Source organism: Urocampus carinirostris, chromosome 2 (genome assembly GCF_059441175.1).
Source record: "Urocampus carinirostris isolate Australia breed hairy pipefish chromosome 2, RoL_Ucar_1.0, whole genome shotgun sequence".
Taxonomy (NCBI): domain Eukaryota; kingdom Metazoa; phylum Chordata; class Actinopteri; order Syngnathiformes; family Syngnathidae; genus Urocampus; species Urocampus carinirostris.
In genome coordinates this window covers 66,362,531-66,434,619 of record NC_142350.1, presented here as the reverse complement: position 1 = coordinate 66,434,619, position 72,089 = coordinate 66,362,531, and the positions used below count along the sequence as shown (strand labels likewise).

The window sequence follows — 72,089 nt, the reverse complement described above, 5'->3', positions numbered from 1 at the left end:
TATGGGTTATCTGTTGTGAATTTCCCTGCGGGGATGAATAAAGTATCTATCTATCTATCTATCTATCTATCTATCTATCTATCTATCTATCTATCTATCTATCTATCTATCTATCTATCTATCTATCTATCTATCTATCTATCTATCTATCTATCTATCTATCTATCTATCTATCTATCTATCTATCTAGACATCTATCTAGACATCTATCTAGACATCTATCTAGACATCTATCTAGACATCTATCTATCTATCTATCTATCTATCTATCTATCTATCTAAGGCTCAGAAACAGCTGAGTCTCGCTATCCCTCTAGGTCCTCGGACGCTTTCCACCCCACAGCTCCTGATTGGACGGGCGACCAGGGGAGAAACCACTGAAACAGGAACAAATAAGGTTAGAGCATGTGTCCGCGGTCAAAAAGCGTGTTTGCGATCAGGAGATTGTGTAAAAAGTAGACTTAACTTGTTTTAAGGAATCGTATGCCTGATATATTAGCTATTATCATAACATCAGTTCTTCAATCAAGCCTGTGTAAATGAGATCAAGCAAGAGCATAAAAAGCTCGCTAAAGCGGAAGGCTCAGTGATTAGCTAATACCATAACATGAATTCATCAACCTCAGAGTTAGCGGGAAGGGCACTGGTTTGAAATGCATTTCCAAACTAGTAACTTGTGGTATTACTATGTTGTAACAATGTTACTATTGTGTTATTACCAGATCTTAAAAAACATAGCACAGATAGTGGAATAATTTTTTGAAAACAAAATATTTAAACCCGCTCCTGTCTGCCGCCTTTGGTCAGTCCGTCTGCAAACCTTAGTTTACACTAGGCAAGCCTTTTTTTAAAAAACAAAATGACCAGGAAAAAACAAATAGTGAAATAGATAAATAGAATTAAGAAAAATAACACGGGAAGGAGATATAATAACACAGATGGGTAGATCTGCTTTACAAATATTATTATAATAAGTATGCGTGGTAATTACCCAAGATAAAGGGACAGTGTTTGAAGATAATTGTCAAGAAAATATCTTGGTTTATGCCTTCTCCAACAGGCAATAATACCAATAAGAACAATAAGTGACGAAAAAGTATAAAAATATGAGTGAAAAGTGGAATAAAATGAAAAAAAGGTTTTAGAAACTTCAAAATATGTACAAAACGTAAAAATAAAGGGGCAGTGTTTGAAGTTAATCGAGGAGAAATATCTTAAATCTATTCTATAATAATGCTTCACTTAGCATTAGGGCAAAGTCGGGCGACCTACTGAAAATGGGTCCAGGGTCCACTTTTGGGTCTCCACCCACCAGTTGAGAAACTCTGGGCTAAAGCACAGAAATTGTCATTTTTAATGATTTTTTTTCTCCTTTTTTAATCGAAACTAGATCGTTTTTCAATGCCAATGAGGCAACTTAGACAAGGAGCGTGAAGAGTGAGAGATAAAAAAAAAAAGGATGTGAAGGAAATTAACGTCAAAAGCAGAAAAGACATCAACGGGGGCAAAAAAAGACAAAAAAAGCGGACGTGCCGGATTTTGCCCGGATTTATGGAGCCCGGGTTGTTGGTCTTCGGATCTTGCGCTTTGAAGGCGCAGGCGCTAAATCTGAGCTAACGGTTTTTGTTGTCAGGGCAATGGCCGCCGGGCACTCAATGGCAGCCGGGCACTCAATGGCAGCCGGGCACTCAATGGCAGCCGGGCGTTTTGTGTGCGTGTGTGTCGCTTTTGTCCTCATTCAAGTGAAAGAAACAAAAAATACCGGAAAAAAACACGCGTTTCCTGTTGCTGTGATGCCAACAAACCGCTTAGTTACTTTTGTTGCAATTGGAATTTTGGCGCTCAGGTGAAAAGTGAGTCGGGGGGTTTGAGAGGGAGGAAGGGGGTATGATTTGACCGCCGCACACTGAGCGAAACCGATTTTAGCAACATTACCGTGAAATTTACTTGACTAGAAATATACAGTAATAACATTAACATGGAACTATGTTTGGCAAAATTCATTGGAATTGGGCTGCTTGTCACGGACCAGGAACGGAAACGGGACCCAATTGCGTTTGTTTACTCAGCTTTATTTAGCAGGAGGGAAGGACTTGCACCCACGATCTGAAGATCGTCGGTCACCGGTAGCAGATAGCTGGGAAGTGGCACTTCCGTGTCGAGCGAAGGCAGTGTCGAGAGCGAGAAAAAAACAGGTCGATGGCCGGGACGGAGGAGCAAAAACAGGTCCAGAAAAGAGGTCGGCAACGGGATTCAGACGGAAAACAGGGCAGGATAGAGTCAGGAGTCCCAAAAGCTTGCCTAGCGTGTAGCGAAGGTTCGCAGACGATCCGACGAATGTTGACAGGAAGGCGGGGGTTTAAAAGGAGTACAACAGCCAATCAGAGTCCGCGAATGTTGGCGCCAACGGAGCAGTCTCTGGTGCCTTGCATCAGTAATCATGACACTGCTCACATTGGCCCAGGTAGTAGCAGTAGTAAAGGCTCATAATACTTTTTGGTGAAATTTGGTAAGATCAGTTATTTTTAAAGGCATCAGCTATATGCCTGTGTAGTTGAGTAGACACTAAAAATAAGGAGAGAAGACATCAATTAATTTTGAACTTGCAAGGAGAACAGGGCAAGACCCATACCTTTTCTAAAATCCCTTCTGTGAGTCTTTTCTTTTGGTAAAATGACCTGGGTTACAAAAGCAGATCCACCGTAAAGGGTGTGGATATCAAAGATCAGAAACATAATTGTCCAATAGTGGCATTGATGTAAAGCAGGGTTGTCAAACTCATTTTAACTCGGGGGCCACACGAAAGAACAAACATTCTGTCAGTGTCAGGACCAGAACGGAGACAGGACCCACTTACGTTCCGTTTCTCCAAGTTTTATTAGAAGAAAGGAAAGGGTTGCACCCACGATCCGGAGATCGCTAAACGCGGGAGTGGGACTTCCGTGGCGAGCGATGGCGGTGTCGGGAACGGAAAAAACGGGTCAGTAGCCGGGACAGGAGACCAAAAAAACGAGGTCAGTATCAAAAAACGGGTCGAAGCCGGGGAACAGACGGGGGCAAATACAAGTGGGAGTCAGGGTCGAAAAGAGCTTGCCTAGAGTAAACCGAGGTTTGCGGACGGACTGACAACAGGTGACAGATACACGTGGGTTTAAATAGTGACAGGGAGCCAATCAAATTCTGAGGCCGTTGGTGCTAAAGGAGCAGGCACAGGTGCATCACATCGGTAATCATGAGTCAGGTCACTGGAGTTTCCTTTAATCCACAAGGAGTGATGAAAAGCAAATGCAATTTGGTCCATTACCACAAACTGTTTTTTTTTTTTAAAGGTAATACCAAATATCGGCGCAACTGAAAACGTTTGACCTCTTGCAGGTGGTCCGAAATGTTCCCTGTATGGACTTTAATGAAATATATTTATCTTAATACTATTGATTGATTTAAGGTTCTGTTGATATTCGTCCATCCATTTTCCGCACCGCTTATCCTCACTAGAGGGGTGCTGGAGCCCATCCCAGCTGTCTTCAGGCAGTGGGCAGGGGACACCCTGAACTGGTCGCCAGCCAATTGCAGGCAGTTCTGTTGGTAAGGATTGTTTTATATCTAGTTTTATTTGTATTGTTGTTTAATGCAACATCTATTTTGGCCTGGTCATCCTGGAATTGGAAGATGTCATGTGCGGTCCCTTCTCAAGATTTCTTCACTTTCCTCATGTTGAGGTTTTTGGGTTTTTCCTTGCCCTCATGTAGGTTTTAGATCAGGGATGGTGTCATAATAGTCTGTGGCCTGTGCAGCCCTTTGAAACTTCTTGTGATAAATAGCTATACAAATTAGCATGACTTGACTTGAGGTTTTGAGTTTTTCCTTGCCCTAATGTTGGTTTTAGATCAGGGGACGGTGTCATAATAATCTGTGGCTTGCAACAATCTATGGTCTGTTCAGCTCTTTGAGACTCCTTGTGATTAAGGGCATTATATCTTAACATGACTTGACTTGAGGTTTTGAGTTTTTCCTTGCCTTCATGTAGGTTTTAGATCAGGGGACGGTGTCATAATAGTTTTTGGTTTGCAATAATCTATGGTCTGTGCAGCCCTTTGAGACTCCTTGAGATTAAGGGCATCACAACTTAACAGGACTTGACTTGAGGTTTTGAGTTTTTCCTTGCCCTAATGTTGGTTTTAGATCAGGGGACAGTGTCATAATAGTCTGTGGCTTGCAATAATCTATGGTCTGTGCAGCTCTTTGAGACACCTTGTGATAAATAGCTATACAAATAAACATGACTTGACTTGACTTGAGGTTTTGAGTTTTTCCTTGCCCTAATGTTGGTTTTAGATCAGGGGACGGTGTCACAATAATCTGTGGCTTGCAACAATCTATGGTCTGTTCAGCTCTTTGAGACTCCTTGTGATTAAGGGCATTATATCTTAACATGACTTGACTTGAGGTTTTGAGTTTTTCCTTGCCTTCATGTAGGTTTTAGATCAGGGGACGGTGTCATAATAGTTTTTGGTTTGCAATAATCTATGGTCTGTGCAGCCCTTTGAGACTCCTTGTGATTAAGGGCATCACAACTTAACAGGACTTGACTTGAGGTTTTGAGTTTTTCCTTGCCCTAATGTTGGTTTTAGATCAGGGGACAGTGTCATAATAGTCTGTGGCTTGCAATAATCTATGGTCTGTGCAGCTCTTTGAGACACCTTGTGATAAATAGCTATACAAATAAACATGAATTGACTTGACTTGAGGTTTTGAGTTTTTCCTTGCCCTAATGTTGGTTTTAGATCAGGGGACGGTGTCACAATAATCTGTGGCTTGCAACAATCTATGGTCTGTTCAGCTCTTTGAGACTCCTTGTGATTAAGGGCATTATATCTTAACATGACTTGACTTGAGGTTTTGAGTTTTTCCTTGCCTTCATGTAGGTTTTAGATCAGGGGATGGTGTCATAATAGTCTGTAGTTTGCAATAATCTGTCATCTGTGCAGCCCTTTGAGACTCCTTGTTATAAATAGCTATACAAATAAACGTGACTTGACTTAAGGTTTTTGAGTTTTTCCCTGCCCTAATGTTGGTTTTAGATCAGGGGACGGTGCCATAAGAGTGTGTGGCTTGCAATAATATGTGGTCTGTGCAGCCCTTTGAGACTCCTTGTGATAAATAGCTACACAAATAAACATGACTTGTCTTGACTAGAGGTTTTTGAGTTTTCCCTTGCCTTCCTATAGGTTTTAGATCAGGGGATGGTGTCATACTAGTCTGTACAGCCCTTTGTGACACCTTGTGATTAAGGGCTTCACAAATAAACATGACTTGACTCGACTGTCATGTATTATATTCGGACTAAATCGAAGGAACTCGAAATTCCCCGTAATTGTCGACAGCGCCTCAAGACAGCCCCCTACAGGTGAGCCTCCCCCCGACCTCCAACCCCGCCGAGCGGCACGCCGCCTCCTTTCTCCGCCGACCTCCCGCCACTAATGGCCGACCGCCACGGGCCCGGAAACGCTCCCCGGCGCCACCGTGGGAGAAAGAAAGTAGCGGCGTATTTGTCATCTGCTCGGCACGCCTGATTGACTTTCGCTCGGTGGCTTCCTAATTAATATTCGGGGGCCCGCCTCCTCCCGCCGCGCCATAAGACAAAAGAGGGTTTTTTTCCGTCTTTTTTTTGTGTGTCAGAGCGCCCCCTCTTTTTTAATTACGTTGAAAAGAGCCAACACAAACCTACAGTGTGCTAGCATAGCATGTGTGTGTAGCGCTCTCGCTCAAAAAAAAAACACATAAAAGAAGGCGCGCTCATTTGTAGCCTGCATGCAAATTGCCGAGGTTTCTCTGGCAGGGGCCCACAATGGACGGTTTGTACTGGGATGCCAAAAGGAAAGGTTAGGAGGGGTTGTGGGGAGAAGACCCGCACCCAATTCCCATCGCCACGTCACGTTACCCTCTTTCATCCTGTTGGGATACCAAATTTTTCGAATGAGTTATCAGACTCCATTAACCAAACACGACCTACGTTCACCCAACAATGTATGCGCACTCGTTTCTTGAGGGAAAAGATGAACAGGAAAGCTGAGATTTCCACACGGGGGCAGATTTTATTTCATTTACAATTTAACTCCATCGAAAACAGCTGAATTAGTGTCGTTGGAGTCTCTGGGAAGCCTTTTTCTCAAGTCCTTTAGCTTTCTCCTATTGGCCATCTTCTCCCCGCATAATGGTGTGCCGGCTCCTCCCATGGGCGGGCCAAGGAAGCCCAACGTAGCCCAAAGTACTCCTTTAAAAAAGGCCGAATTAGTGTCATTGGAGTCTCTGGGAAGCCTTTTTCTCAAGTCCTTTAGCTTTCTCCTATTGGCCATCTTCTCACCGCATAATGGTGTGCCGGCTCCTCCCATGGGCGGGCCAAGGAAGCCCAACGTAGCCCAAAGTACTCCTTTGAAAAGGGCCGAATTAGTGTTGTTGGAGTCTCTGGGAAGCCTTTTTCTCAAGTGATTTAGCTTTCTCCTAGTGGCCATCTTCTCCCTGCCTAATGGTGTGCTGGCTCCTCCCATGGGCATGCCAAGGAAGCCCAACGTAGCCCAAAGTACTCCATCGAAAAGGGCCGAATTAGTGTCGTTGGAGACTCTGGGAAGCCTTTTTCTCAAGTCATTTAGCATTCTCCTATTGGCCATCTTCTCCCCGCATAATGGTGTGCCGGCTCCTCCCATGGGCAGGCCAAGGAAGCCCAACGTAGCCCAAAGTACTCCATCCAAAAGGGCCGAATTAGTGTCGTTGGAGTCTCTGGGAAAGCTTTTCCTCAAGTCCCTTAGCTTTCTCCTATTGGCCATCTTCTCCCCGCATAATGGTGTGCCGGCTCCTCCCATGGGCGGGCCAAGGAAGCCCAACGTAGCCCAAAGTACTCCTTTAAAAAGGGCCGAATTAGTGTCATTGGAGTCTCTGGGAAGCCCTCTTCTGAAGTCCTTTAGCTTTCTCCTCTTGGCCCACATCTCCCCTCAAGCTGGCGTCTCGGCTCCTCCCATTGGCGTGCCAAGGAATCGTTTTGCGCCCACCATTCTCACAACACAGCGCCTTGTTCTCAAAACCACGCCTGGCGTCCTTCGTCTGGATGTGCTGATTATCTTATCAGCAGTATGTCCAGTTCCCGTAAACAATCTCTTCCATCATTTATCTGCCCTGAACTTTCACTGCTCATTGAATAAAGGCACAGTCAGTAAATAACTACAGCATTAAACTCAATAAATGTAACTTGTATTCAATCATACATAATCCTTTATAGTCAAATGTATAAAATCCTTCACTCTGCATCCGTCGCTCGCTTATTAATTTAGACCAGATTAGTCGGCCGTTAATTCCGTCCCCCTCTCGTTTTGCCATCTTTTCTTCGTTTCCGTCAGTCACCAATGAGGTAATGTCCCCTCCATCACCGTCATTTTCATGCTTACTAAGAGCTTAAGACTCTTTAAATTTATAAATGAGGTCGTCATTGCTTTGAATCACGTCGAGGTTGTTTACGAGGTGAGAAATCGGTCAAAAAGAAATAAAAACAACGACCTGCTCTCTCATGACTTTCAGATTTCATTTCCCCCCATATTCCTGCTCAGAGCCTTTGCTCTGAAAATACTGCTCTATTCGTGATCCCAAGAGCCAAGAAGAAATCCACAGGTTCGAGAACATTCTCCATTCAGGCCAGTGGAGGGGGTGGGTTAAGTTAAACAAGACTCTATAATGCCTGAAAAAATATCATCATGTTCGTTCGCTTTTGAGATCCTTCAAGATAAAAACCCAGAGAACAAACGGTAAACACCCCAAAACGATAGCAAACCACTGTGAGCAATTTGATCGGGAGAGCTGTAGAGGTGGGTGGCTCTCTGAACATAGCACTCCCTTCGCTCCCTCACTCTGTGCGGTTTGCACCCTAGGTGAATATGACGATAATCTTGTCTCTTAGTGAGTATTTTGTGACATTTTTAAAGAAGAGCTTTGCTTGCACCTTGTTTTGAAACAATATGGAACACAAACTTTGGCATTATGTGGTCAAATCATCATATGACACACAGTGAAATGAAATGTGCTGAAGAATTAGCTTTTGTCTGGAGAGCTGGTTTAGTAATTTTATTTAATTTTGTATTAAAATATCACCATTTCTTGTGGTGTGTCTTGGGCAAGTACAGCCTGGTGGCGCCCATCCCTCTCCAGGCCAACAAATGTTTCCAACTGGTCTGGAACCAGAGACCTTTCGTATACTACTATGAATAATATTGGTTGGTTGGTTGGTTGGTTGGTTGGTTGGTTGGATCCCCTTTACAACTAGCGTGCTAGGGGCACCATTTCCTGTGGTGTGTCTTGGGCAATACCACCTGGTGGCTCCCATCCCTCTTCAGGCCAACACACATTTCCACCTGGTCTGGAACCAGGGCCCTTTTATATACTACTATAAATAATACTGGTCGGTTGGTTTGTTGGATCCCCTTTATCACTAGCGTGGTAGGGGCACCATTTCCTGTTGTGTGTCTTGGGCAATGCCACCTGGTGGCGCCCGTCCCTCTCCAGGCCAACAAGTGTTTCCACCTCGTCTGGAACCAGGGACCTTTCGTATACTACTATAAATAATACTGGTCGGTTGTTTGGTTGGATCCCCTTTATCACTTGGTGGCAAGGGGCCGATTTTCTTTGGTGTGTCTTGGGCAATACCACCTGGTGGCTCCCATCCCTCTCTAGGCCTACACATGTTTCCACCTGTTCTGGAACCAGGGACGTTTCATATACTATTGTAAATAATACTGGTCGGATGGTTGGTTGGATCCCCTTTACCACTAGCGTGGTAGGGGCACCATTTCCTGTGGTGAGTCTTGGGCAATACCGCCTGGTGGTGCCCATCCCTCTCCAGGCCAACAAATGTTTCCACCTGGTCTGGAACCAAGGCCCATTTATATACTACTATAAATAATACTGGTCGGTTGGTTTGTTGGATCCCCTTTATCACTAGCGTGGTAGGGGCACCATTTCCTGTGGTGTGTCTTGGGCAATAGCGCCTGGTGGCTCCCATCCATCTTCAGGCCAACACACGTTTCCACCTGGTCTGGAACCAGGGACCTTTCGTATACTACTATAAAAAATATTGGTCGGTTGATTGGTTGAATCCCCTTTACCACTAGCGTAGTAGGGCCACCATTTCCTGTGGTGTGTCCTGGGAAATACCCCCTGGTGGCGCCCATCCCTCTCCAGCCCACCAAATGTTTCCACCTGGTCTGGAACCGGGGCCCTTTCATGTACTACTATAGATAATATTGGTCAGTTGGTTGGTTGGATCTCCTTTACCACTAGCGTGGTAGGGGCACCATTTCCTGTGGTGTATCTTGGGCAATACCACCTGGTGGCTCCCATCCCTCTCCAGGCCAACAAATGTTTCCACCTGGTCTGGAACCAAGGCCCATTTATATACTACAATAAATAATACTGGTCGGTTGGTTTGTTGGATCCCCTTTATCACTAGCGTGGTAGGGGCACCATTTCCTGTGGTGTGTCTTGGGCAATACCGCCTGGTGGCTCCCATCCCTCTTCAGGCCAATACACGTTTCCACTTGGTCTGGAACCAGGGACCTTTCGTATACTACTATAAAAAATATTGGTCGGTTGATTGGTTGAATCCCCTTTACCACTAGCGTAGTAGGGCCACCATTTCCTGTGGTGTGTCCTGGGAAATACCCCCTGGTGGCGCCCATCCCTCTCCAGGCCACCAAATGTTTCCACCTGGTCTGGAACCGGGGCCCTTTCATGTACTACTATAGATAATATTGGTCAGTTGGTTGGTTGGATCTTCTTTACCACTAGCGTGGTAGGGGCACCATTTCCTGTGGTGTATCTTGGGCAATACCACCTGGTGGCTCCCATCCCTCTCCAGGCCAACAAATGTTTCCACCTGGTCTGGAACCAAGGCCCATTTATATACTACAATAAATAATACTGGTCGGTTGGTTTGTTGGATCCCCTTTATCACTAGCGTGGTAGGGGCACCATTTCCTGTGGTGTGTCTTGGGCAATACCGCCTGGTGGCTCCCATCCCTCTTCAGGCCAATACACGTTTCCACTTGGTCTGGAACCAGGGACCTTTCGTATACTACTATAAAAAATATTGGTCGGTTGATTGGTTGAATCCCCTTTACCACTAGCGTAGTAGGGCCACCATTTCCTGTGGTGTGTCTTGGGCAATAGCGCCTGGTGGCGCCCATCTCTCTCCCGGCCAACATGTGTTTCCACCTGGTCTGGAACCAGGGACATTTGGTATACTACTATAAATAATATTGGTCGGTTGTTTGGTTGGATCCCTTTATCACTTGGTGGTAAGGGGCCGATTTCCTGTGGTGTGTCTTGGGCAATACCGCCTGGTCCACCCAGTCTCATTCATAATTGAAAAAAATGTATTGGTCTCCAGGATGAGCCCTTTAGCTAATTCTGCTAACGCAGCGCGGCCCCTGACTCCAAATACTCGCCCACCCCTGCCCTAGCTGCTCCCTTCCATGGACATTGCCCCCTCATCGAGGTCTCTCAATTAGGAAAGCAGGAAAACCCCCCGGACCCTCAAAGGCAGCCTCTCATCGGGATGCTGGAAGTCGGGTCTCAATGGCGTTTGCTTGTGGAGGTTAGTGGAGATGAGGCCAGTGAATGGATGCTTGATGGGTTTTGGGTTGGGGGCGGGCGGAGAGGTGGGTCAGTGTTCTTTGTCACGCCGGTGTCCGGCGTGCCCCCCGTAACCCCCGGGGTCTTTTCTAAGGGGTGTGTAATGGCGGCCTTTGTTGGTTTTTCCTGGTCTAATGGCTCCGCTGGGAGTCCTTGTTAGCATCCGGGTTGAACGCCAGGGGACATTGCGGGGTCTCCCGGATTAAAAGATGTCCTAAACGCGATCCGGACCCCCACTCCTCTCATTCACCCGTAACGACGGGGTCTTTTCCTCGGATCTGCTAATTGCAAAAGATATCCGTTTGTTCTCTCGGAGGGTCTTAAAAACAGGATTTGCGTGGTCATTCACACCTCCATGATATAATCACCTTGGTCTCAGAACTGACAATTAAACTGGTTTGTTACTGGTTTTTCCAACTTTTCTGCAAATTAGTTTTGGGCCAAAATCCGGGGTCGGCAATCTGGGGCTCAGGAGCCACATGTGGCCCTTTAGCGCTGCAGAGTGGCTCCCTTGTCAATCCATCCATCCATTATCTGCACCGCTTATCCTCAGTAGGGTTGCGGAGGTGCTGGAGTCCATCCCAGCTATCTCCGGGCAGTGTCTTGGGCAATACCTGAAGAGCCGTTTGGGACCCGAAAGAGTGAGCCGAGCTGAAGAAGCCAGCTCTCTAAAACCTCTACCGACTTTACTCAACTTGGTTCTACTTCGACCTTGACTTCAAAATACCGCATTTAGAACACAGCGTCAGGGGAACCCGTGTATTTTGACCTTCATGCACTGTAACTTTGACTTAATTTGCTTCTTCATTAGCAATTTCGAGCCCTGATTTTTGTGAGCTGGCTAGATTTTCTTGTGCGCTGAGAATGTGCGTGATTCGGGTCTGGCATGCCCCTATCCACCAGAGGGCGCCTAAACAGTTTAAAACTGAAACAGGTGTGTCCAAGCACGTGTCCTTAGTTAGCCTGACCCTTCATAGGGACATTTTCAAAGCACCAAGTGTTTTCCACCGTCACCATTTTCCAGTCCACTTTCCGAGGTTTGTCTTATTGTTTTTTGATCCAGACAGGTTCTTGTTTGTTTCTATGTTGATGATTTTGTTGTTAAATGCCATCTGCTTCCTGCGTTTGGGTCCACCTTAAAATCGCAACCGTTTATCTCGAAAATTTTCTTGATAAGAAGTATTTTAGAGAAACTTGGCAATGTTTATCTGTTGATTAACATACTTTTTTCCAATGAAAAACGAGGGTTCAGGCTTTCTTTTGATATATCTCGTCTCATCTCATCAGCTACACCGCTTATCCTGAGTAGGGTCGCGGGGGTGCTGGAGCCCATCCCAGCAATCATCGGGCAGTGGGCAGGGGACATCCTGAACTGGTTGCCAGCCAATCGCAGGGCACACGGGGACAGACAACTCATTCACACCTAGGGACAATTTGGACCTGAAATGCATGTTTTTTGGAATGTGGGAGGAAACCGGAGTGCCCGGAGGAAACCCACGCAAGCACGGGGAGAACATACAAACTCCGCACAGAAAGTCTGGAGCTGGATTCGAACCCACGCAGGAGGTTCCCAAGACATTACTGTGCCGCACATGCGCTAACCACTGCGCCGCCGTGCTCCCCTCTTTTGATATATAATATGTTTATATAGATACAGAACTACAGACGCTCCCCTACTTAGGACTATTCGACTAATTTTTTCGAGATGTCGAAAAATATCTGGAGATTGCTGTAAATTGGCATTTGGATTGTGTGCACCTTTTTCCGAGTACAGGACGGTACCGTAGTGCTTCTTTCCAACGCTACCAGAGTGTGGCGCTGTCACCCAGCATCTACTCCGAAGAAGAAATCCGTTTCCTCTTCCTAGTTTGTGTGTAAACACACTGCACTGCATCTCTAGCACGCTAAGAACTTTGACATTTTCATCGTTTAATATCTCGTGCATCCATTCAATACGGTTGGTGTAAAGTGTAAAGAAGAAGCGAGCCGTTTCCTTTGGAATGAAGGTGGAATAAGAAAGCTTAATGCGGTTGAGAAAACGGTTGATCGCTATTTTTCGGAGGACCTTTTGAAGCTTATCTTCCAAAAGTCAGTTAAATTTAACTTTATTCATCTTTATAGAGCATGTTATTTTAAGAAATGTTTATTTTTTAGTACAAAACAAAACACGTTACTTATGCACAGGGTTGGGTAGTGTTACTTTAACTTGATCACTTTCAATTACTTTTGGATTACTCCAATACCAAATATGCTGATAAAAGAAACTAAATATGAATAAAATGACTCAATTTTGTGCAGGCTTGGGGAGTAACGGAACACAAGGAACGGCAAAAATTATGTTTGGATTGATTTTCATTTTGTTTCTGTCGCATTTTATGTTCGTTTAGCCGGAGATCAAAGTGATCAAAGCCAGGAGAGAAAGCTTACCACGTGTTGTGAGTCATCATTTTATTCCTATTTAGTTTCTTTTGTCTTTTCTTAGCATATTTGGTATTGGAGTCATCCAAAAGTCACTGAAAGTAATCCAGTTAAAGTAACCCTACCCAACCCTGTTTATGCAAACCTTATACATACTCTACTTTTTGTGTAGGCCTTCAAAATGACTCATAGGGCAGAAATTGCCTTCCCATTTGAGAGAATTTTCCGGCATTGAGTTAAAACTATAATTCGGACATCTTTATAAACAGTGTCTCTCCGAAACTGGCAGCTAATTTGTCCAATATTCAAATTGATGAGTGGGAGGTCAGCCAGTCAGACAATTAGGATTCTGCTGAAGATTTTGGAGCATGAATGAGGTGTCGCCGCTTTTGTCGATTCGCCTTTCACGGGACTCGTCATTTTTTTCCACACCGTGAAGCACTTTGGAGCACATTGAAGGTAATTTGCCTTCAGTCAAGTGGTTGAAAAACTCTCCAGCTGAACAACTTCCTGCATTTAGTCAAGCGCCCCCCCCAATGCCCCCTCAATGCCCCCCTCCTCTGCCACTTCCCACCGCTCGCCTCAGCTTCCAAAGGGTTTCGCCGGCCTCAATGGCAACCTCCCAGTGTGCTGGCGCTCTGCTGACGAGTTGCCTTTGTTCCGGGAATGACCTGAAGAGGGCGCCGGAGAATGCAACGTGGAAAAGCGCAAAAGGGGGACGATGATAAAGAAACGTTTGCGCAGGATGTACAGTGTTGGTCAGGATCGCTTAAAGTACGTCATGGAGCCTTCCAGAGTCTAGTCCACAGGTGTCAAACAGGAGGCCCGCGGGCCACATCAGGCCCGCTAAGGGATTGTATCCGGCCCGCGAGACAACACTCAGAGAAGCACAAGAGAAAAACGAGCTGCAGGTTGACATATGTCAACTTGATGTTGCCGAAGCCAGGTTCCTCGAACAAAGACACTGTACTTGTATTTCTTTCTCTCTCTCTCTCTCTCTCTCTCTCTCTCTCTCTCTCTCTCTCTCTCTCTCTCTCTCTCTCTCTCTCTCTCTCTCTCTCTCTCTCTCTCTCTCTCTCTCTCTATCTATCTATCTCTCTCTCTCTTTCTCTTTCTCTTTCTCTTTCTCTTTCTCTTTCTCTTTCTCTTTCTCTTTCTCTTTCTTTCTCTCTCTCTCTCTCTTTCTCTCTCTCTCTCTTTCTCTCTCTCTCTCTCTCTCTCTCTCTCTCTTTCTCTTTCTTTCTCTCTCTCTCCCTTTCTTGCTCTTTCTCTGTTTCTCTTTATTTCTCTTTCTCTATTTCTGTTTCTTTCTCTTTCTCTATTTCTCTTTCTTTCTCTCTATTTCTCTTTCTTTCTCTCTATTTCTCTTTGGATTTCTTCTGTCTTTCTATTTCTCTTTGAATTTCTTTCTTTCCTCTTTTCTCTCCTTCTGTCTTTCTATTTCTCTTTGGATTTCTTTATTTCCTCTCTTCCCTCCTTCTGTCTTTCTATTTCTCTTTGGATTTCTTTCTTCCCCTCCCTTTCTTTTTTTTCTCTCTCACGACTTTTTATCTCACGCTCTCTCCCTCTCTCTCTTTCTTTGTCCTGCCCTCTCTCCTTTTCTTTCCCTCTTTCTCTTATTTCTTTATGTCTCTTTTTCTTTCTCTTTAATCTACTAGTCCAGCCCCCGACAGAAAGTTTGTTCTATTGTGTGGCCCCGAGTTAAAATGAGTTTGACACCCCTGGTCTGGTCTATGCAATATAAGTAAAAATGACTTCACCAGGGAGCGTCCAAAGTCCGGTAAAATGACTCCATTTTGTGCAGGCTTGGGGAGTAACGGCAAAAATGATGTTGGCAAGCTGTTTGGATTGATTTTCATTTTGTTTCTGTCGCGTTTGATGTTCGTTTTGCCGGAGATCAAAGAGATCAAAGCCAGGAGAGAAAGCTTACCACGTGTTGTGAGTCATCATTTCATTCATATTTAGTTTTTTTTGTCTTTTATTAGCATATTTGGTATTGGAGTAATCCAACAGTAATTGAAAGTAATCCAGTTAAAGTAACCCTACCCAACCCTGGTCGCCAACAAGCATTTTGGTGGATTTCAAGCATATATTTATATATATAATTTATATTTTTCCCTTTTTGATTATTTTTGGCCAGTGCGACTTATACTCGATTAGTCAACATTGTGGACAACAATTGATGATAAAAATAGAATTATATTTTTGCGGATTTTCAATGTGCATTCTGTTCTGCAGCAGACAACACACAGCAAATGCTATAATGGGAGTAGGTCGCCAACAGGGTTGGGTAAGGTTACTTTAACTGGATTACTTTCAATGACTTTTGGATGACTCCAATACCAAATATGCTAATAAAAGACAAAATAAACTAAATATGCATAAAATGACTCAATTTTGTGCAGGCTTGGGGAGTAACGAAACACACGGAACGGCAAGAATGATGTTGGCAAGCTGTTTGGATTTATTTTCATTTTGTTTCTGTCGCATTTGATGTTCGTTTTGCTGGAGATCAAAGAGGCGGGGCGGCAGTGGCTCAGGAGGTAGAGCGCTCGTCTTGGGATCAAGAGATCGCAGTTCGAATCCCGGCTCCTCCGTGTTACATATCGAAGTGTCCTTGGATAAGACACTGAACCCCTAAATACCCCCAATAAGCAGGTTAGCGCCTTACATGGCTGCACGGCCGCTATTGGGAAATGTGAAGCACACTGTAAAGCGCTTTGGGAAGTCATGACTTGAAAAGTGCTATATAAATGCAGATTTCATTTCATTTCATCAAAGCCAGGAGAGAAAGCTTACCACGTGTTGTGAGTCATCATTTGATTCATATTTAGTTTCTTTTGTCTTTTATTAGCTTATTTGGTATTGGAGTAATCCAAAAGTCATTGAAAGTAATCCAGTTAAAGTAACCCTACCCAACCCTGGTAATGCCTTGATCCCCATCATTTTTAATCCATTATCTCTGAGTCTTAGATTTTATAGCAGAAGTCTTCCATTTTTTTTTTTTTTGTCTCACTGTCAAATTGTCTGCACTTATTTTTCCCGAATCTTTAAAATTGAAAACTATGGCTGCAGAACCTTCCTCAGTATTTCTGTCTCCAAATCCTTCTCGCTCTCCCTCCACTTTTCACACATCACTGCTTGTGATTTAATGATATTTAAATGAGGAGGTATAAATCCTGGGGTGGCGCAGATACGACGAGGGCCCCATGTTACCCAAGGGCGTCCCCCCTCCTGGCCCCCCGAGTCTGGGACGGTGCAATAGTGTGAACCGCCCGCGAATTCTTTTCCCAGGATGCCGAGGACACGGAGGACAGGTGGTCAGGTGGTCCGGTGGACAGGTGTTCAGATATTGCCTGAATGGCGGCCCGCACTCCAACTCTATTGAGTCTGACTCGGCTCATTCAGATGCAGGAAGGAGCTATTATGCTAATTATCGGCACTTGGTTTTCCGTGACTTCTGGAGGACACTTGAATCTCTCGTTGGCTTCCATAGGAAATGTGACGGATGGATAATGGATCGATGGAGGTGAAATCAATGGATGGATCTCGTGAGGTATAAACACAAAGCGCCACCTGTGATTCCCGATGACGACCACGTTGCCGTTTTTTCCCACGTTCCCTGAATGGGACGTCAGGTGTCAGTTCCCTGCATGTGGCCCTTAGAAACAGGATGGCCCCTGTCCTTTGAATGGGCCCCGTCGATGATAAGAAAGGCTTAATGGGAACCCTCCAGGCCCCCTGTTGGGCATTAATAGAAGGTGTTAGCTTGTATTGAGAGGCTATATTTAATCTGCGTTTTTTTTGGCTTGTATGCAAATTGTGGGTATTTATTTCGTTTGCTTTAAAAATAGGATAAGAGATACAGTATCTCTTATTTGAAACCGGGACCTTTTGTCCCCTAGGTAAGAGTACTATCTTTTGAACCCAAAATAATTCTTATATGACCTCTGGCTAGTTCTACTTTAAATCAAAGGCACCCGTGCCATCAAAATCCATTATCCCTGATCGCACATTGCTGTAGGCAGGGATCATCAGGCCTTACTTTTGTCAGGATAGGGTCTTTTTTACCTTTCTGTCTACCAAAAGTGCTGTTCTGGCCTACCTAAAATGGAATGCATGGTTGTAGCCGCTATCCATTATCCCCGCTCAACTATTGGTGAGAGCAGGGGTTGATCGAGCAAACTTGTGTCATGCACAGATGCTCTTTTTTCTGTTATTCTTCAGCATGAAATCAAAGGCACCCGTGCCATCACAATCCATTATCCCTGATCGCACATCGCTGCGAGCAGGGATCATCAGGGCTTACTTTTGTCAGGGTAGGCTCTTTTTATCATTCTGTCCTCTAAAACTGCTGTTCTGGCCTACCTAAAATGAAATGGATAGTTGTGGTTGCTATCCATTACCCCCGCTCAACTATTGGTGAGAGCAGGGGTCGATCGAGCAAACTTGTGTCATGTAAAGATGCTCTTTTTTCTGTTATTCTTCAGCATGAAATCAAAGGCACCCGTGCCATCACAATCCATTATCCCTGATCGCACATTGCTGCAAGCAGGGATCATCAGAGCTTACTTTTTTCAGGGTCTGCAGCTCTTTCTTGCCATTCTGTCCACTAAAAGTGCTGTTCTGGCCTACCTAAAATTAAATGGATAGTTGTGGCTGCTATCCATTATCCCCGCTCAACTATTGGTGAAAGCAGGGGTAGACCGAGCAAATTTGTGTCATGCACAAATGCTCTTTTTTCTGTTATTTCAGCATAAAATCAAAGGCACCCGTGCCATCACAATCCATTATCCCTGATCGCACATTGCTGCAAGCAGGGATCATCAGAGCTTACTTTTGTCAGGGTCTGCGGCTCTTTTTTGCCAATCCGTCCACTAAAAGTGCTGTTTTGGCCTGCCTAAAATGGAAAGCATGCTATCCATTATCCCCGCTCAACTATTGGTGAGAGCAGGGGTAGCATAGACAAAAAAAAATAATAATTATTATAATAATAATAATAATAATAATAATTTCCTTGTATTGTCATTCTGTGTAACAATGTACACAGAACGAAATGTCGATCGCACCTGACCCGTTGTAGCGAGCCGATGCAGCCGCAGCCAACAGAGGGCGCCGCCGACCACTTTTTAAGTCTTAGGAATGACTCGGCCGGGGCGCGAACCACCGACCTCCCAGTCTCATATGCCCTCTGGCTAGTTCTACTTTAAGACGATATCAGGTATATAAATGCAGACATCTGCTTCTTGCGTTTGGGTCCACCATAAAAAGTTTTCTTGCAAACGAGTATTTTCCAAAAACACGCCTCATCGGGTTGCCTTAATGAGCAGGGAATTGCTGCCCACCAATGACAATAAGGCAGTCTGCTGGGCCCTGCTTATAGAAATATGAGATCAAGGTAATGGATCACGGTTGCTTAGTGCACTTCGATACACTGAGGACATAAAGACACGCGATTTCAATTTGTTTATGCTGCAGAATTGACCATCAAGCTGACTTTAACTTCTTCTTAGACAGAAATTACGACAGGCCCAAAAAAATGTGCCTCGCCGACAATGTTCCCTCTAAACTGCTCGCACATTCTCAGCGCACAAGAAAATCTAGCCAGCGCACAAAAATCAGGGCTCGAAATTGCTAATGAGAAGCGAATTAAGTCAAAGTTACAGTGCATGAAGGTCAAAATACACGGGTTCCCCTGACGTTGTCTTCTAAATGTGGTATTTGGAAGTCAAGGTCGAAGTAGAACGAAGTTGAGTAAAGTCAGTAGAGTTTTTCGAGAACCGGCTTCTTCGGCTCGGCTCACTAAAGAGAACCGGCTCTTTCGGGTCCCAAACGGCTCTTCAGGTTGTTTTTGCTTCTTTAATCCCTACACAACCAAATATTATGTAAAATTGTACACAAAATGACTTAGAGGAAGGGGGGGAAATGGAACAAAAAATAAAAAAATACCAAAATGAAAAAGTAGTGAAGAGCTGAGAAAAAAGATAAATGAAATAAAGGAAGAGAAAAAAGAAGGAAAAAATCTGAAAAAAAGCCAGAAAAAAATAAATGAAAGAAACATACACTTCTATTTCAAAAACGACACATTTTGATAGGGAAGAGGGTCAGGAGCTGTAGCACCACATTATGTCTGTCTGTGCACGCCCAAAATCCAATCTTCGGAGTACAGCTTCCAGGACTCCCATGAAAACTTCTTCCAGGTATCACGACGAAAAAGGATTTTTGGGTTCATCATGATCACCGATCCGCAGGGATACTTTAACTTGATTACTTTCAATGACTTTTGGATGACTCCAATACCAAATATGCTCATAAAAGACAAAAGAAACTAAATGTGGATAAAATGATGACTCACAACACGTGGTAAGCTTTCTCTCCTGGCTTTGATCTCTTTGATCTCCGGCAAAACGAACATCAAATGCGACAGAAACAAAATGAAAATCAATCCAAACATCATTTTTGCCGTTCCATGTGTTCTGTTAGTCCCCTAGCCTGCACAAAATTTAATCATTTTATTCTTATTTAGTTTCTTTTGTCTTTCATTAGCATATTTGGTATTGTAGTCATCCAAAAGTCATTGAAAGTAATCCAATTAAAGTAACCCTACCCATCCCTGCTCACCATAAAAAGGTTTCAGGTTACAAAGTACCTGAACGGGAAACTATTGCCTCACGTTACAAAGGCGTTTCAGGATACAAAGTGATTCCCTTGGTCTGGGAATCTCCCCCCAACTTAAATCGTCTTCCCCATGACCAGGGTTGGGTAGGCTTACTTTAACTGGATTACTTTCAACTACTTTTGGATGACTCCAATAGCAAATATGCTAATAAAAGACAAAAGAAACTAAATAGGAATCAAATGATGACTCACAACATGTGGTAAGCTTTCTCTCCTGGCTTTGATCTCTTCGATATCCGGCAAAACGAACATCAAATGCGACAGGAAAAAAATGAAAATAAATCCAAACATCATTTTTGCCGTTCCATGTGTTCCGTTCCTCCCCAAGCCTGCACAAAATTTAGTCATTTTATTCATATTTCGTTCCTTTTGTCTTTAATTAGCATATTTGGTATTGGAGTCATCCAAAAGTCATTGAAAGTAATCCAGTTAAAGTAACCCTACCCAACCCTGCCGATCCGGTCCCATCATCGCTACCCGACCCCAAAGCCCGCACCCCCCCTGAGGCAACACCGACTATCTATAACGAGGACGCCCGCTTTCTCTGCCGCGTTTGATCCCCCAAAATGAAAGTGTGTTAATTAAACAGCGAGAGAGAAAGCCCATCTGGGATGCTCGCATTAACCCTCTCCACACTCATTAAGTCTTTAAGACTGAAAGGATTCTATAGCATGAACACTTGAATGCATTGCCTCCCAACCAATGTTCCCTGTCATTTTCCACGGATCTGAGCGTTCACACAAAGTCGGTGAGCAACGCTTGAAACAACAGTGAGCAACGGCAATCCCAAGTGTGGCAACTAAGTCATTATCAAACATGTCCAAAACTTGACATCAAGTTACATTTTGCTGAGTTTGACTTGATACAATCGGAAATTATTTGAATGCAACACAAACTTTTTCTTCTTTTTTCCTGTTTTTTTTCCATTTTTTTTAATTCCTTTAAAAAAATCTCATTGTGTTTATTTTTTCCGAGCGGTTACTTTTTTCTTTTTGTTCTCTATTTACTTTTTTTCCTTTGTTTCTGTCTTTTCTTTTTTTCTGGCTTTTTTCTGATTTTTTCTTCTTTTTTCTCTTCCTTTTGTTTCTTTTATCTCAGCTTTTCACTACTTTTTCATTTTGGTATTTTTTTTTCTTTTTTGTTCTATTTCCCCCCCTCCCTTTATGTCATTTTGTGCACAATTTTACATAATATTTGGTGGTGTAGGGATTAAAGAAGCAAAAACAACCTGAAAAGCCGCTTGGGACCCGAAAGAGCCAGTGCTCTTTCGTGAGCCGAGCCGAAGAAGCCGGTTCTCGAAAACTCTACCGACTTTACTCAACTTCGTTCTACTTCGACATTGACTTCAAAATACCGCATTTAGAAAACAGAGTCAGGGGAACCCGTGTATTTTTACCTTTATGCACTGTAGCTTTGACTTTATTCGCTTCTCAATTAGCAAATTCGAGCCCTGATTTTTGTGAGCTGGCTAGATTTTCTTGTGCGCGGAAAAGCACGCGCAGCTTAGAGGGAACATTCCTCCCAACTAACAGGTAGCATTACATAAATGGCGCTTAATTGTATGCTAGCCTTTTAAAGGGAAACACTAGCATCAAAACGGTTTATTGGGACCGTATTAAAACATATTTGTGTCTCAAAACACACACCCTACAAATCCAGCAGTAATATTAAGAAGCTTTGAAAAATGGGCCAATCGAAATTAGATAGACAAAGGAAATTATGTCGACCCCCCCACCCTGTAAGATACAAATATCGATACGACAAAATGTCATCCTAAAAGAACTTGACTGCTCTTATGAATTGTCATTCATCAGTAGGCTTATTTATGCAGCTCACTAAGTTGATGAATTGGTATATTTAGTCAAAAAGGTCCACCGGGGATAATGGATCGTGTTGGCACAGTTGCAGATTGTTTTAGGCTGAAATAACAGAGAAAAGAAGCACCTGTGTATGACACAGATTTGCTCGGTCTACCCCTGCTTTCACCAAAAGTCGAGCGGAGATAATAGATAGCAGCCACAACCATGCATTTTATTTTAGGCAGTACAGAACAGCACTTTCAGTGGACAGAATGGCAAAAAAGAGCCTAGCCTGGGAAAAGTAAGCTCTGATGATCCCTGCTTGCAGTAATGTGCGATCAGGGATAATGGATCGTGATGGCATGGTGCATTTGATTTTATGCTGAAATAACAGAAAAATACGAGCATCTGTGCATGACACAAATTTGCTTGGTCTACCCCTGCTCTCAGCAATAGTCGAGCGGGGATAAGGGTTAGCAGCTACAACCATGCATTTCATTTTAGGCAGGCCAGAACAGCACTTTTGGTGAACAGAATGGCAAAAAAAGCAGCCAACCCTGACAAAAGTGCGCTTTGTTATCCCTGCTCGCAGCAATGTGCAATCAGGGATAATGGATTGTAATGGCTCTGGTGCATTTTATTTTAGGTTGAAATAACAGAAAAAAAGAGCATCTGTGCATGACACAAATTTGCTTGGTCTCCCCCTGCTCTCACCAATAGTCGAGTGGGGATAATGGATAGTGGCCATCTCATTTTAGGTAGGCCAGAACAGCAGTTTTAGTGGACGGAATGGCAAAAAAGAGCCACCAACCCTGACAAAAGTGTGCTTTGGTGATCACTGCTCGCAGCAATGTGCGATCAGGGATAATGGATCGTGATGGCACAGGTGCATTTGAGTTTATGCTGAAATAACAAAAAAAATAGCACCTGTGCATGACACAAGTTTGCCTGGTCTACCCCTGCTCTCACCAATAGCCGAGCGGGGATAATGGATAGCGGCTACATCCATGCATTTCATTTTAGGCAGGCCAGAACAGAACGTTTAGTGGACAGAATGGCAAAAAAGAGACGCCAACCCTGACAAAAGTGCACTTTGGTAATCCCCGCTTGCAGCAATGATTGATCAGGGATAATGGATCGTGATGGCTCAGGTGCATTTGATTTTATGCTAAAATAACAGAAAAAAGAGCATCTGTGCTTGACACAAATTTCCTCAGTCTACCCCTGCTCTCACCAATAGTTGAGCGGGGATAATGGATAGCAGCCACAACCATGCATTTCATTTTAGGCAGGCCAGAACCGCACTTTTGGTGGACAGAATGCAAAAAGCCGCAGACCCTGACAAAAGTAAGCTCTGATGATCCCCGTTGCAGTAATGTGCGATCAAGGATAATGGATCGTGATGGCACAGGTGCCTTTGATTTTAAGCTGAAATAGAAAAAATGAGCATCCGTGCATGACACAAATTTGCCTGGTCTACCCCTGCTCTCACCGATACTCGAGCGGGGATAATGGATAGCAACCACAACCATGCATTTCGTTTTAGGCAGGCCAGAACAGCACTTTTAGTGGACAGAATGGCAAAAAAAAGTAATTTGTGATCAGGGGTAATGGATGACGGCCGCACAAGTGCAGTTCACTTTGTAGTAGACAAGCCTGAGGAAAAAAAATGAGCTGTGCCACCCCCGCTAGCACCAATATGCAATCGGGGGTAATGGAATTCAGCCACCATAGTGCAGTTCTTTTCCTGGTGGACAAAGGAGGAAAACACTACCACTCCACGTGAAAAAGGGTTTATTAGAACCTAAACTAATACGTATTTGTGTCTTAAAAACACACTACAGTACAAATAAAGTAGTAATAATCAGAAACTTTATAGAAAATAGAAAAACTAAGAAAAATAATGCCACCCCCCACCCTTTAAAATACAAATATCAGTATTTAAAAACTTGACTGCTCTTTGGTTTGGAAATTCATCAGTAGGCTTATTTTAGTAGCCCACAATCGATTGTCGAGTAGTCGATTGATCGCCATCCTTAGTCACGGTGATGGCGCCCCCTAGAGGGCTTTTTTCAGATGACCACGTGTGTGTGTCCAAATGCGTGAGTGTGCTTGTAAATGCGTGAATGTCCACGCGTGTATTCACGCGTGTTCGTGTAACAATTTAAAGACTATTAGTCGTTGAGTTTCTCGGACTCTGCAGATACAACGGTGGTCAGTTGGTCTCCGTGACCCTCCACGGACCCAGGAACCTGGAACGGAATGAAATAGGACATTTAATAAAATACAACACGTAAAAAACGCCATTTTTTAAAATAAAAATACTGTAAATCTCTAATGAATTGTTTGTTTATTTAATGCCGGATAATAACGAAAACATGTCATGCTTTTTAAAATACGTTCTATAATTAAAATAAAGATTACAATACAAAATGTGACGTGGATTTTAAAATAATCACCATAAAGACATTTAAGCATTTAAGACATTTAAGATAAAAACAACAAAACCTAGTTCAATTACACAACGTTTAATAATGTCACAGGATGCATTGTGGGTAAGTAAAATGACGTCATCTAATCTTCCTGTAAATCAAACGAATATGCTGTAGTGACGCCACCTGCTGGCCAATTGATGACACTGCTGATAGTATATTAGGTCTTTCTTTTAAGCACTTCATTTGGTATTTAGTTTTCAAGTATTATTGTAGTTTTTTTTAGAGTTTTTTTTAGTATTTTTGAAGTTAAACGTTTATTGGAAGTCCTGTAGTTTTTGTAGTGTTACTGTCGTTTAATTTTTGTAGTATTTCTGAAGTGATTTTTATGTCGTATTTCCATAGGAGTATTTTTTAGTATTTCTCTGGTAATTCTGTTGTATTTCCAAAGTATATTTTTTTGTTGTATATATGTAGTATTTTGTAGTATTTTTGTATTATTACAGTAGTTTTATCATTATAGTATTTTTGTAGTATAACTGTAGTATTATTTTTATAGTATTTTTTGTGGTACTTTTGTTTCAAAAGTACATATATTTCGTTGTACATCTAGTACTTTTGTAGTATTTTTTTGTATTATTACGGTAGTTTTATCATTATAGTATTTTTGTAGTATAACTGTAGCATTATTTTATAGTATTTCTGTGGTACTTTTGTTGTTTTTTCGAGAGTACATATATTTTGTGGTATATCTAGTATTTTCGTAGTAGTTTTTGTATTATTACGGTAGTTTTATCATTATATTATTTTTGTAGTATAACTGTAGTATTATTTTTATAGTATTTCTGTGGTACTTTTGTTGTATTTTGAGAGTACATGTATTTTGTTGTACATCTAGTATTTTCGTAGTATTTTTTGTATTATTACAGTAGTTTTATCATTATAGTATTTTTGTAGTATAACTGTAGCATTATTTTATAGTATTTCTGTGGTACTTTTGTTGTTTTTCGAGAGTGCATAAATTTTGTTTTATATCTAGTATTTTCGTAGTAATTTTGTATTATTACGGTGGTTTTATCATTATAGTATTTTTGTAGTATAACTGTAGTATTATTTTTATAGTATTTCTGTGGTACTTTTGTTGTATTTTGAGAGTACATGTATTTTGTTGTAGATCTAGTATTTTTGTGGTATTTTTTGTGTTATTACAGTAGTTTTATCATTATAGTATTTTTGTGGTATTTCTTGTGTTATTACAGTAGTTTTATCATTATAGTATTTTTGTAGTATAACTGTAGTATTATTTTTATAGTATTTTCGTACTATCGCTGTTGTATTTTGTAATACTTCCATATCAGAATGTTTGTTGTATATCTGTAGTATTTTTGTAGTACGGTGTTACTGTAGTTTTATTTTTGTAGTATTTTTGTGATTTTTCCAAAGGATCATTTTTGTAGTATCGTTATAAGTGTAATTTAAAGTATTTGTGTCGTAAGCCTCTTGTAGTAGTATTTTTGGAGTAATACCTTTCGAGTAGTTTTTTTTATCTTATAGTATTATGTTTTTGTATATTTTGGGTATTTAAGTAGAAGTAAAATAGATGTTTTTTCAAAGCAGTATTTTAGTAGTATTTTTGTAGTATTTCCACAGTACTATTTTTTTAGTATTTCTGTAGAACTCTTGTTGTACTTCGTAGATTTTTTGTTGTATGTATTGGTATTTCTTTTGCATTTTTGTAGTATTACTGTAGTTGTCTTGGTGTAGTATTTTTGTAGTAAATAACTATGTAGTAGTATTTGTAATCTAGCATTAGTGTAGTAGTTTTTTTGGTAGTAATTCTATACTCATTTTTCTATTTTCAGAATGAAACTAAAATGATATATGAGGTCCCAGTTTTCAAGGACTATATTAGATATTTAGTTTTGTAGTTATTGTGTAGAATTTTTGTTGTATTTCTGAAGAAGTATTTTGGAGTGGACACTCAAAGTGACAATGTTGGCGCTAATATAGTTAACTACTCTTGGGGGCCCTCTAGTGGTTGCAGCAGTCATAAGCAGCCGCTTTGCCTCTCTAAGTCTTTGATTTCATGTACCGTTATTTCCGCACTATAAGGCGCACCTAAAAGCCTTTATTTTTTTCAAAAGCTGACCATGCGCCTTTTAATACAGTGCGCCTTATTTATGGATCAATATTAAATCGCAAAGTTTTCCAACTGACTTGCAGCCGCCGACTAGATTTTCCCCTGAACGCCAAGTAGTACGCGGTGTATGCTGGGATTTATTTACCGGCGTTTCATTGGCTAACCAATGTGTCAATCATCATTTGAATCGATCACTATTGGCTAAAGTTATTCGGAGGTCAAGGGGCGGATCCTTTTTATCATTTACAGGCTGCCATTGGCTTGAACGGCAAAACAAAGCCTGCAATTGGCCGAAAAAGATGAATGCGTATAGCACGTGGCTGACGGCATAGAGAAAGCATTTTTTTCTATTCTGTATTTGTAAATATTTTATTCTCCTGAATTTACTACCCTCACGGATATAAGAGGACATTGGCTGCACATTATTATGAAAACAACGACTTCGGTGAGCTACTCCGGGTTTTATATTGTCCCTGTATCGTGTTTCAGACTGAACTCGATGTTTTTGTGATAAGCGGTGCAGATAATGGATGGAATGGAGTGTCTATTTTTAAATTCAACTCAATTCCAAGTGTTTATTGTCATATGCAAGGTAAAGTTGCGAGCGAAAAAGAAAACAGAAACTAAGGAATGGTTGGCATTTCTTGAATCCCAAGACTTTAACCTTCCGAATGATGGAACGATGCATTTGAGTGACATCGTACGGACACCGCATCCGCACGTGTTCTCGACACGTATTTGCGTCTTTGCAAGCTTTGGGAATGTTAAGGGGGTAAGAAGTTGGACTGAACTATCTGACTGTTTTGTCCACGTTCCCATTGTAGTGCCTTATAATCCGGTGCGTCTTATGTATGTCAAAAATAGGACCAAAAGCTATTTTTCCAGGGTGCGCCCTATAACCCGGTGCGCCTTATAGTGCAGAAAATACGATAATCCTGGAGTGCCACGTCTAATCTCGTTTAAACAAAGTACACTACAGGGAGTGCAGAATTATTAGGCAAATGAGTATTTTGACCACATCATCCTCTTTATGCATGTTGTCTTACTCCAAGCTGTATAGGCTCGAAAGCCTACTACCAATTAAGCATATCAGGTGATGTGCATCTCTGTAATGAGAAGGGGTGTGGTCTAATGACATCAACACCCTATATCAGGTGTGCATAATTATTAGGCAACTTCCTTTCCTTTGGCAAAATGGGTCAGAAGAGGGACTTGACAGGCTCTGAAAAGTCAAAAATAGTGAGATATCTTGCAGAGGGATGCAGCACTCTTAAAATTGCCAAGCTTCTGAAGCGTGATCATCGAACAATCAAGCGTTACATTCAAAATAGTCAACAGGGTCGCAAGAACTGAGAAAAGTCAAGCGTACAGCTGCCAAGATGCCACTTGCCACCAGTTTTGCCATATTTCAGAGCTGCAACATCATTGGAGTGCCCAAAAGCACAAGGTGTGCAATACTCAGAGACATGGCCAAGGTAAGAAAGGCTGAAAAACGACCAACACTGAACAAGACACACAAGCTGAAACGTCAAGACTGGGCCAAGAAAAATCTCAAGACGGATTTTTCTAAGGTTTTATGGACTGATGAAATGAGAGTGAGTCTTGATGGGCCAGATGGATGGGCCCGTGGCTGGATCGGTAAAGGGCAGAGAGCTCCAGTCCGCCTCAGACGCCAGCAAGGTGGAGGTGGGGTACTGGTATGGGCTGGTATCATCAAAGATGAGCTTGTGGGGCTTTTTCGGGTTGAGGATGGACTCAAGCTCAACTCCCAGTCCTACTGCCAGTTTCTGGAAGACACCTTCTTCAAGCAGTGGTAAAGGAAGAAGTCCGCATCCTTCAAGAAAAACATGATTTTCATGCAGGACAACGCTCCATCACACGCATCCAAGTACTCCACAGCGTGGCTGGCAAGAAAGGGTCTAAAAGAAGAAAAACTAGTGACATGACCTCCTTGTTCACCTGATCTGAACCCCATAGAGAACCTGTGGTCCCTCATCAAATGTGAGATTTACAAGGAGGGAAAACAGTACACCTCTCTGAACAGTGTCTGGGACGCTGTGGTTGCTGCTGCATGCAATGTTGATCGTGAACAGATCAAAGCACTGACAGAATCCATGGATGGCAGGCTTTTGAGTGTCCTTGCAAAGAAAGGTGGCTATATTGGTCACTGATTTGTTTTTGTTTTGTTTTTGAATGTCAGAAATGTATATTTGTGAATGTTGAGCTGTTATATTGGTTTCCCTGATGAAAATAAATAATTGAAATGGGTATACATTTGTTTTTTGTTAAGTTGCCTAATAATTATGCACAGTAATAGTCACCTGCACACACAGATATCCTCCTAAAATAGCTAAAACTAAAAAAGCCCCACTCCAACTTCCAAAATATTCAGCTTTGATATTAATGAGACTTTTGGGTTCATTAAGAACATGGTTGTTGTTCAATAATAAAATTAATCCTCAAAAATACAACTTGCCTAATAATTCTGCACTCCCTGTACGTTTGTGATCAATGGCGATTCCTGGTATTCCATGCTATTTTCTCATAAAACTTAATCAAGGCATTCGTAGTTTTTATTATAATATATTTATAGATACATTTTGGATGTATTTGATTTTTCTCAAAGAATAAAATCAAACTTTTTCAAAATGTCCACTCACCTCCCAGAAAACACTGTCTTCGTAGCAAAGGGTGTCGGGCGGAGCCCCGAAAACGGGCAATTTCATGATGAAACCTGGAAAAAGGGATGATTGTTATTATGACTAGAATTAGTCTTAGTCGCGGTGGTCATTAGAGTGGTAACACGGAGACTTGTTCAATTGATCGAATTTGTTTCTGGTACTGTGAATTTAATTTGTTATGGTTAGGTCACAAACCTTTTGGAAATTCGTATTGAGATTCTATCTATCTAGACATCTATCTATCAATCTATCTAGACATCTATCTAGAGATCTATCTAGAGATCTATTTAGACATCTATCTAGACATCTATCCATCTATCTATCTATATGGACATCTATCTATCTATCTATCTATCTATCTAGACATCTATCTAGACATCTACCTATCTAGACATCTATCTAGACATCTACCTATCTAGACATCTATCTAGACATCTATCTATCTAGACATCTATCTAGACATCTATCTATCTATCTAGACATCTATCTATCTATCTATCTATCTATCTAGACATCTATCTAGACATCTATCTAGACATCTACCTATCTAGACATCTATCTAGACATCCATCTATCTAGACATCTATCTATCTAGACATCTATCTAAACATCTATCTATCTAGACATCTATCTATCTATCTAGACATCTAGACATCTATCTAGACATCTATCTATCTATCTATCTATCTATCTATCTAGACATCTATCTAGACATCTATCTATCTAGACATCTATCTATCTATCTAGACATCTAGACATCTATCTATCTATCTATCTAGACATCTAGACATCTATCTATCTATCTATCTATCTATCTATCTATCTATCTATCTATCTATCTATCTATCTATCTATCTATCTATCTAGACATCTATCTAGACATCTATCTAGACATCTATCTAGACATCTATCTATCTAGACATCTATCTATCTAGACATCTAGACATCAATCCATCTATCTAGACATCTAGACATCTAGACATCCATCTATCTATCTAGACATCTATCTATCTATCTATCTATCTATCTATCTATCTATCTATCTATCTATCTATCTATCTATCTATCTATCTATCTATCTATCTATCTATCTATCTATCTATCTATCTATCTATCTATCTATCTATCTATCTATCTATCTATCTATCTATCTATCTATCTATCTATCTATCTATCTATCTATCTATCTATCTATCTATCTATCTATCTATCTATCTATCTATCTATCTATCTATCTATCGAGACATCTAGACATCTATCTATCCATCTATCTAGACATCCATCTATCTATCTAGACATTTATCTATCTATCTAGACATTTATCTATCTATCTAGACATCTATCTATCTATCTAGGCATCTATCTATCTATACATCTATCTATCTATCTATCTAGACGCTCAGACATATCGAAGTGTCCTTGGGTAAGACACTGAACCCCTAGTACCACCAATAAGCAGGTTAGCGCCTTACATGGCTGCAAGGCCGCTATTGGGAAATGTGAAGCACACTGTAAAGCGCTTTGGGAAGTCTTGACCTGAAAAGCGCTATATAAATGCAGATCATTTCATTTCATTTCTGCAAAAATGTGTAACCCTAATTTGAAACCCTACCCCTTATTCAAAACTAGAAAATGAGAACCACTAGTAAGAAGTGTCATGTGAGCCCACCAACGATGAGCCCCCCGAGGAGGGCCATGCCCAGAGTGACCCCCAAGGAGATGGCCTGCCGGATTCCTTGAAACGATGCGTCGATATCGCCTTTCGCCACGTCCGGGAAAACGTCACCCAATCTGCCGGAAGCGCACAAACGTCACGTGTCGAAATTTGCCACACGGGTGCGTTTGATTTACCCGTTGCCGTAAACGTCCCAGGAGGCCACGGAGGCCGTCACGGCTCCCACGATGGCACCAAGGATGCCGGGCATGCCGTGCAAGTTGTGGACCCCGCAGGTGTCCTGGATCTTCAGTTTTTCTTCTAGGATGGGCTGAAAACAAAACAAGCGCACCTCAGTGGTTAACACCATCTAATGGATGGAATATGCACTGCGATGGACCAAAAATAACATTTATTTTAGGGGTCTCAAATGCCAATGACTTCCCAAAACCATACCCAAAATTTTAATTTGAGACAGTATTTGTTTTGAAACCATTATAAAATATTCTTCTAACAGGACCGTGTATACCAGGGGTGGGGAACCTGTGGCTCGGGAGCCATATATGGCTCTTTTCATGAGTACATATGGCTCCGAAATAAAATGTAACGTCAAGTGATTTCATTCCGATTTTTAAAGCCGAAGCAACTTAATGCAGAAGTTCGATAAGAAACCATTAAAACTGATAAACAAAAACGCTGGCAAACGACTTTGATTGGCTGAGCAGTACAGGTGGGCGGATCCCTGCACACAGCGCAGAGCACTTCCTTCTCTCTCTCTTTCTCGCTCAGTGCAGTCTACAGACTCTACACCGAACGTGAATATGACGATATGCTTATCGTTTGCAGTCATTGGTGACATTTTTACAAAAGAACTTTGCATGCACATTGTTTTGAAACCGTTATTAAGGACAGATTAAAAAATAGCCTCAACACTCTTAACTTAAGGTGGAGGACAAATTGTAAATGGCATATTTATATTGATTTAGGACACAGGATTTGGCATTATTATCATTTCATACATTTGATGAAATCATCGAATGACACGTGTAACAGAGTTGAAATTTGATTGTTTTGAATGTTTTTTGGAATTCTCACAAAATCTGTGTTTTTGTTGTATTACTGTTAATATTCCGGTACCTCATTCAGTTGTTAAGTCATGGGCGTCTGTCTTTTTTGTTTGGCACTTTATGGGCTTCAGCGCTTGCCGTAGCTTAAGTGAATTTGTAAGCGCTGAAGGTAAGATGTGCCCAATATCAGTTGGATAAAAAATGCATATTTTGCTAGACATATGAGCTGCTTTTGCAAATTATTTTTGTATATAAAGCTATATAAGTTGTCCTAAATGATGTATATATAAAAAAGCACTAAATAAGAAGTGAAGCAATACAGCTTGAAACGATGATGCAACGTGTTTTGATGCAAACACGCCACGAGGTGCGGCCTGTTGAGTGATGACCCGTTTTTTTGTATCTTTAATCTTTTAGATAATTGCAGTCGTGAACAGATGCCCCTGATTTTTGTATTGTTTTGTTTACTGAATGCAGGTATGTGGGAAAGTTATGTTCATTGTTATTATGGAAGTTTCATTATTAATGTGCTCGCATGTTGTCTGCTTGCCGTAGCTTAAGTGAATTTGTAAGCGCTGAAGATAATTGCAGTCGTGAACAGATGCCCCTGATTTTTGTATTGTTTTGTTTACTGAATGCAGGCAATAAACCCAGAGACTGTGAAACCTTGTGTCGTGCATGAAAGAGGGTCGCTACACGCACAGTGAAATCATATGTGCTGAAAAATCAGCTTTTGTCCAGGGAGCGTGTTTTTTTTCAATTTTGTCTGGAAATATATGATGTGGCTCTCTCAATTTCTTTTTAAAACATTTTTTTGCTTTTATGGCTCTTTGGGTCAAAAAGGTTCCGGACCCCTGGTGTATACTATTAATGTCAATAGATTTTTAGAACCCTGTCACGCATAGAGTCAAAAACGTTAGGAACAGCTCCAGTCACATGAATTATGTGCATAAGATTCTGGTGTCCATGGAACCGGATTCAAGACCTATACGCGAGGAGCAATGTTCCCTCTAAACTGCGCGCGTGCGCAATCGCGCACTGGCCGCACATTCTCAGCGCACAAGAAAATCTAGCCAGCGCAATGTTCCCTCTAAGCTGCGTGTGTGCGCAATTGCGGACTACCCAGAGCTTTTCCGCGCACAAGAAAATCGAGCCAGCTCACAAAAATCAGGGCTCGAAATTGCTAATTAAGAAGCGAATTAAGTCAAAGTCACAGTGCATGAAGGTAAAAATACACGGTTCTCCTGACGTTGTCTTCTAAATGTGGTATTTTGAAGTCAAGGTCGAAGTAGAACGAAGTTGAGTAAAGTCAGTAGAATTTTTGGAGAACCGGCTTCTTCGGCTCGGCTCACTAAAAGGAACCGACTCTTTCGGGTCCTAAACAGCTCTTCAGGTTGTTTTTGCTTCTTTATTCCCTACATGACCAAAATCTTATCTAAAATTATGCACAAAATGACTTAAAGGAAGGGGGGAAATAGAACAAAAAAGAAAAAAATACTAAAATGAAAAAGTAGTGAAAGGCTGAGAAAAAAAGAGAAAAAAGAAGGAAAAATTCAGAAACAAGCCAGAAAAAAAGAAAAGAAAGAAATGTAGGAAAAAAGTAAATAGAGAACAAAAAGAAAAAAGTAACAGCTCGGAAAAAATAAACACAATGAGATTTTTTTAAGGAATTTTTTTAAAAAGTAGAAAAAAAACACGGAAAAAAGAAGAAAAAGTTTGTGTTGCATTCAAATAATTTCCAATGATATCAAGTGAATCTTGTTGCCAACATTCTACTTCCACAAAAAAATGTGATTAAATACAGTTGTGTATCGTGCAACCGACTAAATAAGCCCCCAAAAATGTTAATATTATGCGACAAAATATATCAGGAAATAAAAAGAAATGGATATCTTGTGAAAGAATTGTAAGAACAAACAATGTAAGCCGTACAACCTATGCAGTAATTGATAAAGTTAAAACTTATATGAACTCTATGTTGGCAGAATTAAACAAATAAAAACAAGCATTAAGGTAAATAACATTTATTAGCATTGGTGATGGCCCAAACACCACCCGCCCGGCTGGGCTCCCGGCCACACTGCGCGCCCCCGTGTGTCTAGTTAACTTTAGTCACACAGGAAACAGATAAATACACCGGAAATGCAACTTCAAAATAAAAGAGAACAAAACTGATAAACGTACAAAAGATGCATTTAGACTGATTATTGAACCGTTACTTCATGTGTGTGTGTGTGTGTGTGTGTGTAAAATATTTTTTTATATTTAGGAATATAAAAAAAAAGGTTATATTCACACAGTGAATTCTGAGAAATGTTACAACCAAAACGACCAACCTATCAGTAATACACGAGTCAATTCATTCAAAAGAGAAAAATCATTTTGCATTGCCGGAAAAAATGTCAAGTTTTGGACATGTTTGATCATTAATGATCTTGCCACACTTGGGATTATGGTTGCTCACTGTTGTTTCAAGCGCTGCTCACTGACTTTTTGTGAACGCTCAGACCTGGGGAAAATTAGAAGGAACATTGGCGAGGAGGTCAGGTATTTCCTACCGAGAGGTACTTGAAGCCCAGTACGGAGATGATGCCGGCCAGGAACCCGACTATCATGGAGCCGAAGGGTGTCAGCATCATTTCGCCCGCCGTGCCTGCAGCCACGCCGCCGGCCAGGGCCGCGTTTTGGATGTGGACCTACAAATGCACCAAAAAAGAAAACATATTTCAAAAATATCATCCTCTTGGAGCCCTACCGTGGTGACCCTACCCATGACTCAAAACCCTATTTTGAAACCTTAACATTTACTGTATTTATATTTTGGAATATAATGTGAAAGTCTCATCTCATCTCATCTCATTAGCCGTACCGCTCATCCTCATTAGGGTCGCGGGGGGGCTGGAGCCCATCCCAGCCATCTCCGGGCAGTGGGCAGGGGACACCCTGAACTGGTTGCCAGCCAATCACAGGGCACACGGGGACAGACAACTCACTCGCTCATCCACACCTAGGGACAATTTGGACCGGCCAATCCACCTGAAATGCATGTCTTTGGAATGTGGGAGGAAACCGGAGTGCCCGGAGGAAACCCACGCAAGCACGGGGAGAACATACAAACTCCGCACAGGAAGTCCGGAGCTGGATTTGAACCCATGACAGGTTCCCATGACATGAACTGTGCCGCACAAGCGCTAACCACTGTGCCGCCGTGCTGCCCATAATGTGAAAGTCTTGTTTTGAAAACCCTATCTAGACACTGTATTGTCATGATTACTGATGCGGCGCAAACTGCCTCAGACCCTGATTGGCTGCTTATCTCTTTTCAAACCCCCGTCTTCCTGTCACCCGTTGTCAGTCCGTCTGCAAACCTCAGCTCCCGCTAGGCCAGCTTTTTCCACCCTGAATCTCTCCCGTCCTGATTCCTGTTTGATTCCCGGCTCCGACCCCTTTTCTCAACTCCACTACGTTTTTGCTCCCCCGTCCCGGCCATCGATCTGTTTTTCCCCGCTCTCGACCCTGCCTTCGCTCGCAACGGAAATACCACTTCTGCGTCTGAGTAACGTACTCCCCACAATCAATGATCTATGGATCCTGTATACTACCCTTTCCCTTCTTCCTAATAAAACTCGGAAAAATGCACGCAAGTGGGTCCTGTCTTCGTTCTGGTCCTGACACGTATTTATTTCCGGAAAACTTCTGCCTTAAGAAAAACCTGACTTGATTTCATACCATTAAAGTCAAACTCTCGTCTGAAAGGCTCTCAATTAGCTTCAAATTTAGCGCCACTAATCTTGATCCATCATCTTGTTCAATTAAGACTCTTGCCAGGACCAGAACGGAAACAGGACCCAATTGCGTTACGTTTACCACAAGATTTATTGAAGGAAAGAGGAAGGGCTGGGCCCACTGTGTTCACTGGACGCAGGAGGCAAGTTGCTCTCGTACTCGGATTGTGATCCGAACACGGAAGTGGATCTTCTGTAGCGAGCGTTGGCGGTGTCAGGGACGGAAAAAGCGGGTCGGTAGCCAGGACTGGGAAAGCGAGGCGTGTTCGGGGTCGGAAACGAGTCATAAGCCGGAACGGGAGAGAAGACGTAGTCAGGGACCAAAAAAGGTCGCAAGCCGGGACAGGAGAGCAGACGTAGTCAGGATCAAAACGGGTCGTAGCCGGAGACAGACGGGAGCAAAAACAGGACAGGTGGGAGTCAGGGTCGAAAAAGGCTTGCCTAGTATACACTGAGGTTTGCAGACGGACTGACAACAGGGGACTGACAGGACAGGGTTCAAATAGTGACAGGGAGCCAATCAGAACCCGCGGCGGTTGGCTCCAAATGGAATTGAGAAACAAATCTGCAACAAAATACAACAAAGTCCCCCGACCTTTAAATAATATTTGAATACTGTCAACCATGCTTGAAACTTTAATTTGAAATCCCAACCCTTACTACACACCTGAATTCGGACCACTACACTCGTCTTGGAACTCAACTACTAAACCATGAAAATATCTTAAAATCCGGATTCATTGCTCTGACACTTCAAAAATTGCTGAAATGCCTTACTTGAAACACTACCACAAAATAATGTCATGGTTTGGTGCCTGCTGTTTCCTTCTCCATGAGATGGCAGCATTACCCCATTTCCCTGTTCCCCTTTCAATTCCTCTGCCCAGATGCTCCCCAGGTCCCAGACAATTAGCCGTCTCTACCATGAGTACTCCAGGCTCCCACCTCACGTTGTTGACTTGTTTTAATTCCTGAAGACATTCACTCGCCAAGCTTCTCCTCCCATAACTTTCTTCGTAAGTTCCTTCCTCGTTCTAAGAACTCCAAAACCTACCACTCCAACCACCTTGTTAAAGGAGCTCCCAGATCTCCCTGAGAGATTTCAATCTTCTCCTCCCAGTCCGCCATCTACAGTTCCCTCTACGTCCCAAGATCTCCAACTCCAGCCATCTTTTTAAAGGTACTCCAAAATCTTCCATTGAAGATTTTAACCACTCCTAGACTCCCTCTCAGGTCTACCTTAAGTTTCCCTCCTCACAGTTCTGGTCCTACACTCCCTTCTCTCCAGTAAAGTATTTTGCTGTTAAATAAATACAACACCCAACATTGTTGGGTTTTGATCACGTTGTCAGGACCAGAACGGAGACAGGACCCACTTGCACGCGTTTCTCTCAGTATTATGGGGAAGAAAGGAAAAGATTGCACCCACGATCCGGAAATCGCTGGTCGCAGGGAGCAGGTTGCTCAAACACTGAAGTTGTATTTCCGTGGCGAGCGATGGCGGTGTCGAGAGCGGGGAAAAAACAGGTCAGTAGCCGGGACGGGAGAGCAAAAACGTGGTCGAGATCAGAAAATGGGTCAAAACCGGTAAACAGACCAGAACAGGAGTGAGTCGCGGTCGAAAGGCTTGCCTAGCGTGAGCTGAGGTTTGCAGAAAGACTGACAACCGGTGACAGGAAGACCTTGTCGGCTTTAAGACCCGACAAGTAACGTGTACCGTATTTTCCGCACTATAAGGCGCACCTAAAAGCCTTTATTTTTTTCAAAAGCTGACCATGCGCCTTATAATACAGTCCGCCTTATTTATGGATCAATTTTAAAATTGCAAAGATTTCCAACTAACTTGCAGCCGCCGACTAGATTTTCCCCCGAACGCCAAGTAGTACGCGGTGTATGCTGGGATTTATTTACCGGCGTTTCATTGGCTAACCAACGTGTCAATCATCATTTGAATCGATCACTATTGGCTAAAGTTATTCGGAGGTCAAGGGGCGGATCCTTTTTATCATTTACAGGCTGGCATTGGCTTAAACGGCAACACAAAGCCTGCAATTGGCCGAAAAAGATGAATGCGTATAGCACGTGGCTGACGGCATACAGAAAGCATTTTTTTACTATTTTGTATTTGTAAATATTTTATTCTCCTGGATTTACTAAACTCACGGATATAAGAGGACCACGGCTGCACATTATTGTGAACACAACGACTTCGGTGAGCTACTCCGGCTATATATATTATCCCTGTATCTTGTTTCAGACTGAACTCGATGTTTCTGTGATAAGCGGTGCAGATAATGGATGGAATGGAGTGTCTATTTTTAAATTCAACTCAATTCCAAGTGTTTATTGTCATATATACAGTAAAGTTGCGAGCGAAAAAGAAAATAGAAACTAAGGAATGGTTGGCATTTCTTGAATCCCCAGACTTTAACCTTCCGAATGATGGAACGATGCATTTGAGTGACATCGTACGGACACCGCATCCGCACGTGTTCTCGACACGTATTTGCGTCTTTGCAAGCTTTGGGAATGTTAAGGGGGTAAGAAGTTGGACTGAACTATCTAACTGTTTTGTCCACGTTCCCATTGTAGCGCCTTATAATCCGGTGCGTCTTATGTATGTCAAAAATAGGACCAAAAACTATTTTTTCGGGGTGCGCCCTATAACCCGGTGCGCCTTATAGTGCGGAAAATACGGTACTCAAATCCCTTTCAAAAACCCTACCAGACACGCAGTCTGTTGTTTGTGTGCCGTTTGTTCCTAAGTAGCATACTTTTGCCTGTCAGTTCAGGAAACCAAGATACACAATTTCCATTATCTCCACATCAGCACTATGTCACCTGCTTTATCACGAGTTACGATTCTTATCGGTGACGGCGTGGCGCCCGGCAAGAAAGGGCCTCCATCCGTGCGGTAAACTCACCAAATTCCTCATGTTTTCAGTGTTCATTTGAGCTGTGAAAAGTGATGGGTCAAAAATCTAGGGGTCCCAACAGAGATCTATGGCTCCCCAAAATTTTGTCTTATCGAAATTGTAAATCGGCGACAAATATATAAATAAATATATAAATCTATGTATTCATTCAGTTTTAATCATCACAGTTAATTGGTAATACAAAGCAGTTATCACTTCAGATTTTTCAGTTCATATATTCTTGGTGGTTTGCTGTCCCGCCACAGTTGTAATGCCTTCTCAAGGTCCAATTGCAGCAACGGAATTTCCATAGCTAATTTGTGGTTTTCATTGTCGTTGTGCCGATCCAATGAGCTGTTCTGAAAGTTCGTATTGCGAAAAGATTTATGCAGTCCAATTTTTTTGTCACGCTGGGTACACGCATCACAGAACATGTAGCCTCCATTATCATCCTCCTCATAGCGTCACCAGGAATATAATTGAGTCCATTTTGGCAGAAATGTCCTTTTCTTGCTAGGAGTATTCTTTTGTTTATCTTTCGTCGAATCGTTCGCTTCAACACGCGTGTTTTCCTTGCCATCGCGGTCTACTGAAGAATTTCTCCGCCGTTTTTTCGTGTCCGGAATTATTGCCGTTGTTATCACTTTCTGTATTATGTTTCGACTTATTACCGACACTGAAGAAATGACCAATTTTTTGTAGATTTGCACCTAATACCAACTGTATTTTTCGGAGGCATACTTCTCTTTCACTCGACAACCGCCACAACAATGACGTCATCTCGAAGCAACGAGATCTCGTTTGCCGAGATCGGCGCGAGACCAAAACAACAATGGCGGATCTGCCTGACGAAAAGTTTAGAATGCGGTAAAGTAATCGGGTAATAATGACAATTTGGTGTCACAAAAGTTTCGTCCCTGGGACGCACGTTGATTTGACCCAATGCGTCCCCAGCAAAAATGATGCATCTAGGACGCAGGGACGCGGGCAAACTAGAACGCTGTGTTTTCTCACCATGTCCAGTTTCCCGTCATGCGCAGTGAGGGCGGACATGCCGTAGGTAGCAAGCGTGCAGGCGGCCAGGGAGTAGTAGGTGTTGAGGGCCGTGCGGTGCTGGTCGTCGCCGTGAGCCGTGATGGCCGAATTGAAGCTGGGCCAGAACATCCACAGGTAGATGGTACCTGCCGGAAGGCAAGGACAGGAGAAATGTCGTGATTACTGATGTGACTCACCTGTGCCACGAGTTCTGATTGGCTCCCTGTCACTATTTGTACCCTGTCCTGTTAATCCCCAGTTGTCAGTCCATCTGCGAATCTCCGTGTATCTAAGGCAAGCCTTTTTTGACCCTGACTCCCACCTGTACCGTTTTTTGCTCCCGTCTGTCTCCGGCTACGACCTGTTTTGATCCTGACCACGTCTGCTCTCCCGTCCCGGCTTACGACTTCTTTTTGTCCACGACTACGTCTACTCTCCCGTACTGGCTTACGACTCGTTTCCAACCCCGACCACGCCTTGGTCTCCCAGACCCGGCTACCGACCACTTTTTTTGTCCCTAACACCGCCATCGCTCGCTACGAAAGATCCACTTCCGTGTTCGGATCACAATCTGAGTGCGAGAGCGACTTGCTTCCCGTGCCAAGAGACCACCGGATCGTAGGCGCAGCCCTTCCTCTTTCTTTCAATAAAACTTGTGGTAAACTTTCCGCAATTGGGTCCTGTTTCCGTTCTGGTCCTGACAGTAAGGCGTGGTCGGGGTCGGAAACGAGTCGTAAGCCAGGATGGGAGAGTAACGTGGTCGGGATCAAAAATGGGTCGTAAGCTGGGACGAAAGCAAATGGGGTCAAAACAGGTAGTAGCCGGAGACAAACGAGAGCAAAACGGGACAGGCGGGAGTCAGGGTCGAAAATGGCTTGCCTTGTATAAACAGAGCTTCACAGACGGACTGACAACAGGGGACTGACAGTACTGGGTTCAAATAGTGACAGGGAGCCAATCAGAACCCGCGGCGGGTGGCACCAAATGAGCGGGGACAGGTGAATCATGACAAATTAAGAAGGCTCCCTGTCACTATTTGTACCCTGTCCTGTCAATCTCCTGTTGTCAGTCCGTCTGCGAACCTCTGTGTAAACTACGCAAGCCTTTTTCGACCCTGACTCCCACCGGTCCTGTTTTTTGCTCCCGTCTGTCTCTGGCTACGACTTGTTTTGATCCTGACCACATCTGCTCTCCAATCCCGTCTTACAATCTCTTTTTGTCCCAGACTATGTCTACTCTCCTGTTCTGGCTTATGACTCGTTTCCGACCCCGACCACACTTTGCTCTCCAGTCCCGGCTACCGACCAGTTTTTTCCGTCCCTGACATTGCCATCGCTCACTAGAATGTTCCACTTCCGTGTTCGGATCACAGTCCGAATCCGAGAGCGACTTGCTTTCCGTGCCAGCAAACACCGGATCGTTGGCGCAGCCCTTCCTATTTCTTTCAATAAAACTAGTGTCTGTCCCGTCCTGTCCGGTACCGTCGGCCTCTGGCTTCCTGTATTCCACGCTACCAGACACTGGAGATCGAAAACAAACAGAACAAAATAGCCGGGAACAAAACTGGAGCTCGATATTAAACAGGACAAAGTAGACTGGAACAATACCAGATAGGACGGGACAGACAGGATTGACATCAGTCACTGGAGACTGGAGTCCGATAACAAGCAGGACAAGATAGACGGAAACGATACTAGACACTGGAGATCGAAATTAAACAGGACAAACTAGACGGGAACGCTACCAGACACTGGAGATCGATAACAAACAGAACAAATAATCCAGGAATAAAACTGGAGCTCGATATTAAACAGGACAAAGTAGACGGGAACTATACCAGACGGGACGGGACAGACAGGATTGATATCAGGCACTGGAGATTAAAATCCGATAACAAGCAGGACGAGATAGACGGAAACGATACCAGACACTGGAGATGGAAATTAAACAGGACAAACTAGACGGGAACGCTACCAGACACTGGAGATCGATAACAAACAGAACAAAATACCCGGGAATGAAACTGTAGCTCGATATTAAACAGGACAAAGTAGACGGGAACAATTCCGGGCAGGAAACACAAGCAGGAAACCGGACCGAGTCAAAACCCACGTCTTGCGGGTGCAGAGGTTCGTTGACAGACTGACAAAGGATGAGTGAGAGCACTGAACTTGAACAGGAGGGAAGCCAATCAGTCAACGACTCGCAGCTGGCACCAAACGGGCGGGGCCAATTGGGCGCCATGGGCAACCGTGAAAGTTACAGTATATCTGATGCAAAGTTCTGCCACCACCAATGAAATTGCAATAATTGAGAGTTTTTAGCTAGTCTATATTGCCAAGTTATAATATAACTCGATGGCTAGTAATAAAGTGGCGCCACCACCAGGTAAATTACAGAAATCAGAAAGAAAAGAAAGATGTATCGCTAAGGTACCCAAGTAACCCTAAACCCTAACCCCCTATCCTTAAACCATAACCTTAACTTAACATTTTAGCTTGTTTTATGCTAAGTCAGAATATAGCTAGTCCGATTAGCGAGTTCATATGTTGATTCACACATTGGTTAGCCGATGAAATTCCCAAAGTAAAAATAAACACATTTACGGTGTGTATTCAAAGTAACCTTGCTCAAAGCCAATCGTCATTCATCATTACTCACCGTTAAAATGTGCAAGTCCTCACAATTAAGAGAGGTCAAACATTTACAACTCTTTCACAATGTCTAATAATCGCCCAGAGTAAAATACGTGGATATAAACTGGTCGTCTAATACCAACATTTGAAACGCCTCGACATACCTTGAGAAAAATATTTAAAATACAATGTTTAGCCTTTCGAATTATCATCATATTTGACCCGGGCTTAAATGAGTTTTTTGTCGGCAAGCTTTTTTCACATGCAGCAAGTGCTGCCACCTTCAGGGAAAATACAAAATTTCCGAATGTACCGATCATGGCGAAGAGGTCGGAGTGGTACACCGAGCAGTCCCGATGTTTGCTCTTGTTCAGGTTGCGTCGGTAGAGGACCCGGGCCACTACCAGCCCGAAATAGGCCCCGAAGGTGTGAATGGTCATGGAGCCGCCCGCATCCTTGGCCTGGGAAAACAAAAAAAAAAAAAGGAAAAAAAATTCTTACCGGGAAAGTCATTTTCCACTCAAAACTTGTTTTTTATTTACCGTATTTTCCGCACTATAAGGCGCACCTAAAAGTCTTAATTTTTTTTCAAAAGCTGACCATGCGCCTTATAATACAGTGCGCCTTATATATGGCTCAATATTAAATCGCAAGGTCTCGCAACTTACTCAACAGCCGCCGACTCGATTTTACCCCGAACGTGGAGTAGTCCGCGGTGTATGCTGGGATTATATACCGGCGTTTCATTGGCTAACCAATGTGTCAATCATCATTTGAATCGATCGCTATTGGCTAAAGTTATTCGGAGCCTCGGATTGGCTAGAGGGCCAAAACAAACCCTGCAATTGGCCGAAAAAGATGTGTCAATCATCCGTTAAATCGATCGCTATTGGCTAAAGTTATTCGGAGCCTCGGATTGGCTAGAGGGCCAAAACAAACCCTGCAATTGGCCGAAAAAGATGTGTCAATCATCCGTTAAATCGATCGCTATTGGCTGAAGTTATTCGGAGCCTCGGATAGGCTAGAGGGCCAAAACAAACCCTGCAATTGGCCGAAAAAGATGTGTCAATCATCCGTTAAATCGATCGCTATTGGCTGAAGTTATTCGGAGCCTCGGATAGGCTAGAGGGCCAAAACAAACCCTGCAATTGGCCGAAAAAGTAGACTGTGAATAGCAAGCTTGCTAAAGTACGCCATAAAGAAACATGTTTCATTAGTCTGTATTTGTAAATATTCTACTCTCCTGGATTTACTTCACTCACGGTTGTAAGAAGACCATGATTGCGTATCATTATTGAACGTGAGAACTTAGGTGAGCTATGCGGCTTTATATTTTCCCGGTATCTTGTTTTAGAACGATCTTGATGTTGCTGTGATGAGTTGAGTGAATTCAACTCAATTCCAAGTGTTTATTGTCATATGCACAGTAAAGTTGCGAGCGATAAAGAAAATAGAAACTAAGGAATGGTGGGCATTTCTTGAATCTTTAAGACTTTAACCTTTCGAATGATATTTGAAATGATGCATTTGAGTGACATCGTACGGACACCGCATCTGCACGTGTCTACGACACGTATTTGCTTCTTTGCAAGCTTTGGGAATGTTAAGGGGGTAATCAGTTGGACTGAACCATCTGACTGTTTTGTCCACGTTCCCATTGTAGCGCCTTATAATCCGGTGCGCCTTATCTATGGAAGATATAGGACCAAAAACTATTTTTTGGGGGTGCGCCCTATAACCCGGTGCGCCCTATAGTGCGGAAAATACGGTACTCTGAAAAGTAAAACTATTCTGAAAGAACCTCAAAGTATCCTTAAAATCATGGATTACCGTAAATTCAGGACTATAAACCGCTACTTTTTCCCCAAATGTTCAGCCCTGCGGCTTATTCAGTGAAGCGGCCAATTTATATAATTTTTCTAACGGTCACCAGCGCCGTACGTTCCGATAATGAGGAAGACGCCCTTGATGGCGATAATTATGAGGAGGAAGTTTAGTACGATCTGCCATGAATTTCACATTCACGGGATGCTTTCTTTTGACAGTCACGATTGATGCATTGCGAGCGTGATCCTACTAGCGTGTTGGTACCTTTCAAAGGAACGGTTTGGGATAAAAGTTATATTATTATTATTAAAGCTTTGAAAACTCTCTCGGTGTACCGTCTTTCTTCGAAAATATGTGTAACCATATATAATATGTATTTTTAACTGTATATTTTTGTAATGTATTTATTTTAGAGACTTATTGTGATGTGTGTTCTACAAGCGAATCAAAAAGAAGTGGCGGAGCAAACGCAGGCTGATGGGAAGTGGGGTAAAGCTGAGTTACCGGTAGATCTGTCTGTTGTCGCAGCGGACAATAGTGGATATATATTTTTCCCACCCTTAACTTTGGAAATATACATTTTGTTTCCTTGGATTACTTTCAACGGGACCCGGACTTTACAAGTCTGCATCATACCTTAATTACGGGTATCATTTTTCATTCATGATGCTGATTGTGGTCCCAAGATTATCTACAATTTATTTAGTTAGGATTGTGGAACTTACAGCCTGTTCTAGGTTAAACATGTGATTGTGTTACAAGTTTTAATTCATTCCCCCGCGGCTTATACAGCCGCGACTTGTGGAATTACCAAAGTGGCAAATCACTTAAAAGTGGTGGGTGCGGCTTATAATCAGGTGCGCTCTATAGTCTGGATTTTACGGTACTTTTTCCTTTTATGTATCTTAATGTCTCTAAAATGCTTGGAAACAACAAATGTATGTAAAAATAACACTAATTTGGTCTAAATGGATCTATAAACTACTTGGATTTGACCTAAATTTACTAATTGTTTTGTACTTGTGTAACGGGTGTTATAATAACTTTTGTTTTATTGAAATTCCTGCTGAAATATGTTTGTATCGTTTTTGTATATGCGTCCTGCAATGCTGGTTTGGGGTAAGGTTTGGTTTGGCTTCTGATTTTGTGAACGGTAAGACACGATCTTTTGGTGCTCCGCAAAAAAGTTAATTGTAAACATTGAAACAACAGCTGACAAATCTCTCAACAGTAATGTGATTGATGTTGTCAAGCTGTTTGGATTTATTTTCGTTTTGTTTCTGTCGCCTTTTATGTTAGTTTTGCCGGACGTTGCATGTTGTGCTAAAATGCTAATTCCCCTTATAGATCAAAGAGATCAAAGCCAGCAGAGAAGGCTAACCACGTGTTGTGACTCATTCATTTGCAGGTAAATTGTACCCTATTTAGCCTGACCCTTCATGAAGACATTTTGGACAGCGCCTGGGGTCATATTTCATTTTCCACCATCAAAATCCTCATCACCGATTTCCAGTCCCATCCTGATTTATGAGGTTTGGTTTTTGTGTTATGGTTCTGACGGTTTTGTTGTTGTTTTTAACTTTGTTCATGATTTTGTTATTAAATGCCATCTGTTTTCTATCACCTTTCCTTTTTCTGCTTTCTGCGTTTGGGTCCACCGCAAAATCTCAACATTACTATTTTTGGTTAGTATAAAGAAATGAGACCACAAAAATATCACCAAACTTGTCAATATTCCATGTTTCCTGAAATAAATACATAAATTGAAGCCCCTTTATCCACTACCCCTGAAAATTATTTGAAAATATTTTATCAAAATAAAATGATTTTGAATTTTTTCGACCATACATTTTGCTTCGTGAAAATGAAAAGAACTACACCATGTCATTCATTGTGCTGCACCTTTTGTAATCCACCTTTGGGCCACTAGAGGGTAGTATGTTTCACCGTTGAGCTTCTGTCAAAATGAAAAATAGCCGAAGTACAGTATTCCCTCGGTTTTCGCGGTCAATGGGGACCAAAACCACCCGCAAAAAGTGAAAATCCGCGAAGTAGCGACGCCCCTTCAAAAATGCTTACTTTTTTTTTTTTTGTATTATTTTATTTTATTTTATTTTTTTAGACCCGGTTAATGGAGACCAAAACCACCCGCAAAAAGTGAAATCCCGCGAAGTAGCGACGCCCCTTCCTTCAAAAATGCTTAAAAAAAAAATGTTTTCTTTTTTAAAATTTAATTCTATTATTATTATTTTTTAGACCCGCGAAGCTCTGAACCCGCGAACGTGGAACCGCTAAGTAGCGAGGTCCCACTGTACTACTTTAAAGGAACATTGTGTATTATTTAGCGCCTCCATGTGGTAAAAGTATGCATTGATTAAAATAATTTATTTATCTGAAAAATAAGCAAAAATACATGAAATTATCATATAAACGTGCATTTTTGTGAATGTTTGTGTGCATTTTTGTCTGTATTTACGTATATCTTGTGTTTTAAAATATGTTTTTGTGTGTTTACGTTCGTTTTTTTGTGTATTAACGTACGTTTTGTGTGTGTTTACAGGTGTTTTGTATGTGTTGACCTACATTTTTTGTGGTTTAAGTATATTTTTCTGTGTGTTGACTTACAATTCTGTGCGTGTTTGTGTACATTTTTGTGAATATTTGCATACATTTTTGCTTGTGTTTACATACATGTTTTGTTTAAAATAATTCTTTTTGTGTTTTAAGTTCGTTTTTTAGCAATAACGTACATCCTGTATGTGTTTATGTATGTTTTTTATGTGTTTACATACGTTTTCACCTACATTTAGTGTGAAAATGTCGGCTTTTTCTTGTCCATCAAGAAATGAGCACGCATTGTTAGGTGAATGTAGGTTGTGTTTGGTTAATGGAGTCAAATACAGTGGAACAAATCGGTGTTCGACCAAAAATTTCGAGAAATTCTTGCTTCGCTGTTCGGTCAAAAAATCGGAGTTCGAACGCCGGTACACTAGGGTGCGATGCTGAGCGGCGTACGGGTGTTTTAGCCCCTAATTATGCCTCGGTGCAAGCAGGACAGGTGAAAAAAAACAAGTTGTTCCCCCAACTATTGCCTTTAAGAAAGACATAATAGCTAAATATGAGAGAGGTGTACGAATTTCCCATCTTGCTAGTGAATACAGCATGGCTAAATCTACGATCAGTACGATAGTAAAGAATAAGGAGGCTGTGAAATCGAGTGATGCGGCTACGGAAGTTAGCGCGATAAGCAAGCAACTGTCGCAAGTTTTGGAAGAGGTAGAAAAACTTTTGATGATTTTTCTCTCCCCACCGTCCACCTGCGCCTTCTGCTGACCACCACAAAGGTAAGAAATCCTATTCATAATCCTTTTTTTTTTACACGTTCATGTTAGCGTAATCTTTCGTACGGAAGATTACGCTAACGCGAACGTACGATTAGCCTGGGTTAGCTTCATGATTACTCATCTCATCTCATTAGCCGTACGGCTTATCCTCATTAGGGTCGCGGGGGGGCTGGAGCCCATCCCAGCCATCTCCGGGCAGTGGGCAGGGGACACCCTGAACTGGTTGCCAGCCTATCGCAGGGCACACAGGGACAGACAACTCACTCGCTCCAAGGGGGCAGAAGAAGAACTGGGTCCACAATATCAAAGAATAGACTTGTGCCAACTGTGCCATGACCCAAAAACAGGCCAGGAGCCATGAGAGTGGAGAAAACTGTCCAGAGTTGCGTTCTCATTGGTTCCCCGATGACAGATGCGGTTAAGGGATCCGTGAACTGTATTAATTGTCTCATCTCATCTCATTAGCTGCACCGCTTATCCTCATTAGGGTCGCGGGGGGGCTGGAGCCCATCCCAGCCATCTCCGGGCAGTGGGCAGGGGACACCCTGAACTGGTTGCCAGCCAATCGCAGGGCACACAGGGACAGACAACTCATTCGCTCATTCACACCTAGGGACAATTTGGACCGGCCAATTCACCTGAAATGCGTGTTTTTGGAACGTGGGAGGAAACCGGAGTGCCCACGCAAGCACGGGAAGAACATACAAACTCCGCACAGGAAGTCTGGAGCTGGATTTGAACCCACGACAGGTTCCCATGACATGAACTGTGCCGCACAAGCGCTAGCCACTGCGCCACCGTGCTGCAGCTTCATGTTTACGTTCTTGCTAAATATTCAGGGTGTTGGAACGGATTAAAACGATTTACATTATTTTTAATGGGAAAATTGATTTCGGTGATTGAACAAATCGGTTCTCGAACAGGGTTCTGGAACGGATTATGGTCGAGAACCGAGGTTCCGCTGTAACTAATTTGGACAATTTGGTAAACGGTACATTTTAATATTAAATTCCTAACACCGACTTGATGCCGAGGGGCTTAACTTGATTGGGTGTTTGGGCATTTGGGTTGACCATGGTACAAATATTTTTGTGTGTTGGTTTTTTTGCTACGTTTTCCTTTTTTTTTCTTTTCTTTATTTTCGAATGTGTTTGTCTTGCTGTCGGTCACCCCTCTCGAGGGATATGAACAAGGTAGATGGATAGGTTTAAAATATCATACCAGTTGGAACTCAAATTACCCAGAAAATCACAAGGAAGCATGATTTGTTTCACTAACAATCCACAGACCACTTAGATCAGGGGTGTCAAACTCACACGATAGAACAAACATTCTGTCGGGGGCCGGACAAGTAGATTAAAGAGAAAGAATAAGAGAGTTAAAGAAATAAGAGAAAGAGAAAGGGGAAAATGAGAGGGGGCGGGACAAAGAAAGAAAAAGAGAGAGAGGGAGAACGCGTGAGAAACAAAAGATGAAAAGTCGTGAGAGAGGGGGAAAAGAAAGTGAGAGGAAGAAAGAAATCCAAAGAGAAATAGACAGGAGGAGAGAAAAGAGAAAATAAAGCGCGAAGGGTAGGAAGAGAGAAAGAGAAAAGAGGGAAAAGGAAAAAAGGAAGTTAGAGCAAAAGAAGTTAAAGAGACACAGAGAGAGAAAGAGACAAAGAGCAACGAAGAAAGAGAAAAAGAGAGGGACAGAGAGTGAAAGAGACAGAGAGTTGGAGGGAGAAGAGGTGTGGAAGAGAGGGAGAGAGAGAGAGAGAGAGAGAGAGAGAGAGAGAGAGAGAGAGAGAGAGAGAGAGAGCGTGAGAAACAAAGGAGATAAAAAAGAGAAGTCGTGAGAGAGGGGGAAAGAAAGGGAGAAGAAGAAAGAAATCCAAAGAGAAATAGAAAGACAGAAGGAGAGAAAAGAGAAAAGAAAGCACAAAGGGTAGGAAGAGAGAAAGGGAAAAGGAAAAAATGAAGTTAGAGCAAAAGAAGTTAAAAAGACACAGAGAGAAAGAGACAAAGCGCAACAAAGGAAGAGAAAAAGAGGGACACAGAGAGTGAAAGAGACAGAGAGTGGGAGAAAAGGTATGAAAGAGAGAGAGAGAGAAAGAGAGAGAGAGAGAGAGAGAGACAGGGGAAAGATAAATAAATACAAGTAGTGTCTTTGTTCGAGGCACCTGGCTTTGGCAACATCAAGTGGACATATTTCAACCTGCAGCTTGTTTTACTCCTGCGCTTCTCTGACTGTTGTCTCGCAGGCCGGATTCAATCCCTTTGCGGGCCTGCACTGGCCCGCGGGCCGCCTGTTTGACTTCTGTGACTTAGATGATTTTGGGGAATGTTTAATCCTGGGTTCGGTTTTGTCTCCAAACGACGTATTCAGTGGATTTCCGAGCAAAGCAAAGTTAGAAAACTTGATAAACGAACCCAACTCTCTCCATCCGAATTGGGTTCGTTTTGACCCAACTTTTTTTTCGGAAATATCCCGTCGGGAACCACAACGAATGAGAACTCACCCCCAGAACGGAGAGCAGGATGAACTCATTCACCGCAAACAGGATGACCTCGAAAATCGCCATCACCAAGAGCTGAATGGGACTTGTTTTACCCAGAACGGCTCCGAAGGAGATCAAGACGGAACCCGTGCAGAAATCTGCGTTGATCATGCTAGGAGGACAAAAAAAAAAGTCCAATAATGGAAGTAACCCAAAATGGACGTATTACCAGACTATAAGGCGCAACTGAAAAACCCAAATTGGCCAGAAATTTGAAAGTGCGCCTTATAATCAGGTGCGCCTTATATACCAAAAAATCTGATGGATAAAATTCGAAATGCAGTGTTTCAATTAAATGACACTGCATACCAGGAATGAATTTAGGTTCAGAGCACCCGGAGCAGGGGTGGGAAAACTACAGCTCAAGGGCCTCATGCGGCCCAGCAGCCTTTTTTATCCGGCCTGCCAAACAAAAATGGTCATTATATAAAGACAATTATAGATAGATAGATAGATAGATAGATAGATAGATAGATAGATAGATAGATAGATAGATAGATAGATAGATAGATAGATAGATAGATAGATAGATAGATAGATAGATAGATAGATAGATAGATAGATAGATAGATAGATAGATAGATAGATAGATAGATAGATAGATAGATAGATAGATAGATAGATAGATAGATAGATAGATAGATAGATAGGTGGATGGATGGATAGATAGATAGATAGATAGATAGATGGATGGATAGATAGATAGATAGATAGATAGATAGATAGATAGATAGATAGATAGATAGATAGATAGATAGATAGATAGATAGATAGATAGATAGATAGATAGATAGATAGATAGATAGATAGATAGATAGATAGATAGATAGATAGATAGATAGATAGATAGATAGATAGATAGATAGAGATATATGTATATATAGTACATATAGTACTCCTAAAATGTTTTTGGTGCCAACTTTGTCTCAAGTGTCCCTCCGTACTAATACTACAGAAATCCTACAAAAATCCTACAAAATTACTACAAAACTAAACATCAAATTTATTGTGTAAAGACAGGCACCTAATATATTATTTGGTCTTTATTCTGATCAGAAAAAGTACTATAAATTATACCACATACTATAAATACAACAATAATACGAATACAGCAATATCAAATAATACTAGAGAAATACTACTAATATACTCGCATGGAAATACTTCAAAAATACTTCTACAGAATTATTATGACAGAAATACTAGAAAGATACAACTAGAGTATTACTACATAATATTATTGTATAAACCCCACAAAATACTACAAAATAAAAGTGCAGCCATACTATAGAAATACTACAGAAATACTACAAATATCTGACTGCAGAAATATTGCAACATACCACTAAAATGAAATTATAGTAACACTACAAAAGTACCACAAAGAAGTGGTGCTAGGAATCAAATGGACTGAACCATTTCAAAGTAGTGGAGTATTTATTTTATTTAACTTTTTTTTTTTAATCTTTTGAATAAATACATTAATTTTAATCAGATGTTATAGTGTTAATTTCTGTTATATGAAATAAGTTTTTTAAATATGCAAGCATTAGTTCTTACAGTAGTTTTAATTCCATAGGCCTTATAGTCCAGTGCGCCTTATATACTGTATGAAAAATAGATATCACAGAAGACTATTTACCGGTACGCCCTATTTCTCGGTGCACGTTTAAATACGGTAATTTGGTCTTACCTCTCAACCCCGATATGAATTTTTCCGCCGTGCATGCCGTGAAAGAATCCTTGCATGAGCGTCGCCCACTGAATGGAAAAGGCGGCGATCAGGAAGTTGAAGCCGACGCTGCTGAAGCCGTAACGCTGCAAGAAGGTCATCAGGAAGCCAAAACCGATGAAGATCATCACGTGGACGTCCTGGAAGCCTGTCAAAAAGCGTTTACTTACAAGTCATGCCGGTTGGGATACCACAGGGCTGTATTTGAATCCCACTCTTCTTTCACTTTCATCTTAATTTAAAACAATTATAATGGCCCGAAGTGTCCAAGATTGGTGGTGTTGGGGTCGTGGTTTTTTGTAAAAGTATCAGGGAGCCACTAGGGAGTGCCAAAGAGCCATGTAGCTCCAGACCCGTTTGTACATGAAAGCAGATACGCATTGATTTTGTTGGTATTTATTGGGGGTGCCTTGACAGGAAACCGGAGGCAGCGCACATTCTCTGCGCATGACAAAATCTAGCCGGCACACAAAAATCAGGGCTCAAAATTACTAATTAAGAAGCGACTTAAGTCAAAGTTGAAGGCTTGAAGGTAAAAATACACGGGTTCCCCCGACGTTGTGTCCTAAATGCAGTATTTTGAAGTCGAGTCGAAGTCGAACGAAGTTGAGTAAAGTTAGTAGAGTTTTTCGAGAACCGGCTTCTTCGGCTCGGCTCACTAAAAGGAACCGGCTCTTTCGGGTCTTCAACGGCTCTTCAGGTTGTTTTTGCTTGTTTAATCCCAACATGACCAAATATTATGTAAAATTATGCACAAAATGACTTAAAAGAAGGGGGGACTATAACAAAAAAGAAACAAAATACCAAAATGAAAAAGTAGTGAAAAGTTGAGAAAAAAAAGAAACAAAAGTAAGAGAAAAAAAGAAGGAAAAATTTAGAAAAAAGCCAGAAAAAATGAAAAGAAAGAAATGTAGGAAAAAAGGAAACAGAGAACAAAAAGAAAAAAGTTTGTCCTGTTTATTATTCTCTCCCGTTTTTGTTACCATCGAGTTTGTCCTGTTTAATTTCAATATCCTGTTTCGTTATCAATCCTTTCTGTCCCGTTCTGTCCGGTATCGACCCCATCTGTCCGATATCAACTCGGGCAATTGGAATCAATCTCTGGCTTCCTGTCCTTCCACGCCAGACCGGCTGCCTAACGTCCATGACTCCCCATTTCCCGTAAAATAAAAGGCTTGTGTGAGTAACGTCACGCGTTTGGGTCCTGATCCTGTTCTGGTTCATGACAGAAGTATTTTGACGGATTTTCATTCTAGTATCTTTGTCGTATTTCTTTAGTATGTTTTATGATTACTGTCGTTGTATTTTTGTAGTATTTATGTGGTGGTTTTTTTTCTTATCAAAATGAAGACAAAATATGTTAGGTCTTTGTTTTCAGACATTGAATTTGATCTTTAGTTTTGTAGTCATTTTGAAGTATTTAGGTCCCAGACACACAAAAGGACAATGGTGATAAAGTTTGCACCTGAAAAACCATCACTAGTACTCAGGGTTGGGTAGGGTTACTTTAACTGGATTACTTTCAACTACTTTTGGATTACTCCAATACCAAATATGCTAATAAAAGACAAAAGAAACTAAGTATGAATAAAATGATGACTCACAACACGCGGTAAGCTTTCTCTCCCGGCTTTGATCTCATTGATCTCCGGCAAAACGATCATCAAATGCGACAGAAACAAAATGAAAATAAATGACGGACCGCATATGGACCGCATGCCGTTGTTTGATCCAATAGCTCGAAACCGAAATTCGACTAACGTGCCATCTTTTAACCCGTTGTTCTATTTTGCGTTGACACACAAAAGAAAAAAAGCAGAATCATCAAGATGCCTTTCTTATCTCCCATGATGCAATCAGGCGAACCATGTGACCCGGGCGGGCGAGTAAAATCGGTAAATCGGAAAGGCGCCGCTGTGTCAACATTCGATTTTATCTATTGTGTAAGGTCATTGGAGAAAGTCATAGATTACCTATTACTAGTTTTGAAATTCTCTCGGGAGGGAAAACAATAATCCCATATTACTGCCTCCATGGTTATTGAATCTCTGAGTCAGTTGGGGCGATACTAGGGATTTTGGTATCGATCGGATCGGAGTAAATACATCGTAGTATCGATTTGTACCGATATTTTTTTGCATGGAGATGTCACGATCATAGAATGACACAACGCATCTTCCCTTAAGTGAATTTATAATTAGATTTAGGTTTTAATGTTTCCTTTTTTCATCTAATAACTACTTTGCAAACTTTAAAAGAATAAAAAACTAAATGTCACGGTTGCCATGGCGCCCAATTGGCCCCGCCCGTGTGGCGCCAGCTGCAGTTTGTTGACAGATTGGCTCCCTGTCAGTATTTAAACTCTGTCAGTCCCCTTTTGTCGGTCCGTCTGCGAATCCCTGTATTTTTTACACGCCAAGCCCTTTTTCGCCTGTCTCGTTTTTTGCTCCTGTTTGTCTCCCGCTACGATCCGTTTTGATCTCGACCACGTCGGCTCTCCCGTCCCGAATTACGACATGTTTTGATCTCGACCACGTATGTTCTCCTGTTCCGAATAACGATCCGTTTTTTATCTCGACCACGTCTACCCTACTCTCCTGGCTTTCGACTTGTTTCCGATCCCGACCACGTTTTTGCTCTTCTATGAGACGTGTTTTTGGACGCAGCGGACAATAGTGGATATATATTTTTCCCACCCTTACCTTCGGAAATATAGACTTTTTTTCCTTGGATTACTTTCAACGGGACCCGGACTCTGCAGGTCTGCATCAAACCTTAAGTACCGGTATCATATTCCATTCATTTAGCCTTCTGTGGTTTTTTTGGACTGTGTACTTTATATTCAGTTACAACCGCGGGACATAAAGTTGGGTTTGGGTTACTTTTGTGATTGTGCTACTGACCTGTTTCTTCCGTTCCCAACACCGCCATTGCTCGCCACGGAAGTCCCATTTCCGCGTTCGGACCGACCTGCTTCCAGCAATCCCTGGATCGTGGACGCAACCCCCTCCCTTTCTTCTGATAAAACTTGTGAGAAACGTTATGCGAGTGGGTTCTGTTTCCGTTCTGGTCCTGACACTAAACAGATGTTGCCATAGTGACGACAGATTTTCAGTACAGGTTTTTGTTCAGCAACAGTTACATGTTTACAGTTTGTGTTATTTTCATTTTGTTTCTGTCGCATTTTATGTTAGTTTTGCTGGAGATCAAAGAGATCAAAGCCAGGAGAGAAAGCTTACCACGTGTTGTGAGTCATCATTTGATTTCTATTTAGTTTCTTTTGTCTTTTATTAGCAGATTTGGTATTGGAGTCATCCAAAAGTAATTGAAAGTAATCCAGTTAAAGTAACCCTACCCAACCCTGTGAGTGCTATAAAATGCCTAATTGCGGCCCACCACTCCGAAAAACTCTTTTCATTCCGCCGCTCCCTCTGAACTCCCACTTTGAGCCACCGGGTGGCAGTCATACGCACGAACCTTTAAGTTATGAGGTCAAAGTTGAGTCATTTGCGTTAGCGTGTCGCTGATGAAAACGGCGATAAGTTGAAAGTTTTTCGACATTCTCGGCATTCCGGCCTGCGGGATAAGCGACAAGCTCACACTCGTCACTTTGACGGACATGTTTCGGTGATAACTGCGAGTTATGGGCGGGAGTTGGTGTTAGGGGAGGGGCTTTTTTTACTATTTTCATGTCACATGACTCACAGGCCACACCCCCAGGCTGGATGTTGACATTTCAAAGGCTAGGTCGGGAAATCTGATTTTTTCTTCCTAAGATCTGACCAATGTTCCCTCTAATTCTCCCTGAGCGTTCACACAAAGTTGGTGAGCAACGCTTGAAACAACAGTGAGCAACGGCAATCCCAAGTGTGGCAACTAAGTCATGATCAAACATGTGTCAAGGGGAGACCGGACCAGAACGGAGGCAGGAAGCAGGAAGGGAGAACTCATTTGCGTTGAGGATCAGAACTTTTATTTAGCAAAATAAAAGTATCCAACTTTCAGGGACAAAACAAAAACAGGCTTTACAGGCAAACAGGAACTAAGACCAGGGAATACTCAGAAAACAGGTTTTAACTCAAAACGTGCAAACACAGATTTCCTCAAGACAGACAGAACAGAATAATGCAGAACCAGCACCCGCAATACCCACAACCCACCCTTAAGTAGCACACGCGCAAATTAGCTGATTTACTACAGCCGGTGCCCATTGGGCGGGGCCAGTCGGTTGCCACGGCGACCATGCTGGACACGACAACATGTCCAAAACTTGACATCAAGTTATGTTTTGCTGAGTTTCCGGCAATGCAAAAAAATTAGTCGGTTGCACGATACACAACTGTATTTAATCACATTTTTTTAGGGGAAGTAGAACGTTGGCAACAAGATTGACTTGGTATCATTGGAAATTATTTGAATGCAACACAAACTTTTTCTTCTTTTATTTTTCGTGTGTTTTTTTTTTTTAATTCCTTTTAAAAAATCTCATTGTGTTTCTTTTTTCCGAGCTGTTAGTTTTTTCTTTTTGTTCTCTATTTACTTTGTTTCCCTTTGTTTCTTTCTTTTCTTTTTTGTCTGAATTTTTCCTTCTTTTTTCTCTCCCTTTTGTTTCTTTTTTTTCCTCAGCTTTTCACTCCTTTTTCATTTTGGTATTTTTTTTCTTTTTTGTTCTATTCCCCCCTTCCTTTAAGTCATTTTGTGCATCATTTGACATAATATTTGGTCATATAGGGATGAAAGAAGCAAAAACAACCTGAAGAGCCGATTAGGACCTGAAAGAGCCGGTTTCTTTTGGTGAGCCGAGCCGAAGAAGCCGCTTCTCGAAAAACTGCGCTGGCTAGATTTTCTTGTGCGCTGAGAATGTGTGGGCAGTGCACGATTGCGCACGTGCGCACCTTAGAGGGAACATTGGATGTGACCTGTATCTGATATGTGAAAGTCCATCTGGATGGCAGAAACCCGATTTCTTACACACCAGACCTAGAACACTTTCATATGTGGTCCTAAAACAGTCATACTGCGTCATCATTAGGCGTCAGCAGGGTTGGGTAGGGTTGCTTTAACTTGATTACTTTCAATGACTTTTGGATGACTCCAATACCAAATATGCTAATAAAAGACAAAAGAAACTAAATAGGAATCAAATGACTACCGTAAATTCCGGACTATAAGCCGCTACTTTTTTCCCAAACGTTCAACCCTGCGGCTTTTTCAGTGATGCGGCCAATTTATGTCATTTTTCTAACGGCCACCAGCGGCGCTCGAGTACAAAAGGTAAGATTTAGACCGGTGGAATATATGCACCGAGGAAGACTGCAACTTCTTAGCTTGTGCACAAATTAAATTAGCGTAGACATATCCTCATCATGCGAATTGCAAAAAGAAAGGCACATGACGCAGCTTTCAAGCTAAAAGCAATCGAGCAATCCAATAAAGAAGGAATCAGAGCTATTGCACGTAAACTTTACTTTGCGAGCGTGTTGCTAGCGTGTTCTTGAATAGGTTTTGGAATAAGGGAGCGTGGGACGTTTATATGACAAAGTTTCTTTCCGATACTGAGGAGGAAAACGACTTTGATGACGTCAGTTATAAGGAGGAAGATGAGGACGGTTTACCGTTATTTATAAAAGTACGGTAATTTTTTTTAACAGACCTGTTTACTGTGTTGCGAGCGTGTTGCTACCTGTCACAATTCACGGTTTGGGATGAAAGTTATATTATTAACATTAAAGCTTTGAAAACTCTCTCGGTGTACCGTCTTTCTTTGTAAATATGTGTAACTGTGTATAATTTGTATTTGCAACTGTAGATTTTTGTAATGTATTTATTTCAGAGACTTTTTCTAATATGTTTTCCACGGGCGAATCGAAAAGAAGGGGCCAAAACAACGGGGGCTGACGGGAAGTTGAGTAAAGGTGAGACGTGTTTGTGGACGCAGCGGACAATAGTGGATATATATTTTTCCCACCATTACCTTTGGAAATATAGACTTTTTTTCCTTGGATTACTTTCAACGGGACCCGGACTCTGCAGGTCTGCATCAAACCTTAAGTACCGGTATCATTTTCCATTCATTTTGCCGGCTGTGGTTTTTGGACTGTGTACTTTATATTCTATTTATATTTTATTGTATAAAAGCAGTTTTCCTCTTAAAATGTGATGGGTGCGGCTTGTAATCAGGCTTACAATCAGGTGCGCTCTATAGTCCGGAATTTACGGTAAATTTTGTGCAGGCTTGGGGAGTAACGGAACACACGGAACGGCAAAAATGATGTTGGCAGGCTGTTTGGATTTCTTTTCATTTTGTTTCTGTCGCATTTGATGTTAGTTTTGCCGGAGATCAAAGAGATCAAAGCCGGGAGAGAAAGCTTACCACGTGTTGTGAGTCATCATTTTATTCATATTTAGTTTCTTTTGTCTTTTATGAGCATATTTGGTATTGGAGTAATCCAAAAGTCATTGAAAGTAATCAAGTTAAAGTAACCCTACCCAACCCTGGGCGTCAGACGGTACTGTTCTGCCTTTAACCAGGTGGGAGGAAGCAAAGAAATCAACAACCACGGCGGACGAAAACACGGAGTGTTATGTATCCCAACATGAACACTTGTTTATTTTGTATTCTCACTGAACCGTCAAGATCGCGTACAACTGGATTCACAAGATGTCTCTCGAGTTCGTTCTTAAATAGTAAATGGTCTGCATTTCTTTAGCGCTTTTCAAGTCAATGAAGACTTTACAATCTGCTTCACACTTAACCATTCACACACACACTCACACACCAATAGGGAGTCAGCCATGCAAGGCCCCCACCTGATTATTGGGGGCATTAGGAATTCAGTGTCTTGCCCAAGGACACTTCGACATATGACACAGAGGAGCTGGGAATCGAACCCACGACCTCCTGAGCTAATGTCGAGCAATCGTATCCTTTAGTACAGGGGTCTCCAAAGTTTTTAAGGTGAGAGCAACTTTTTGTTACTTATTAGCGAAATGTTGATTTGCATTTCTGAAATAAAAACTGGTCTTTTACTCCTCACTATCTTGTTACTATGTTATTCCCGGGTTAATTGTTGCAAGTAGAAGAAAGAGAGAAAGAAATAAAAAGAGACAAGAAAGAAAGAGAGAAATGGAAAAAGAGAGAGACAAAGAGAGAGAGAGAGAACGAAAGCATAAGGAAGAAAAGAAGAGAAAAAGAAAGAGAGATAGAAAAAGAAAGAGTAAGAAAGAAGAGAGGAGAAAAAGAAAGAGCGAGAGAGAGAGAGAGCGAAAGAGAGAATGAAGAAGTAAGAGAGAGAGAGAGATAAATAAAAGAAAGAGACAGGAAGAGAGAGAAGAAAGAAATAGTAAGAAAGAGAGAGATAAATGAAAGAAAGAAAGAAAGAGAAAGAGACAAGAAAGAAAGAAAAAGAGAAATAGAAAAAGAGAGAGATGAAGAGAAAAAGAGAGAGACAAAGAGAAAAAGAGAGAGAGAGAGAGAGAGAGAAAGAAAGAGTAAGAAAGTAGAGAAGAGAAAAAGAAAGAGAGATAGAAAAAGAAAGAGTAAGAAAGAAGAGAAGAGAAAAAGAAACAGCGAGAGAGAGAGAGAGAGAGAGAGAGAGAGAGAGAGCGGAAGAGAGAATGAAGAAGTAAGAGAGAGAGAGAGACAAATGAAAGAAAGGGACAGGAAGAGAGAGAAGAAAGAAATAATAAGAAAGAGAGAGATAAATGAAAGAAAGAAAAAAAGAAAGAGAAAGAGACAAGAAAGAAAGAAAAAGAGAGATAGAAAGAGAGAGATCTGTGACAAATATCTTGGGGCTGTCATATCAGAAGAGGGGTCAGAAGGGGGTCAGAAACAAAAACCACGGCCAGGATAGCTCAAACCACAGCTGGACTCAAACCCTTCTGGAGGGACAAGAACTTAGCAGTGACATCAACAGAACTGTTGTCAACTGGTGTCTGGTCACGACACAAGATCATCAGGATTGGCTTAGATCATTCTCCAGGGTATAGTCCAAGGGAGCAGAAGAAAAACTGGGCCGACAACATCAAAGAATGGACTGGTGCCAACTGTGCCACGACCCAAAAACAGGCCAGGAACCATCAGAGTGGAGAAAACTGTCCAGAGTTGCATTCTCATTGGTTCCCCGATGACAGATGCGGTTAAGGGATCCGTGAACTGTATTAATTGTCTCATCTCATCTCATTAGCTGCACCGCTTATCCTCAGTAGGGTCGCGGGGGTGCTGGAGCCCATCCCAGCCATCTTCGGGCAGTGGGCAGGGGACACTCTGAACTGGTTGCCAGCCAATCGCAGGGCACAGAGGGACAGACAACTCGCTCGCACATTCACACCTAGGGACAATTTGGACTGGCCAATCCACCTGAAATGCATGTCTTTGGAATGTGGGGGGAAACCAGAGTTCCTGGAGGAAACCCACGCAAGCACAGGGAGAACATGCAAACTCCACACAGGAGGTTCGATCTCATGACCTCAGAACTGTACTGCGGCCAATTAACCTGACATGCATGTTTTTGGAATGTGGGAGGAAACCGGAGTGCCCGGAGGAAACCCACGCAAGCACAGGGAGAACATGCAAACTCCACACAGGAGGTTTGATCTCATGGCCTCAGAACTGTACTGCGGCCAATTCACCTGAAATGCATGTTTTTGGAATGTGGGAGGAAACCGGAGTGCCCGGAGGAAAGCCACGCAAGCACGGGGAGGACATACAAACTCCGCACAGGAAGTCCAGTAGCTGGATTTGAACCCACACAGGAGGTTCCCAAGACCTTAGAACTGTGCAGCACACGCCGCCGTGCTGCCCTCTGTATTAATTGTATGCACTTATAATCCAAATAATTTGTACCTTCTATGTATTATTTTTTTTTTTTTTTTTTTTTTTATCCAGGTTACTATAGGTTCAGAATGTTTTTATCATTTACTTCACATTTTTACTGTCTTTTTTATTCCAAAAGGAAAATTTGGGCCACAAATGATTCCAAAATCCATTCGTTTTTAACAGGAATTCAAATGGGTATACAGTGGAATCCTCACTTAGGTTGCCGCCATATTTGTCTGGTAACACAGTGCCATCTAGTGGTCAAATATTACACACTGGGGCTTAAATAGAGAAAAAATTCTGACTTTGACTTTTTCAATGACACCCCATTTTTAAATTTTGATTTTTCATCAGATACACCAGAGTTGCTTCCCTTATCGTGCTTTCTGGGTTTATTGATTGTATTTATTGTGTCCTCCATTCTATAACATTTGTGTCTGGTACCATGAATAAAAATGGTGTGATGAACAAGATAGAATATGTTGTTCCAGGGGCAGCACGTTGGAGTGGTTAACGAATGTGAGGCACAGTTCTCATGTCATGAGATCAAACCTCCTTTGGGAGTTTGCATGTTCTCCCTGTGCTCGCGTGGGTTTCCGCCCACATTCCAAAAAACATGCATGTCAGGCTAACTGGCTGGTCCAAATTGTCCCTAGGTGTGAATGAACGACCGAATTGTCTGTCCCTGTGACTGGCTGGCAACCAGTTCAGGGTGTCCCCTGCTCTCTGTCCAAAGATAGCTGGGATGGGCTCCAGCACACCCGCGACCCTACTGAGGATAAGCGGTGCAGATAATCGTTAATGCCAGGTCGCCGAAGTTGCTTTTAACCCTCGAGAAACGATAACGAGCAATTTAGTTCGGTATATGTCTTTTTTTGTGCTGTTGTCATTAGTGTTTGCATGTCTTTGTTGCAATCTGGCACTATTCTCCACAATATGATTGCCCTGAAATGCATTACAGGGCTTATATTTTAAGCGACACAGCCCGTATTCACATTATTCGAGAGTTTGAGATTCGGCCCTCTCACTGCTGCGGCCCGGGTTCAATTCCCCTTGCGTCAAATTGTGGTGAGCGATATGTTCAATCATTGACCAGCTCGGTGGCCCTGGGGGTATGGTGCCCGCCCCGAGACTGGGAGGTTGTGGTTCAAGCCTCGGCCAAGTCATACCTAAGACTTAAACATTGGTACCCGTTACCTCCCTGCTTGGTGTTCAGCATTAGGGGTTGGAATTGGGGGGTTTGGTCACCTAATGACTCCCAACACCTCAGTTGGGTTGAGCAAGGGGGCTGGGAATCCCCTCCTCTAAATCAATCTCCCAAAAAGAGCCAGAATTGACTCTAGCCACCTCCCACTAGGGGGATATGGCTGTGGTATATATATAATATATATATATATCATATATAAGATTTGACCCTCTCACTGCTGCCCGGGTTCGATTCCCGTTGCGTCAAATGTTTTGAGATTGTGGTGAGCGATATTTTCAATCATTGGCACACGACTGTAAAATGTTGTGAAGAACACCCACCCAAACGTTGAGGTAGGCTAAAAAATGTACAGAAATAAATCCGATAAGTTCACATTTCATCAGGAAGGAGCTAGTGACTTACTGGGATAGCGGTAGTAAAAGTCGTTATCGTAGTCGGAGTGGTTGTTGAAGCGATGCCATTGCCTGGCATCCACCTCGTCATCATACTGGACCAGCACGCCGAAGAGGATGATGAGGATGATCTGCAGGATGAAGCAAACGAGGGGAAGCTTCAGCCGCATGTTGGTGGAGGTGTCCGTCATGGCGAACCGGTTCCTCTTGGGGTTAAACGATCCGAGCGGAGAAACCTTTCGGCGGACTTCAGTGTGAGTTTGTGCGTGTTTGTGATTGTGCGTGCATGTGTGAAAGAGTTGAGTGAGCTTCGTTTTCATTTGAGCTTCTCATCCTGCACGCCTCCTAGGGGGCAGGGTTAGTTATAGCCCCGCCCATGAGCAGGGTTGGGTAGGGTTACTTTAACTGGATTACTTTCAATTACTTTTGGATGACTACAATACCAAATATACTAAGAAAAGACTAAATATGAATAAAATGTTTAATTTTGTGCAGGCTTGGGGAGTTTGTTTCTGTCGCATTTGATGTTCGTTTTGCCGGAGATTAAAGAGATCAAAGCCGGGAGAGAAAGCTTACCACGTGTTGTGAGTCATCATTTTATTCGTATTTAGTTTATTTTGTCTTTTATTAGCATATTTGGTATTGGAGTAATCCAAAAGTAGTTAAAAGTAATCCAGTTAAAGTAACCCTACCCAACCCTGAGTACTAGTGATAGTTTTCAGGTGCACACTTTGTCACCATTGTCCTTTTGTGTGTCTGACACCTAAATACTTCAAAATTACTACAAAACTAAAGATCAAATTCAATGTTTGAAAACAAAGACCTAACATATTTTGTCTTCATTTTGATAAGAAAAAAAAACACCACATAAATACTACAAAAATACAACGACAGTAATCATAAAACATACTAAAGAAATACTACAAAGATACTAGAATGAAAACCTGTCAAAATACTTCTGTCATGAACCAGAACAGGATCAGGACCCAAACGCGTGACGTTTTTCACACAAGCCTTTTATTTTACGGGAAATGGGGAGTCATGACGAGATCGATTCCAATTGCCCGAGTTGATATCGGACAGATGGGGTCGATACCGGACAGAACGGGACAGAAAGGATTGATAACGAAACAGGATATTGAAATTAAACAGGACAAACTAGATGGGAACAAAAACAGGAGAGCATAATAAACAGGACAAAAATAGACGAAAACGAAACTGGAAACCGATATTAAACAGGACAAAATAAACGGGAACAATACCGGACAGGAAATACCAACAGGAAACAGGACCATGTTTAAACCCACGTCCAGCGGGGGCAGAACTTTGTTGACGGGCTGACAAAGGAGAAATGAGAGCACTGAGCTTAAATAGACTACAACACGTGGTAAGGTTTCTCTCCTGGCTTTGATCTTTCTTTCTTTCTTTCTTTCTTTATTTCTTTCTTTCTTTGATTTATCTCTCTTCTTTCTTACTATTTCTTTATTCTCTTTCTCTCTCTCTCTCTCTCTCTCTCTCTCTCTCTCTATCTTTCTTTCTCTTTATTTTTCTAGCTCTCTTTCTTTCTCTCTTCTCTACTTTCTTACTCTTTCTTTCTCTCTCTCTCTCTCTTTTTCTATTTGTCTCTCTCTTTTTCTCTTCATCTCTCTCTTTTTCTATCTCTCTTTTTCTTTCTTTCTTGTCTCTTTCTCTTTCTTTCTTTCTTTCTTTCATTTATCGCTCTCTTTCTTACTATTTATTTCGTCTCTCTCTTCCTGTCTCTTTATTTCATTTATCTCTCTCTCTCTTACGTCTTCATTCTCTCTTTCGCTCTCTCTCTCTCTCGCTCTTTCTTTTTCTCCTCTCTTCTTTCTTACTCTTTCTTTTTCTATCTCTCTTTCTTTTTCTCTCCTCTTCTTCCTTATGCTTTCATTCTCTCTCTCTCTCTTTCTCTCTCTCTCTCTCTTTTTCTCTTTGTCTCTCTCTTTTTCCATTTCTCTCTTTCTTTCTTGTCTCTTTTTATTTCTTTCTCTCTTTCTTCTACTTGCAACAATTAACCCGGGAATAACATAGTAACAAGATAGTGAGGAGTAAAAGACCAGTTTTTATTTCAGAAATGCAAATCAACATTTCGCTAATAAGTAACAAAAAGTTGCTCTCACCTTAAAAACTTTGGAGACCCCTGTACTAAAGGATACGATTGCTCGACATTAGCTCAGGAGGTCGCGGGTTCGATTCCCAGCTCCTCTGTGTCATATGTCGAAGTGTCCTTGGGCAAGACACTGAATCCCTAATGCCCCCAATAAGCAGTTGGGGGCCTTGCATGGCTGACTCCCTATTGGTGTGTGAGTGTGTGTGTGAATAGGTAAATGTGAAGCAGATTGTAAAGTCTTCACTGACTTGAAAAGCGCTAAAGAAATGCAGACCATTTACTATTTAAGAACGAACTCGAGAGACATCTTGTGAATCCAGTTGTACGCGATGGGATGTTGAAGGTTCAGTGAGAATACAAAATAAACAAGTGTTCATGTTGGGATACATAACACTCCGTGTTTTCGTCCGCCGTGGTTGTTGATTTCTTTGCTTCCTCCCACCTGGTTAAAGGCAGAACAGTACCGTCTGACGCCCAGGGTTGGGGTAGGGTTACTTTAACTTGATTACTTTCAATGACTTTTGGATGACTCCGATACCAAATATGCTAATAAAAGACAAAATAAACTCAATAGGAATAAAATGATGACTCACAACACGTGGTAAGCTTTCTCTCCTGGCTTTGATCTCTATGATCTCCGGCAAAACTAACATCAAATGCGAAAGACACAAAATGAAAATCAATCCAAACAGCTTGCCGACATCATTTTTGCCGTTCCATGTGTTCCGTTACTCCCCAAGCCTGCACAAAATTGAGTCATTTTATTCCTATTTCGTTTCTTTTGTCTTTTATTAGCATATTTGGTTTTGGAGTAATCCAAAAGTAATTGAAAGTAATCCAGTTAAAGTAAACCTCCCCAACCCTGCCCATGAGAAGTTTCCAGGTAATGTTTAACTTCCGGCGAAGCAAAAATGCACTTTCCAGGGTAAAGTACAGTAATTCCACGCGTCTTTGGGGCTAGACTGCAGCTTTGAATAAAGTGTAGCTTATCCCTTTATTTTGTGACAGGACAGAGGAAAACAGCAAGCTGCTCTTTTTCCGCATTGTGTTTAATGCGATTTTCCAGTCGAATTGATTTGTAACTGACATGATGCTTTAGTGGTTGATTGAACTTGTAAAATTGCAACAAGGTTATAAAATAATAATAAAATAAATTGTTATTGTCGCGGTTGCCATGGCGCCCAATCGGCCCCGCCCGTGTGGTGCCAGCTGCAGCTTGTTGACAGAATGGCGTCCCCTCTATTTAAACCCTGTCCTGTCAATCCCCTGTTGTCAGTCCGTCCACAAACCTCTGTTTTTACACGGCAAGCCTTTTTTCGATCCTGACTCCCACCTGTCCCGTTTTTGCTCCCGTTTGTCTCCGTCTACGACCCATTTTGATTCCAACCACGACTGCTTTCTCGTCCCGACATACGACCGGTTTTTGATCCCGATCACGTCTGCTCTCTCGTTCGGGCTTACGACTCGTTTCCGACCCCGACCACGTCTTGCTCTCCCGGTCCGGCTACCGACCAGTTTTCCACCCCTGACACCACCATCGCTCACTACGGAAGATCCACTTCCGTGTTCGGATCACAAGCCGAGTACGAGAGCCAACACCGGATCGTGGGCGCACCCCTTCCTCGTTCCTTCAATAAAACTTGTGGTAACCGTTGCGCGAGTGGGTCCTGTTTCCGTTCTGGTCCTGAAAGTTATTTTAGGAATTACGGGTCATTTTTTAGTAAATGTTTTACTTCTTAGACACGTGCTTCTTTTAGATGATGTAAAATGACGGCTCACTAATCTCAGATTCTCGGAATACTTCAATATCAGTCTTTGCAGAGGATAAATAAATGAGTCTTGTGTTATATAATCTGTGTTGGTCTACTGTTTGTGGCTAAATATCCACTAAAATAACGCATAAATACAAAACTTTTGGGGTCTGTGTACCCTTTTCCACCAGAGGGCACCTATTGGGTTTGGAATTGGGACAGTGTGTCCAATCATCACACACGTGTCCCTTATTACATTTAGGACATTTTGGAAAGAGCCTGTTGTCGGGTCATCGTCATTTTCCACCAATAAAAAAGGAATACCTCAAATTAACCAACCATATTAATCCATCAGGGGGCAGCACGGCGGCGCAGTGGCTAGCGCTTGTGCGGCACAGTTCATGTCATGGGAACCTGTCGTGGCTTCCTGTGCGGAGTTTGTATGTTCTCCCCGTGCTTGAGTGGGTTTCCTCCGGGCACTCCGGTTTCCTCCCACGTTCCAAAAACATGCATTTCAGGTGAATTGGCCGGTCCAAATTGTCCCTAGGTGTGAATGAGCGAATGAGTTGTCTGTCCCGGTGTGCCCTGCGATTGGCTGGCAACCAGTTCGGGATGGGAGACAGAGAAGTCAGGTGCGTAAAAATAGGAAGCCAGGGACAGACGAGATCGAAACTGGACGGGACAGACGGGATCGATACCAGATACAGGATACACGAGCAGATAACGGACAGGACGGGACAAATGGGATCGATACCGGATACAGAATGCAGGAGCAAGATACTGGACAGGAGAGGAAAGACGGGATCGATACCGGATAAAGGATTCACGAGCAAGATACCGGACAGGACGGGACCGACCCAGGATACTGGATACACGAGCAGGATACCGGACAGGACGGGACAGACCCAGGATACCGGATACACGAGCAGGATACCGGACAGGACAGGGCAGACAGGATCGAAACCGGATACACGAGCAAGATACCGGACCTGACGGGACAGACGGGATCAATACTGGATACTGGATACACGAGCAGGATACCAAACAGAGTCAAAATGTATGCCTTGCAGGTGCAGAGGTTTGTTGACGGATTGACAAAGAATGAATGAAAGCACTGAGTTTTAACAGGAGGGAAACCAATCAGGCAACGAGCAGCAGCGGGCAATGGGCAATCGTGAACATTTTTCCCACAAAAACTGGAAAAATAACCTTTAATGTTACGTAGTTATGTATTCTATTTGTATTTTTACTCATAACTACAGTAACATTGAATAATAATAAGCGGTGACGACTATTCAGCCAATCAAAATGCAGAACACAATATTCAAAGCAAATTATCTATGGGATCTGTGTTCATTTTCAAGACTGTCACATGTCTTCATCAGGTTTGGTTCTTCTTAAATGGGTCTTTAAAAATCCTAAAATGACTTGAATTGTTTAAAAAAAATCCACATATCCTCATTTTTTTCAAAACCGTAAAATTTTAAAGCCACGGTGTTAACTGATATTTCTTTAAGTACAAAAGTATACATTACCACAGACAGGTATTCGTCAACATACGTGTGCGAGGTTTTTTTTCTTCTGGTTTTGGAGAGTTTCGATAAGAGATGTCAATCACAGCAATATCTCAAGTCCATCTCCCCCCAGAGGCAAAAGGAGGAATGTTGTTATGATTTGTAGGAATGCTGAAAACGACCTGAAGAAAAAAGACGGAGTAATTGGAGGAAATTGGAAGAAAAGACATTGTAGATTCTGAAGGTTTGAAGGTCAAAGTCAGCCAACGTTTTATTTTATGCAATAAATGTGTGACTTATATTATTATTATATTTATTGGATTCTAAAGTATAAATCCAAAATCATGTATAAACTGAATTTAATTTTTTTTTTACTGATAAATGTAAATAAGATACTAAAGTTTCATATTTTTATCTCAAAAATTATCTAACGTTTTTTGTTTTTTCTAAACTCTAAGACACTGTATAGTTAATTTTTATCTCACATTTCATTTTCTACCTCGCAAAAATCACTTTTAACATGTCTTTAGAAGTTCGAAATTGCGTTGTAACTTCTTCAAAACGCCCAGGGTTTTTAAATGTATATTTTAAACATATTTAAAGTGATTTTATTGTTTCAAAGGTCCGTATTAGGTCTTAAAAGTATTTAAAAGTTTCAAGTTGTCAGGTAGCTTCTTAGAAATTGTGTTATTTCATTTATCGTTTGAATATATTCAAAAAGTCTTTAAAACTTTCAAATTGTCACATGAATTGTCATGTCCTGCACGGTTGTCATGGCGCCCAGCTGGCCCCGCCCCATGACACAGACTGACCTGCATTTCCTGATTACTCCGATGGGTACTTAAACTTGCTTTTTGGAACTGCCCTTTGCCAGATCGTTGTTTACACTTGTTTATGTTTCTTGGACCTTGTTGCACTTCGGTGTAACATTCTGTGAGATTCTGGCAAGTTCTGGTTTCTGAGAAATGCCTAGATTGTATATTTTTCCTGCATTTGAACCTGCTTTGTTTTGTTTTTGGTCCGTTTGTGTGTTGGACAACTTTTCTTTGTCAATTAAAGTGACAGATCGTCTACGCAAATGAGTTCCTACTTCCTGCTTCCCGACCCGCTTCGTGACATGAATTCTTAAGAATACCAGTTGTGTTGTTAAAATCATATTTGAGACATATTCTTAGTGACTTAAGTGTACTAAAAATATCTTTTAAGGCTTAAAAAGTATACAAAACTCTCAAACTGTCATGAACCGGAACCGGATCAGGACCCAAACGCGTGACGTTTCTCACACAAGCCTTTTATTTTACGGGAAATGGGGAGTCATGCACGTTAGGCAGAAGTCTGGCGTGGAATGATAGGAAGCCAGAGGCTGACGAGATCGATACCAATAGCTCGAGTAGATATCGGACAGATGGGGTCGATACCGGACAGGACGGGAGAGACAGGATTGATATCAAAACAAGATGTCGAAAATAAACAGGACAAACTGGACGGGAACGAAAAATGGAAACGGGACAAAATAAACAGGAACAATACCAGACAGGAAATACCAACAGGAAACAGGACCGAGTCAAAACCCACGTCTTGCAGGTGCAGAGGTTCGATGACGGACTGACAAAGGGTGAGTGAGAGCACTGAGCTTAAATAGGAGGGAAGCCAATCAGTCAACGAGCCGCAGCTGGCGCCAAACGGACGGGGCCAATAGGGCGCCATTGGAAACCGTGACAGTATTAGGTCTCATAAAGTCTTTAATGCTTTCAAATCGTCGCGTCACTTCTCAAAAATGACAGTTGTGTGATCAAAATTCGATTTGAGATGTATTTAATGTGTCTTTATTTCCCTAAAACTTTCTATTCACCTTTAAAAGTTTAAATTTGTCACATATAAATGTCATTTATGTTATCAAATATATGATAAATGTATTCAAAGTGTCTCAAAATTCTATTTAGTCTTTGAAAGTCTTTAAAAGCTTTTTATTGTCACCCAACTTCTTAAAAAATGGCAGTTGAGTAATTGTAAAAAATCATATTTTAAATATATTTGATTTGTCTTTAGTTACTTAAACGTTTATGATAAAGTTATTAAACGTGTTTTTAAGTCTATTTGGTCTTAAAACGTCTTTAGAAGCTTTTTATTGACACCCAATTTCTTGAAAAATATTATATATATATAACATTTGAGTTATCAAAATTATATTTTAAATATATTCATTTTATTTATCTAGATGATTTGATCAAGCCTCTATCTCAGGATCATTGTCTTCGTTGTAAACGAAGCAAGCGGTTTGATGTAGTGAAAGGAAGTCCGTCTCTTTTTAGAGAACCGGCTTTTTCGGCTCAACTCATCAAAGAGAGCCGGTTCTCAAACGGCTCACTTGCTTTGATGCATCATATTACGAATGATGATGTTGTATAAAGAAGTTAAGAAAAAAAAGGAAGTCTAAAAGGAGAAAATGAAAAAAGACAGGGTTGCGGTTATCCCTTTAATCAGTATATTACCAACAATAATTTAATGCAGAAAATGAATTGATAATTTGAATAAGAAAATGTATTATTCTACTTAATTATATTTGCATGTATCTTCTCCTTCTACAGTGTAGGTCCAAGCTACTTCATTTTTGAACTTTTTTTATAATAAACCTCATTCATGTCGAGCAACTCAGTGTCTCACAACAAAATGTTCATTAACAATATATATGATATACAGAAACACATGTACTATATAACATGTTAAACTACACTGGGAGGTCGCTGGTTCGCGCCTCGGCCGAGTCATACCTAAGACTTATAACATTGGTAAAATGGCGGCGCCCTCTGTTGGCTGCGGCTGCATCGGCTCGCTACAACGGGTCAGGTGTATCGACATTTCGTTCTGTGTACATTGTTACAAAGAATGACAATACAAAGGAAATTATTATTATTATTATTATTATTATAAATAAACACGTTTGAAAAAAAAAGTATGGTGTAAGATTATTTTGTATTATGGGAAAATAGAATAGAATAGAATAGAATAGAATTGTCATCGTTACAAAATGGGTTAACATATTGTGACAACGAAATTGGGCATGGCACTCCAGTTTCACATATTCACAGTGAGGATAAAAGAAACCAAGAAGATAAAGGAACAGAGAAGATAAGGTTATAAAAACAAGGAGGATAAGGTTATAGTTATAATTTACACAATATTTACACAAGAAATGTCGGCATGTAGGATGTTACATACAGTTTGGTATCGTAAGGGTTTGTGCAATATGCATTTGGTGCAAAAATAGTCAACATAGTGCAAAAAAATAGTCAACATTGTGCAAAGTGAGCATAGACATGAATACAATTTTACATCTGTATGAGGTAGTGTTTTTGCAGGAGTTTGTTTGTTGTGCGGTGTGTGTTAAGGGCGGTAATGGCTCTGGGGAAGAAACTGTCTCTGAGTCTGTTTTTGTTTTGTGTGACTTGTAGCGCTTGCCGGAAGGCAGCAGGTCAAAGAGGTGGTGGGAGGTGGTTAGAAAAATCCTTGATGATGTTTTCTGCTCTGCTAAGGTAGCGAGAGCAGGCAATGTCCTCCAGACTGGGCAGAGAGCAACCGACGATTTTGCGCCGCCACCGAGCGGCTGCCTTTCCAGCAGCTCCCCTGTTATCTCTCACTTTTTGTGATTTTTTGTTTTATTGTCTGCTCCTATCTTCAGTGTTTTTCTTCCCGTTTTGACAACTACACTATGGATTACTTTCTATCCTATGGACATGGGTTTTAGCGCACAAAAATGCATTTATTCAAGGAATCAACTCCTTGCGCTGAAGAATTCTCATGCCGGCGTGATGAAAGGGCCTATCGTGGAAGAAGAGCCGGAGCTAGCGAAGCGGCTAGCGGCGTTATAAGTCTTCGGTACCATCCGTAATCATGGTAAATGCGAACTCACGACCAAATAAGACCAACGAGTGCTGGTGGAAAACATCGAAGCGCACAGGGAGCGCAGTTGCTGTGTTTTGCGGAAACCTGGCTCACGTTTAGCATTCCGGACGCTAACGTGTAGCTACCCGGAGCTACCCGGAGCTACCCGGAGCTACCCGGAGCTATCCGGCTTCAGCGCCGCTATACAGAGACACGAAAGCCTGCGGGAATCGGAGAGGAGGCGGACTTGCTAACACGAGGTGGTGTATCCCTGGACACAAAGAAAAGGTTTTCCATCTGCCGCAGGGATGTCGTGTGACGTCATCCACTCCGCTACAACCACCCCTTGGGCATCATGTTAATCTGTTAATAAACAACAGGGTAGACTGCTGGAAATGTGAATTTCCCTGCGGCAGATGGAAATCTTTTCTTGTGTCCAGGGATACACCACCTCGTGTTAGCGAGTCCGCCTCCTCTCCGATTCCCCCAGGCTTTCGTGTCTCTGTATAGCGGCGCTGGAGCCGAATTGCTCCGGGTAGCTCCGGGTGGCTACACGTTAGCGTCCGGGGTGCTAAACGTGAGCCACGTTCCCGCAAAACACAGCAACTGCGCTCCCAGTGCGCTTCGATGTTTTCCACCAGCACTCGTTGGTCCTATTTGGTAGTGAGTTCACGTTTACCATGATTACAGATGGTACCGAAGACTTATAACGCCGCTAGCCGCTTCGCTAGCTCCGGCTCTTCTTCCACCATAGGCTCCTTCATCACGCCGGCACGAGAATTCGTCAGGGCAGGGAGTTGATTCCTCGAATAAACGCATTTTTGTGCTCTAGTTGTCAAACGGGAAGAAAAACACCGAAGATAGGAGCAGACAATAAAACAATAAATCACAAAAAGTGAGAGATAACAGGGCAGCTGCTGGAAAAGGCAGCCGCTCGCTTTGATGCAGTCCATTTATTATTTACCTCGTGTTCTTCTTGTGATGACACACTAATACACAAACAAGCACACACCTGTACACGATGCATACCTCTCACAC

General features: G+C 42.0%; 1 protein-coding gene across 1 annotated transcript; it reads right to left on the bottom strand.

The window, feature by feature from the left end:
- Positions 1–23,346: 23,346 nt before the first annotated feature.
- rhbg (Rh family B glycoprotein) lies at positions 23,347–62,075 on the bottom strand. Its single transcript, XM_088327559.1, has 10 exons — positions 61,784–62,075; positions 51,318–51,504; positions 49,586–49,736; positions 42,228–42,375; positions 39,258–39,424; positions 34,102–34,239; positions 30,674–30,807; positions 30,492–30,613; positions 28,802–28,875; positions 23,347–23,821 (listed from the first exon to the last, which is right to left on the bottom strand). Exons 1-10 carry the CDS (start codon positions 61,962–61,964, stop codon positions 23,744–23,746), a joined length of 1,380 nt encoding a protein of 459 aa, XP_088183685.1. The 5' UTR covers positions 61,965–62,075; the 3' UTR covers positions 23,347–23,743.
- Positions 62,076–72,089: the final 10,014 nt, after the last annotated feature.

What these genes read in the sequence shown, in the direction of transcription:
- rhbg (XM_088327559.1), bottom strand. Translation starts at nt 61,964, where the DNA reads ATGACGGACACCTCCACCAACATGCGGCTGAAGCTTCCCCTCGTTTGC. An exon ending in ATTCATATCGGGGTTGAGAG is followed by an intron (nt 49,737 to 51,317) that starts GTAAGACCAAAT and finishes TTGTCCTCCTAG; the next exon opens with CATGATCAACGCAGATTTCT. An exon ending in CCTCGGGGGGCTCATCGTTG is followed by an intron (nt 28,876 to 30,491) that starts GTGGGCTCACAT and finishes CCCTTTTTCCAG; the next exon opens with GTTTCATCATGAAATTGCCC.